The sequence below is a fragment of the Sinohyriopsis cumingii genome, chromosome 15, assembly GCF_028554795.1.
Source record: "Sinohyriopsis cumingii isolate HCF-2022 chromosome 15, ASM2855479v2, whole genome shotgun sequence".
In the NCBI taxonomy this organism is placed as follows: Eukaryota; Metazoa; Mollusca; class Bivalvia; order Unionida; family Unionidae; genus Sinohyriopsis; species Sinohyriopsis cumingii.
In genome coordinates, this window is record NC_142975.1 from 123447183 (window position 1) to 123519271 (window position 72089).

Genomic DNA, 72089 nt, shown 5'->3' on the forward strand with positions numbered 1-72089 from the left:
GCAGACAACGACACAAAGAAATACGATAGCAAGGGCCCAAAGACACGAGCAAAGTCAGAATAAGACACAAAGTAACGGCAGACAATGAGAAGAGTAACAGCAGACAAAGAAACAAATAACAGCAGACTAAGCAATGCCCAAACAACGACAAAGACACAAGCAACAGTGGACATAGACTCTAGTAAATGCAGACAAACGACAGCAAACAAAAACAACTAACAACGGCGAACAAAGACACAATCAATTTTAAACAAACAACAGCAGACATAGACACTAACAATGGCCGACGAAGACACAAAGCAACACCACGTAAAGACAACAAACAACGGTGGGCAAACTCACAAACAACGGCATGTAAAGACACTAGCAACGGGAGACAAAGACTTGAACATCCTCAGACAAACAACAGCAAACAAAGACACAAAACAGCGGCAGACGAAGATGCAAACAACGGCAGACAAACACGGGCAAACAACGACAGGCAAAGACACAAATAACTGCAGACTAAAACAGTACGACTATAGCGCTGCTGCAGCGAGAGTTGTTCTCGATGTACAAGCTGGCTACAAGTGGTTGGATCACAAGCGGTTGGAGAGCCCCCAAACACAAAAATTGTCGATGTCGAATAAAGTGAATATATCGGCAGCCGTTCATAAAACGACTGGGAGCGGACCAATGATCTGAAAATTCTCGTGTATGGCTTCTACATTCTCGAGCGCGAGTTGAAACGATTGAGCAATCTTGGTGTTGTGGTCGCAGACAATTGAAAGGCATGTTAAAGAGACGTGCAAAGCTTTGGAGATGAGGATCCACTTGCAATTACAACATAAATAGGAACGAGATGCTCTGGCCAGTCTAAATAAAAAGTGGCCAGAGCTAGGCAAACATTTCCTGAAACAGGATTGCAAGCAGTCCAATTCTGTGGGAGTTATTGCAAGAATTGATACATCAGCCACAAACTACAATGTTTTTCTTCACGCCGTCATTTGAATACACGCTAGTTTGGAAACCCTTTGTCTATCTTATGACACTGATTAGTCCAATCCATTTTCCCTCCAGTCAAACATCGTCTTTGAAACAAGAGGGTTTACAACCAATCCGCTTTGGCGTTTTCTCTTGCAACCACGTATGTTTGCTAGGAAAACCGGCCACACTGCTGGTTTTCTTTTGGGCTGGACAAAATCTGTTTTTATTTGGGCTGTCACAAATTCTCCAAAACCAAAATCTGCTTAGCTTGTACTCGAGAGCAAAGTAGGTCGGGTCCATACAGCAGACACAAACCCAAACTACAAGTGTCCATCTTCGCTTGTTTTGTTCCGATTTCTAGCACAGTTTTTATACCAGTTCTATAAAAGTATTTGCATCTATGTAACCTTCGGTAGCCAACAGGCGTCAGATCATGGCTGCCTCTTCCGCAAGTCCTGGGGTCCTGCTACCACCACGAATCGTCAACAACATTCTTTTCAGCAACGAAATTGTCCGTGGCACCCAAGCTTGTAAGTTTAGGCCATTTTGCAACGATAGTCTTTTCCCACTGTGATTTTCCCACCATGACCAATCGATTTTCCTCCTCGTTTTCCTCCACTGGGACATTCTTCTCCTCCACGAGATGCTATAAACAATTGCAAAGGTAACCACACAATCCTACGAAGGATCTGCCTCGTTTGCAACTTGTCGTTGTTCCATCACATACATTTCCAGCTTGGCCGCACTATCCTCCATTGAAGCTTTCCTTGTTTTCCACTAGTATTTGTTCTGCCACAAAGTATACCTGTTTGGACGAATGTTTTTCAACTTGTTGTTTTCCTCACCAGATACCTTTCCAGTGCAACAACACGATCCTCAAGCGGATTCGCCTCCTCGTCTTCTTGCATTGTTGTATCGCGTTCTGGTTTTGGAACCACAAAATTCTTGTCCGATTTTTGCTTGGGATAGTTGTTGTTTTGTTTATTAGTTGGTCTCCATATTCGTTACAGCAGGTTGGTGCTAGCCCCAAACTGATTCTTGGTTTCTGCCATGGCTATCTTTCCTCGTAGGTTTAGTATCTCTTGCTCCTGTCCGGGTAGAAATTCTCGCGAAACGGGCATTCTATAGATCTAGGATATGTCCAATATACCTGGGTGGGCCTCTTTGTTGTGCTGGGAAAACTAGGACGTTTATGGGTGTCGCTCAAAACAACAATCCAAAATAAACAAAAGTGGTTTTGGGTGTGTTTTGGCTTGGGTTTGGATTAGGTTTGTTTGTTGAGGATTCGATTTGTGTTTTATTATCAAATTTGTCGATCGAGGTCCAACTTGTTCTGCATGTTAATCATCAAAAAGTGTCATTCTTAGTGAATTACTCTTTTCGTGCGGTTGCTATTGTGTTGAATTTTTTCTTTGCCTGTGCATTGCGTCTTTGCCTTCTGTTCCTAGTGTGCTAGCGTTTTTGCCTGCCATTTCTAGTTCATTTCTTTGTCTTCCGTTACTTGTGTCTTTGTCTGCCATTGATAGTTTGATAGTGTATTGCGCTGTGACTACATTCTGTCTTCGGCTGCCTTTGCCCTGTGTTGTTACCTGCTGTTGCCCTGTGTTTTTGCCTGCCGTTGCCCAGTATTTTTGCCTGCTGTTGCCAGCTTATTGCTTAGTGCACATACTTTTTCTGGCTTTGGTTTCGGATTTGGTTTTTTAGTGTTTCTGGAATTGGAGTTTGTGCATGGCTTTTTGTTGTAGTGTTTGGTTATATACTCGTCGAATCCAAATGCAATCTGCATAGATCCAGATATACCGTTACATAATGCGGTGGCAGATCTGGGTTTATGGATTGTGTTAGTAGTCATAGTTTTCTTATTTTTAAGAAAACCCCACACCAAACATAATTGTTTCTGCGAGACAAAGTAGAGATCGTTTCCTTAAAAAAGATGGCGGATCTTGAATATTTCGATATGATGGACTATAAAAGATATATCAAAGTGTCGCATAAACAATGACTTAAGCAATAAGTGTCACAGTGATGTGTACACTGCATGGCTATAACATACACTCAAAAACATTTGACGCAAAAGGTAACCACAAGAGGCGAGATAAGTAATCTGGGTTTTTCCCACAATGTCCTGTTAGTGCAGGTCTCAGAGCAATAGCAGGATATGTAGATAATAAGATTGATATCAGTTATGTTCAGTCCTTATTTACAATCCATATTTACATTACTAACCCTGCAACTAGAGCATTTATCTAATAAACTTTCACTTTGTTGGATTAGTGTCAATATAAAGCCCGCTTCGACATGTTACTTTTTATGACTTCATACTATTTTTCAGTAATATACATTTTGACATTCTTTCCATTCATGTATGTATAACTGGCTATACATAGCAACTGCCGTAAATTCAAATGCACTTTGAAAAAATATAAATGTTTATGTATTTGGAATGTCTGTCATTTCTATTTTCAATAAATTTCTCAAAAGTGATCAGTTTTAACGGGAAATGAATATTTTAACAAAATTTATCTAATGTTTGAATTAATGTTACAAGTTAAGGGTGCAAATTAAATTGAATGAACATTTTTCATTTAGGCAGTAAGCATCAAAACCAAAAATCCAATCCCATCTTACCATTATACGTTACAGAGACAAATCATGGAATACCTAATTACCCCTATCTGGTATGGAGGTTCATGTTGATATCTTCTCTGACCATAATGGAAATCCCATGTTTGCGATTTTAGAGTTATATAAGCTACCTTAGGCGCATAATTCAATAATATGCAATAAATAACACTTTGAAAATAACGAAACATCTTGTCCATTACAAAACTGAACATCGATGATGTCCGTCAGTTCTTCCATAACCCGAAAAATCAAAACACTGCCATATAAAGCCACAACACCTAGAGTTGAATTTTTCTAGAAAGAAAAAAGAGATCAGTGACAACATCGTTGATATCATGTCCCAAACTATCGTGTCCTTGGTCTCTTGACAGAATCATTTATAACTTTTCGATGTAATCAAGTAGCATTTCTGTTTTCAATGGTATTTATAATATTTCTTGTGATATTGTTTTATTGTGATCATGACCCATTCATTGTTTGACAATTTATTGACAATTTTTAGAACCTAATTAGAACTATATTGATGTAGAGTATTGAATTTGACGCGAAATAGCTGACATAATACCATTCAAATACTGATGCGGCCCATCTAAGACTGGACAAAGATAAGTTGATCAACAATTTTTTTTGTCTGTGGTTGTAGATGATATGTTAAGATAATTATTACATGTAGGTAAATATGATTACTTGGATTTGGGTTCAGGACATTGGTTTTCCACTTGGGAATGCCGGGTGTGGCTCATGTTTGCCTTTTTCTTTACTAACATTTAAGTAAGTGACCTGATTTTGTTAATAACAGAATAAAGTTGTAGGAATAGACTGTTGACCCTCATCCTCATCCTCTTATTTTGATTTAGGTTTTTATGTTTATATCGTTTACATCAAAATTATTTATTCCCATATTAAAATCTGAAGTGCAATTATTATTTTAGTTGTGCTCAGTTTTAATCTGAGAGGATTTATTTGTTTGAATTAATCATTGAATTACAAAGTGTTAATTGACTCTAGGACTAAATCACTATTTTGGAAGTATTGTGAATTCATTCAAGGCTATTCTGGATTATTTAATTGTAATACATCACGACTCTTGGCACATAAGCGCATTAACTATTGACACATCAGTACTTTCGTGACTTTAATTCATTCGGAATACCACTAGAATTCATTCGGAATACGCTATACTTTTAGACTTGTGATATAACTGTTAGGACTATTGGATCTAATTCACAGTACTGTGTATTCTTTATAGATTTTCTTTTTGTATTCAAGGGAAACAAACTAATTGTTGAATTTGACTAAACTTGTTGGTTTTTCGCTCTTTTCTGTTACATAGTTGAAGACAATAGAATTATAACTATGATTATTTTTCCTTTATTATAGGATTCCATTATTAATAAAATAAAAGGCAGTGTCCTCAAGCACTGAGATTCGTATGACAGCTCTTAAAACCTCATTCTCTGAACGTTTCCTAACCCTAACTTAAAAATCTTGTATTAGATCACACTGACGTTGTATTCTATATGTATTGACTTATTACATTATATTTTTCCAGAATTGATTTAATGAATAACTGGTTGCTGTTTAAACTTTATGTTCACCACAGCTCTTCCTAATTTCGATGTTGATAATGTTGACCTAAATCTGACATCCATACAATTCAGAAACTGTAAAAAGATATAAAAAATCTTGATTTTCAAAACATAGAGTGAATAAACTGAAATTATATAATAAAATGTTTGCAAAGAATAATTCTATTTTCATATATTAACATCAATGAAAAAAAAGTAAAGATATCTATATATAGTAAACCAATGTGATAAAAACTGACTGAGCAAAAACAATACCAGAATGTATTCACGTGAAATGGATACGAATTTAGATTGCCTATAAAACTTGAAACATCCGATCGCGATGATTCAAACATGTATTCTTCTCTCAATGAAGAGAAAGTACATGCAAATGTACGAATGTTATGAGTGTATAATCTACCTTACAACAAGGTAGATAGGTATATACGAACAAGGCGGGGTTAAGACTGTCATTTACAGTGGGTGATGTAAACATAAAGACGACTGCACGTAACTCATATGTAACTTCACAGGTAAGATTATCATATCTTAGTAAACCTTTGTTCATAAACTGTAGGTACACCACTGAGACGAAAGAGTCTTCGTATTGCAAGGTAAGTTAACTTCACAAAGCATTGCTAAATAGATGTTACAGCGCACACCTAATTAATCAACTTTCGGATAATGTCAGACACCATTCTTCCATTATGTTTTTACAATGCCTGACCAGTTCATCAATTAACTGAAAAATATTTGTCATTTTATATAAGAAACGCACGACAACATTTCAAGTTTGAATTGGTAAAGCCCGCTTAAGGATGCCTTGACTTGTTGTTTTTATTAGTGTTTCTGTGCAATGTCAATAAAGTGCGTTGCCGAAGAAAAACAACGCGGTATCCAAACCGGCTTGACATTGATGTGAAAGGTCTTGGACAACTCATACTCTTTCTCTCATTGTCCCCTCCCCTTTCTAACTTTCACATAACAATATATTTATACAGGTGCAAAGTGAAGCTTCCGTCAGCGTGCGTTTCAACTAGTGATTTAAAAGGAACATTTTTGTTTGTTTGTTTTTAAATAAAAAGCGAGGTCGATACTCTGTATACCTCGGTAATATTTGTCTCAGCCATAATGGAATGGATATTTAGCAAGGTTTGACTCCTTGTTAAAAGCGTTTGCTTGTTTTCACTATATATCTGTTCAAGTTATCAATAATCTGTTTTTAATGACAACACCTTCACTGCTGAGCCGCAAAGTTGTTAGTTTTCATGAATTTGCTGCAAAAAGAGCAAATAAAAATATAAGGAAAATACAACATTGCTGGCTACATGAATGATCTGGTTAAAACCGGATATCATAATATAGCGAAGATGAAGTGAAACAATTCCAAGCGTGTAATAACTGTATTTCATGACATGGCATATCAGGGTCAGGACGTGCGAGGGATGTATACACAGTCGTACTTGTAAGTTTGTAAATTCGCACCACTATGTATGCAAATCTGGACCGAGCCCTTTGAGTGCCACATTAAAGAATAAACAATGTTAGAGACATACTGTTATACAGGCCATGATAATAAAAGCTTTTGAGAGACATTGTCAGGCCAAATTTGTCATAAATGACATGTATATTCGACAAGGTGGTAGTTGACAACATTTATCATTATCAATATGACCTCAGGAGGCAAGTTAATGCACAAAGGTCTAATATGGACACTGATAGATGTATTGATGCATGCTTTTTTCCGTTTAAAAAATATTTTCTTTGGATAGCAAAAACTATTTAAACCTTAGTTGGTGCAGACGTAAATTATGACTGTCATCCACAATACATATGAAATGTTTTTGTTGAAGACCGGGCTGTTTCAAATCGATGTACCGAAAGCAAAACACGCACAAGCTGTGTTTAGGGGCTGTTGTTTGAAGTGATGATTACAGTGGAAATTATACACACTTACTGCTTGGGAACAATTCAATGCATAAAAATAAGTGTTCCCAATCTCAACAGTTGATTTTCAAAAATATGTTTTTGCACATCATCGTCATAGAAATTGTATTAAAAAAGTGTTCAAAAATCCGTCAGAGGGAGAATAAATAAAACATAATAAGCAGCCTATGATTATTCGTATTGATGTAGTTCATGAGAAGTCTGACATCTTATTAAGACAAAAACGCTAGAGGAAGCTTGGTTAAGTTTATACCTCTGATCACCTGTTCTAAAGAAATATAACATGTATGATGGTAAAAGTCGTGCATGAAAGATGCAATAATCATGGATCAATCAGAATCCATGTCTACAGACATTGATATAGGTTGTTTTACTTTTCAGTCAAAGGTCTTTTAGCTAAACATTTATCTACATTATATATATATATATATATATATATATATATATATATATATATATATATATATATATATATATATATATATGATAGTGGGAGAGGCAGGTATTGGTGTAAGGAGGGCAACATATTTGGTAATTTTGTATTTGCCCCAGTATTGAATCTAGAAGATAGTCAAAACAGAAATAATAAGGACAAAAAATTATTATTAATATTTTGCCATTTTCAGTAGATATGAGTTAGTACGTTAGTACCATTAATCCAACTGTTACGACCTAACTTGCCAAAAATTGTGTACATGAGTTACCACAGTTAATCTAGTTTCTATATTCTAACTTGACAAGACGTATTTACACGAGTTACCACAGTTAATCTAGTTTCTGTGTTCTAACTTGCCAAGACCTACCTACATTGAGTTACCACATTTAATCTAGTTTCTATGTTTTAACGTGCCACGACGTATCTACACGAGTTACCACAGTTAATCTAGTTTCTATATTCTAACTTGACAAGACGTATTTACACGAGTTACCACAGTTAATCTAGTTTCTGTGTTCTAACTTGCCAAAACCTACCTACATTGAGTTACCACATTTAATCTAGTTTCTATGTTTTAACGTGCCACGACGTATCTACACGAGTTACCACAGTTAATCTAGTTTCTGTGTTCTAACTTGTCAAGACGTATCTACATGAGTTACCACAGTTAATCTAGTTTCTATGTTCTAACTTGCTAAGACGTATCTAAATGAGTTACCACAGATAATCAAGTTTCTATGTTCTAACTTGCTAAGACGTATCTACATGTAGGCATGTTAGAGTATCTGTCTTTAATATAGATGATGAATGAATAAGGAAATTTATGTTTTTTTCAAATTACACGTATCTCTTTCCACACCTATTTTCCTTACTTTCGCCCAATTGTAACCACCGTACTCAACAGTTGTCATGGGCCTGTAATTGTGCTTACTGACACTGACCTTTCTTTTAGTGTTCATTGGTACAATACAACAAGAAGGTTCAAATCTTGGTTCTTGAAGAATATTTGCAAGCTTAAAGCTTCGACATTTACTACACTTGACCCAGTTCAGTATCAGCAGCAGCAGCACAGATACCAACAGTCGTCGTGTGTTGTCGATATATAAAGTTAGAACTGACACACTACGTATTACCACGATATCGAATCCAGGAAGGAAGATAATGTAGCAAAGGTTACATCATATATCTCTTCATGATAACGTGTCCGTGTTAACATCCATTCCTACACACGATACTGAAAAAGATACTGTAGTATTAATCATCGTCTGACATATATATCAACATTGTAATCATTTTTCTTTGTATTCAGGATCATTGACTTTCATAATATTTGGCGACATTAACAGTTTATTTTTCTAACTTTAAAATGTTTAAGTATTGACTGATCGCATAACGAGTTATATAGTAACATCTCGATAGCAAAGTTCTTGGTCCTCACGTGATTAGAACTACATCGATCTGAATCAGCAAATATAAAATACAAAAACGTAGTCGCCGTACTTATCATCATAATAGTCATCGTATATCATCTTCTTATCATTATTATTATTATTATTACACAGCTGGTATTTGGCTAGTTTTATTTTGTGTTGAGCACAGACTACTTACGTAGTCTTATATAGATTTTGTACGACAATGCAGGTGGACACAGACGAGTTAAGTTCAACAGGTATCGATATATGGATGAAGTGAAGATGGGACAAAATGATTGACTCTGTTGATTAGCATATGAATGTCATCCATTAACTTTGCATTCTGCTCATTTTGTCATTAGCTGCACTGTAAAAGACCGGTCATTACCTGTACTTAGTTTATCAAAGACCATGCTTAACAGTAAGTTTAAAGATAATAATGTCAGTGCCAGATTTGTGCCATAAAGAGAGATGCATGATTGAATACATACATACATCCATGCATGCATGATTTAATACATACATACCTACCTACCTACCTACCGTACCTACGTACGTACGTACCTACATTTGTCTGATTGCTTAATACTACAAAATTTAAACTAGCTTTATACGCCAAGCAAAGTGAGGTGTGTTACATTTTATTTTCATTAGTAATACATCTATTTTCGTCTACTTCCTGCTTTGAGTCTGGTATCAACAACTATATCGTCGATGTTTTTCTAAATTGTAGCGTGCCTTATTGTATACGTACGTACCTACCTAACTCACAAACAACATACAAGAAAATGCACGTGGTCAGTGCAATTACAGCCTTTGTATACATACTAGTTAAGATCAACGAGTATAGGGATATTGTTCAGGCGAATAAATAATGGTTGAAATAGATACGTTCTTTTGACTGTTGGTATTTAATATCAAGCATTAACGTTACATTATGTTGTTCATATGTATCGTACAAATAGGTTATTACGTATAGTTCATCTACCCGGCATTCTTAATATGAAGGTTAAAGATTATAATGTTGGTACCAGAGTGGTACCATAACTAGCGATGCATGTTTAAATATATATGCACGCACGCGTACATGCGTTATCCTATTGTATGCATCACTGAGATTTTAAAATTTTCGTAATAAACTCAACTCTACAATGAAATATGGATTCAAACTCTTAATCTTTACGTTATAGAACTGATAGCGTTCTTTCTCTAAATAATTTAAGCAAGAACTGACTGGGATCTAAATTTAAACTTCAGTCATATACTTTACCATGCTTTGGGTAAATTAAGCTCATCGATGTTTAGTGTTTAGTGTTTCTATTCAATATACAAATGTAAAAGAGGCCACACTATTTTAGATTTCGGTTGATGTAACAAAATACTGTTTAGGCATTGTTTCAGTCAGGGATCAGGTTCTTATACGGATCTTTTATTTCGCTTTATAATTTTGTAAACGATGAGACAATAAAACATCTGAAAGATCTCAAACATTTCCACCGACGTCTGCACACTCATTGATCTTCAGTTTCAATGTATCAGCGACAATAAACAATTTTGTTATCTTTATGGTTTGCTTGATCTGTTACTCTTGTGAAACTAGGATAGAAGACACCACACTTTTGACGATTCATCAACTGTTTTGTGTTGGTTTTTTTTTTTGGTTTTGTTACCTAGGGCTAGATAACACAAAATCCTCTCGTTGGAAATGTGGCTTCTGATTGGCCGATAAAAGACAATATCGAGTTACAAATTGGCTATGATCCTTCTATAGACCAGAGAAAGAAAAAACAAACCACAACACTTCTAGGTAGAAATATGAACACTGTAGTACATCCATTTCCCTCGCGTGTTAGTACACTAAAAAAAAAACTCTTGGCTCCGCTTATCAAATCATCGAGATTTTTATTGATGTAATTCAGATTTCTCTAATAATTTATGCCTCAGTTTCACTCGACAATCAAGTTGTAATTTCAGCACTTGGGTATTATGTTTGTCTATAACGGAACACTCTCTCATTTGTATGTACATAGCCGTGAACCAAATTGAAATCTGTAGTCATTTCATAGCCGCAGTACTTTAAACACACATAACATAATATTGTACTTCAACGTCAAAGAGCACTTCCCTGAATGAACTCAGGCTGTTTGGGTCTTTACTTTCGTGGTTGAATTGCGAATATACATTCCTAGCTTTAATACATCGACCAAATCAAGGAATCCTGAATTTGGATAGTTCTGCCTTCACAATACAGTCGTCAACTCTGATGTTCGGTTGGTACACAATCTTTTCAACTACTAGACTCCACTTTCTTTTTATTTTCTCGGTTGGTTATTTACCCCGGCTCTTGCTTCTTGCCATGTGATTTGAATAACCCACTTCACCTCCACTCCACAACCCTGTGACTGCAAGCACTGGTCACCCCAGTCGCTACAAGAATGCATTGGCGAAATGTTGGCTTGTTTCCCAGGGTAGCGAGAAAAAGACATATTCGGCCTGGCTTCTCGACCGTTAGATTCATAGTATCACATAATTAAAGAACAACAATTTAGCGCTTGCTACTTCGAGCAAGATGTTCAATCCCGACCCCAGTTAAACAATTAATTGGAATCAAAAGTGAATTATGCATTGTCCCACAGTTTACATCGCACCACATCATGTGTTACCCCGTGTTTTCCCCTTGTTTTCTATAAAAATATATCAAATCGCCTATATAATTTGTGTGTGCTTCTTCAATTAATGTACTCGATGTTACTGTACTATACGTTATTCTTTACTATACCTTACGGACCTTACTATACCGTACGGACCTTACTATACCGTACGGACCTTACTATACCGTACGGAATTTCTTTCCATAGGAATGCCCGGGATGCTCAGCGCTATAAGAATAACGTATATCCCAATATATCCTTGTCATAGCGGTGTCACAAACTGACTTTATAATTATTTAGCGACATATAATATATTATTGCTCATAACGTGTGTCCTTTGTGCTATAAAGATGAACGAAAGTTGCTGACGTATTCATGTAGATAAATTATCTATATAACCATAGAAACACTATCACTGATATTACAGACAATTCGTACAAGTTTATTGAGTTAAATTCTCGCCTACAAATGTAATCAATTTTTGTTTACCTAACGAATGATGGTCACAGTCGATAGGATATCAAAACTAAAACTGATGTTAGAAAATTGTCTTCAGAATGAAAATATTAAATAAAAAAAAATATATGCGGAAATTGCACTATCGACATATGAATCTTGAAATATTTACATTCCTTCCACTGTATTTCCTGAAAGGTTCCTGGTTTCCGATAAAGTAAGGAATGTTTCATACAGTCCTGTTTTTATCTAATACCCACCCCGTTTCTTAAATATATGCAGATACTGTTGGACACTCAACCTTCTAATAAGTGTGTAAATGCACATAAAACGGACCGAGATTGCAAAAGTGTATTATTACAGAAACTTTTTATTGTTATTTCTCAGCAGAGTCGCTACTTTTCGTCGATCTACCCATTTTATGTAATCTCGGTCTTTTCCTATCCATACGTAGCGGCCCTGGGTATTTTCCACAATCCACTTATTCTTATCCGCCTTGTTACTTTCCTCAAGGACCGCTCCGATGGCCTAGTGGTTAGAGCGTCCACGAGGTCGTGGGTTCGATCCCCGGCCGAGTCCTAACAAAGACTGATGTCAGGATAATGTGACTGGGTGGGACATCATGCAACATGTCTGCAACATGATGCCCCATTGCTAGGCATCAGTATAAACTGCCACACCGCAGACATCGTAGTGATATGACTGAAAAATTGTTAAAGCTACGTTAAAAATCCAAATCACACACACACACACACACACACACTTTTTTCAAGGCATCTATGCCTATCGGTACAAGTCCTTGATCGTTTCGTAAACGTTTTGATCATAAAAGTGAATATATGTTTTATAGTCACCTTTATGATCAAAAGGTACAAGTCATTAATATGATATTAAAAGCAATAAACAAACAAGTTGGAGCTTTTATAAAGATCTTGAACATTTGTATTTTTAAGCATATTTATTTCAAGTATTTCAAGAGATCCAAAGTTGATGTAATGAACAATGGCTTGGAAGAACGTTCCTAACATGCTTTTATTAATACATCTCCAAACAAAAAAAAAAATACCTTACATTCAAAAACTGAAACATTAGCGATGCAGTATATAAGTTACTGTTATCTTGGAGTAGGTGAATCTATGCGAATGAAATGTACATGCAAGACAAACATTTCATGTAGTAACAAATGACATAAATATAGACACATATATCGCCGTATCTGTCCAAGGACATTAGGTACAAGACTGATTTCTAAGCGTTCATAAGATATAGAAGCATGAGTTAACCGAGTTTGATAATTGAGACTTCATATATTGTATTGAGATGGGTGAGGGTGGATAGAAGGATGTGTGTGTGTGTGTGTGTGTGTGTGTTAGAATATGTCACTGCATGTGTGTTTGTATCGACCATACCTGGATAATAAGGTAAATTTGAATATCAATGTGTTGTCACTAAACCCATCCATACCTGCCTTGATGTTTTAATAATGATAGCACATGACAAATAAACCGTGGTTTAAAATTAAGAGCACGGCAAGCTTATAAATACAAATGAATCCAAACCATTCCTTGCAGATATCCTGCTTAGTTCTATACGAAGACAGGACCAAAAAAGGAATATTAACATTGTGAAGAAGTCACGAGGAACAAGATGGCTGAAATAGTAAATATTTGGCTATTAATCGGGAAATCTCAGACTTTTATAATGTCCTCGTTTGCTCTGGTTGTTATTCAAGGATTACCATACATGATGTATTTGCTTTCTCTTCTTTTCAAATGTCAGTTGAGGATAATGTTTTAGGATAACCACTGTTTCTCTGATTGTAATCAAGGATTACCATATACGATTTATTTGCTTTCTCTGTTTGTCAATTGAGGATTACCGCTTAGGATATCCTCGTTTACTGAGATTGTTACTCGGGGGTCACCATATAAGATGTATTTGTTTTCTCTGCTTGCAGTTGAGGATTACTGTTTAGGATATCCTCGTTTTCTCTTATTCCGACTCGACGATTACTATACAAGAGATTATATCAATCTAAATAAGTACAAGTACGGGGAAAAGATGTTTAACTTTGTCTTAAGCATAATTTTGACAATGTCATAAAATTTGTTTTGATATTTCGATTTAATGTTAATTTTAATTTTTGCAGTATATTTAGACGAGAATAAGGTTCTGGAAATTAAAATGACAAATATCATTTCGTCATATATGGTCTGAAGAAACTATCCGGTCAAAGTAATATTGGAAGTCAACTTCATATATCTATGGGATATTTAAACATATAGCTGGATGAAATAGTTTTGCGATTGAGTCACTCAAGTTACTTAATAAAATAACTATGTGATTGATAGTATCACTCCATAGCTCTTAGATTTATTTAAAAAATAACATTAAACACTACACTGATGTGGCAGAGTATACTATGTCAAACACGATATATCCTCTTCCTGGCAAATAATGATTGATAACATTTACGTCAGAGTTAGTTTTTGAACTTTCATATAATTTATCTAAAAGCTGCATCGAGATATTTAGTAATGATGGTTACCTAAACGTGGTGCAGTTTTAACACTTTTCATATTCTCGGAGCACACTAAAATAAAACTACCAAAAAAAAAAAGTTATTTTAGAAATGTGATGTCACATGCATGTAAGCCATTTGCTGTACTGATGTACTTCTCTCCAGGTAAAACGGTCATAGCTGGTAACTCCGGATGAAAAACAGCTATAGAAGAATATACATAATCGTCGAAAACTAATGGCAATAAAAACAGAATTAAACGATAATTCGTTCAAGTACATGAAGCGCAAATCAATGAATTCTAACGAAAAAGAACTAAAACTAAAGTAAAACGGTAACTACAAAAATATTATCAATGAAATTAAGAATTTTAGTGTAACCATACAGACCATTCGTAAAGCTTTTTGTGTTATTGTTAATTATTGAGAAATATAAAAAAAACTCGGTAAATTGTTGAGAAAATTTGGCTTTTAAAGTAAGTTACTTTAGGAGAGGTTACTTTTTATTAGAGAGGCAAACTTGCTAAATCATTTCCATATAATATCGATGGCATCCCGAACGCGTCTGGCATATCGCTGTTGCACATAAGGTTCGTGTGATAGCCTTTTTATTTCTAACCTGATATATTTAGTTCAGGACGAATACCGCCAATTTCTTCATAGGTTTTATAGAACGTAAACAAGCATCGCTAATCGAATATCGATTTGCACCTGTTTACATTTGTGTAATTGGCAAACCAAAATAAATACTTGCTTCATGAAGGTTAAATTTATATAACGTGTCTTTTTCTATCGATTTGCATTACTACACCTGTGAAAATTATCATAACAAACAAAATACGACGAGAAACTTTACCTGCTCGAATATTACGGAATGTTTTGTATTCGTTCTCACAAACGAACAGAACAGAACACAACTTTATTGAGAAAAAGAATCTTAAACGGACAATGGGCGCCGGCACACAAGGGCAAGTGGGTGGCGGGCTTGCCCCAACCCCTGGATTTCACTTCTAAACATGCTTTAGCCTACATCTGTAGAACGTAATGGCTGACCACATACATCCACACGTTATACTAGCTTATTTTCTTAGTTTCATGACTTAAAACGACTTAGTAGAAGAGCCGGCACTGCTTCACTGACACATAACAAACAGCTGTACTGGGCTGACACATAACATACAGCTACACTAGGCTGACACATAACACACAGTTACACTCGGCTGACACATAACATACAGCTATACTCGGCTGACACATAACACAGCTATACTAGGCTGACACATAACACACAGCTATACTGGGCTAACACATAACACACAGCTATACTGGGCTGACACATAACACACAGCTATACTGGGCTGAATACAGATGACAGAAGTAGTAAAATGTAGTTTATAATATAAATATAGAGATTGCCTTCAAATTGCAAATATACATTTGAAATGTATAACAGTTTTCCAGTGTTAGTCGGCCTTGACATGACGTGATAGTTTTCAAAGGCAAATAATGTATAATACATGTTCGAGAATATGAGATTACATTACATGAAAAGAAAATTTCGCTGGTTACAAAATCTAGGCCTACTTTTGTAAAAGTCCCGAGATTCACAGTTACATTTTCACACGATAGATTTTCTTCCTTAAAAATATGTTTTAAATTTTAACCACCATGACCGTACAAACGTATGAGAAAAATGCACAACTGTCACCAGTGGGGTATACACGCTACGTGAGTATTATCACGATACCAATTTAATGAGAGTAACAGAGACCACTTAACAGGTGTTACATCACTTCTCTCGTGTATGATAGCACTTCCGTGTAAACAGTCAAGCCCACTCAGGATACATTGACAAACAGCATACTAATCTGATTAACTAACTTCACTAATCTCATTATCCTCACTACTTAATGCAGTTTAAATTTGTTTGCAAAGGGTTGAAATAAAAGAATCACAGAATTGCATCGTGTATGGCGCAATCTTTGATTAGCGGTATATCTGAGTTCGAAGAAAAATCAGATCAATATTTGTGAAATATATGCAAATTTAATGCATCTGTGTATCTATCCATCCATCTATTCGTCAGCTTGCTTGTCTGTTTTAACAATCACGTGGTTTCCAGAACGTTATTGTCTACTCCATTTTCATCCATCGAAAGACAGGTAGATTAATATTGTACTTATTTCTCCTCGCATTTAGTCATTTGTTTTCTTAAAGTTTTGTGATATTAATATTATAATATATAATTAATATTGTAATATATTTATCTTAAAACTGTTTTAAAGTATTCTCTGATATCATAACGAGTTATAGTCCAGGGGTGGGCAAACTACGGCCCGCGGGCCGCATGCGGCCCGCTAAGGGCTTTCATGCGGCCCGCAAAGGGTTTTCATGCGGCCTAGGAACAAGTCATCATTCGCACTGACTCTGTTTATGTTACTCTGTTTATCAAATGAATGTGCTTCTTTTGAAGTTTAAGTTTAAGTTTTCAAATATTAACAACATATTAACAACTGAAAATTAATTAGATGTTATTTAGAAAAACCTTTTGTTTTTGCTATTTCAAATATTAATTATTTTACTTAATGAACTATGTGGCCCGCGACAAGGTGTAAATTTGTGTATGCGGCACTTGCACTGGAAAGTTTGCCCACATCTGAGTTATACAGTTAACAATATAAAAACATATTTATGATTCCTAATTGATTATAACTGCATTAGCCTGAATCAGTAAATGCAAAACACATCATTATCACCATCGTAGTTATGATCGTAATTATTATTATTATTATTATTATTATTATTATTATTATTGGCTGGTATTTGGTTGGTTCTCTTGTCAAATGAGTCTGAACCACTTCGGTTCCTTTTAATCACACATAATTTGTCTTCCTCAGAGTGTAGCTTTCTATATTATGCGTGTGGGTAGATCTCTTTACATTGCCATTTTCCACATTCTTCTTCTTCTTCTTCTTCTTCTTCTAGATTTTATCACATAGTCTGTTCACTTTACAATAAATCTGTGTAGTTTAATTGTTTTATTGTTCTTGATATTAGAACCCGTTAAAATATCACATTGTGATTCTCATTGGTTCAAATAAGTCCATGAAATTCCTGCGCTGTATTCCCTTACTGATTGGCTACGATTGTTCAAAAGTTTCTTTACCTCGCCTTTGAAACGGTTTGCTTTTACAAATAATATGAACATTTTAGAGGCCATTTTTCCTATCAACTGCCCAAGGGGAATTGGGAAGAGGTCAAGTCTTTCTGAATATTCCGAATATCCCCGATAGGGGTTCATTACGCCATGTACAACATATCATAACAGCACGTAAAACGAAGGATATTGTTCAGTTGATAGCGAGTGTGGGGGTAAAGGTGAGTTGTATACCTGTAACATGGAGTCTACCCTATATATAAGCACGGTAAAGTAAATAAATCCACCTGTTTACAGAAAAATATGGAAATAAGCTGGTCTCTCATTTGACAGCACTTCATCCAAACACAGCATACTTAGGCGGTAAATATGTGATGCAGTTACGAGTCAAAATTAAATTTGTTTATGTTTTCTGTAGTGTATTGTTCCAAATCAAATATCCTGTCATAATTACATAATGGTAAATCTGGGAATTTTTGCATCCAATAATCCTCTTTTGACACTAGTATCGAGACAATGTAACATTTGGTTCTGAAGGTGACACTATATGGTAAACACGGATAATCTATTGTACTCAAACAATGTGACATCATAGGCGTCGGACATTCTGCGTTCAAAAATGATTCATCTTTTATTAAATTTAAAATGGTCACACTTGTTCTCTGATTTTTAGTTTGTAAAAAGAAAAATATAATCTACTTTTAAATGGTAATACTCGTTCAACTTCGTTTGGGACTATTTCGTACGCACAACAACTTGTTCGTTCTTCTTTCTATCTAAATAACTTACACTGAAATAAAAAAAAACTGTCATTAAAAGATTCTCAAATGGACGATGCTTTGATGTTACATTTATGAAACTCGTTGAATAATTTCCAGCTTTTGTGAGCCAATGTTCCTCTATTTATTACTATTACCATAATTATTGATTCGCTGATAGCCCAACACTGTGAAAATTGTGAAAATCAAACTAGACTTTTATGCGAAGTGGAAGGGTGCATATTACCTATTTTCGCCACTAGTGACAAGGAAGAGTGGTCTATTCCATGCTTTGGTATCAACAACTGTATCGGTCGATACTTTAAAAACTGAAGCATGCACTCTGATATACATACCTGTAACCTCTCTACCTACCTACCTACCTAACCACTACATAAAATACAGGTGGACAGTACAATTATGGCCTACATGTACAAGCACAGATCAGTTAAGTTAAACGGCATAAGGAACATGGATGTGGTGAAGAAACTATTGGGTCAAATCCAAAATGTCCTTGAATGAATTCACTATAATCCAAAAATATTATTTAGTCCGACAATCTTATTAATGAGCACTTTGTAATTCAAATAAATAATTCAAATAAATAAGTCTTCTGAAATATGAACTGAAGCACATCTAAAATTCACTCATGTAAAGATTGATGCTAAAATATGAATTTGTAAGCTTACAGTAAAGAACATTAATATTAAAAGCTCCAAAACAATAACAGAACCAGGATGATGGCCAAATTCTTTCCTAAAACATTCTATGTTATGAGCAAGATCATGAATTTCCAAGTGAAAAGAAAATGTCCTAAACTCAGATACAAGTAAACATGTTTACCTCTATTCATATCAATACAGATCTAAATATTGAATCTATAGTAACAGAGAAATAGTACTTGTTATTATGTTGTCTACAAAATCTGTCTCTCTTGTATTAGGATATTAGGAAACTAAAACCTGTCTTAGTTTTGCTTATCAAATCCTCTCGCTTTTTATTAGCACAATCTGATTTTCTTTCTGAAATGGCACTTCACTTCTACTCTATGTTCAAGTTGCATTTTCAGCACTTCATCATTATGTATGATGACTGTTGTAAGTGAGCTCAGGTTATTCGTATTTTAGCATTTGTGTTGGAGTAATGAACAGACAGTTCCAAAGATTACAAAAGAAAGTTGCTGGCTTTAGCATCTAATGCGAATTTAGAGCCCTAAATTTCAGATTCTTGGGCCTTCGGAACATATATTTAATTTTTGATTTTCGTTGATTCAGAAACTATATATAAAATATCTTTATTGTCGCCTTTGTGATTTCTTAGTTGCTTATTGTCGATGGAATTACACTGACTTGTGTTTCCTCCTATTTTATCTGATAAAATTTCATTTCAAATCCACCATACAACCGACTCTCTTGTAAACATGCTTGGATAAGATGTCAGCTCGTGCCCCATGTCCGCGAAAAAGACATATTGAGCTTGGGTTCTCAATCGTAATATCTATTGTGTCCTTAGAATCCAGGAGAACAATGTAGCTCTTGTGGTTTCAAACACGGTATTCAGTACTGGACTCTTCCTTAACATTTTTAAACAAAAATAAATCACACACAACCCCACATAATGCATTATTATAAATCGTGTTTGCCCAGCGTCGTTTCCTGTATCATATGTTAAATATGCCAGATCGCTTTTAACTTTTTTTGCGTGTTCTTTCAGTAACGAGGATTCGTAATTTTTGTTTATATGCGTCGGATAAAACGCAGTCACAGTGACCCTTTATGTACTATTGAATTTCTATCCCATGTTATATAATATACTTTCTATTTCTTTATTTTACACACCATAATTTCTTTATAGTACTTAACGGACATTCCTTACTATACTTAATGGACTTTCTTTTCCTACTATACTTAACGGACTTTCCTCATTACATTAAATGGACTTTCTTTGTTATATTTAACAGACTTTCTTTGCTGTAAGTAATGCACTTTTCTTACTATACTTCATGGACTTCCCTTAACTGTGCTTAACGGACTTTCCATACTATACTTATAACATATTTTAGTTACTATTTATAACGGACTTTCCTTACTTTACTTAGTGGACTCTTCTTTGGATCAGACTCCCCTCCAAAGACATTATGTTCAGGTAGATTCGTTTGAGAAGAGATGCAGATCACACTATTTTTTTTATTTTTCAAAATTTTCCGGATTTGATACAATTACTTTTTCTGCAACATTTTAAAAAAGTTTTTTTATCACGTAGTGTGCTCATAATGTATGACATCTGCTACAACGTTGAAGGACATATTCGCAGATGCCGACAAATAATCTAAATGCGCACAATACTAACGCCATTTTTAGTAACATTATAATTTTTTTACATGTGTAATGAACAAAAATTCTTGCATATAAATGTAATGATTTTGCTCACCAAACCCATGATCTCTGTTGATATAAAAACTAATGTGTTATAATATCGTCTTCAGTGTAAAACATTAAAACTAAAATAGAACTATATGAAAATTGGGTAATATACTCGTCAATCGTCAAATATGTGCATTTATTGAATAACTCTTGATTTCCGAAAATAATGCAGGTAATGTGCTATACAGTGTCGTTTACATTCTACCCTGTCGGTTTATTGAATATAAACAAACACTGTAAGCACTCTACCTACTAAAAATTGAAAATGCACATTCATCTGTCAGTGATTGTATATGTTTATTACTAAACGAGTTTTATCGTTATGTCTTTTATGACGGGCTCGGTATTGGTTCCGGATCTATCCACTCATTACGGGCTCGGTACTTGTACTCGACCTCTCCATTCTATGCGAGCTCGCTATAGCACCTTATCAACTCATTATTAGATGACTCGAAACTGGTTCACAATTTATCCTTTTTACGTGGGTTTGGTACTGGTCAACAGGATATCCCTTCTTAGCGGGCTCGGTACTGGTCGTCAATGGATCCATTTTTAGCGGGCTCGGTATTGGTCCAAAATCTATCCATTCCTGGTTCTTGACAGATTCGTTTTTAGCATGCTCGGTACCGGATGGCAAAGCATCTTTTCCTAGCCGGCTCTGTACTGGTTCGGAATTTATTCATTTTTAAAACACTGATTCTCCAGTGTATCCGTTCTTTGAGGGCTTGGTACTGGATCTTCATATATTTATACTTAGCGGGCTCGGTATCGATTCACAATACATCTATGTTTAGTGGGGTCGGTATCGATTCACAATACATCCATGTTTAGTGGGCTCGGTATCGATTCACATAACATCCATGTTTAGTGGGCTCGGTATCGATTCACATAACATCCATTTTAGTGGGCTCAGTATCGATTCACATAACATCCATGTTTGGTGGGCTCAGTATCGATTCACATAACATCCATGTTTAGTGGGCTCAGTATCGATTCACATAACATCCATGTTTAGTGGGCTCGGTATCGATCCACAATCTACTCATTCTTAGCGGACTCAGTACTGGACGTCGATTTGTCTATTCTTAGCTGGTTTGGCACTGGTCCCCAGCTTATCAGTTCTTAGCGGGCTCTGTACTGGTGATAGATATATCGATTCTTAGCGGGGTCGGTTCAAAACCACAATCATGACCGTAGAGAGTGATCACGGGCCCTGTGGTAAGAAACAACCGGGGCTCTCGTAGTTCTTGTTCAAACAAAACTTTTCTTTTATAAAAGTGAAAAGTGTTGTCCGGCCTGGTTCCCCTAACGACATATATACCCGGTTGTCCTCCCCTCTTGTCGACCATGACCACAATCTATCCCTTCATAGCGGGCTTGGTACTCCTCCTAGATCTATCAATGCTTAACAGTCTCGGTACATGTATTCAAACTATTCATTCTTAAAGCACATCCTTAAAGGAATCGGTACTATCGGATCGGTGCAGGTCCTCAAGCTGGACATTCCAGACCGGCTCGATACCTGTCCTCAACCTATGCATCAGTGATGGATTTTCGTGTTGGTGCTTCATCTATTTAAATTGTCAAATCGTCAGTTATGCACCGTTGTCAGTATTCATATACAGGTCGCTTATTTGGGTATTAAAAAATACATCGGAATTTAATGACGATCTTGAAATATTTAGTTTAAACCATATTAATTTCAAACATTTCATGTTGTACAAAATGCATATAATGAACACCGGATTGGAGACAAGTCGCGCTTATATTAATCCTTCTATTTAAAAAAACCGACCTTATTTTCAAACATTGTAACATTACAGATGCGACATGAATGTCACATACATTTGGAGTAATTGTATCGACGTAAAGTTGATGTACATATACGATTGTCAACTTATATAATAAACAAAATCGCTGATTGGTTTCACGAGACATTTAACACAGTTTTGCTTATATCGCGCCGTGGAAACGGTTGCTAAGTGCTTTTCACCAAGACACGCCGAGGCAGCCAAATTTGGCTGGCTTATGTGGGTATCGAACCTGCTTCCATTGTATTACAAGACCCATTCTCTACCAGCTGAGCTACCGCGGATCCCCTATGACAAAACTATGAAATATTTATCTCAGTGTCCGTTTAAGGACCTTAGGTACAGAAAATGATTTATCAGCGCGTCACAAAATAAGGCAAGAAATAACTTGGTTTCACCTTAGAACGATTTGATCATCTTCGTCGTACATACGTCAAACGTTACCTAGGGTGAATACTTGTTTTGCTAGGTAAGCAACTGAACTAGCATAAAAATGATGAATTTTTTCGCTAGATATAATGGATGAATAATGTCTAAATAATGTCTAAATAACATAGACATTCGGTAATTATAGGTAATTTGTGATAATTTACTCTAAAAGTCTTAGTTATTGAGCGTGGTTACGGACTTTACAGTTCTCTAGAAAAATGTAAAAAAAAGTAACCCAAAATATCAGATTACACAATAAATGCTATCTCCGATGAGACATTGCAAAAACGTATTTAAATAGAGACTATTTTGGTGTTTTGGGTGAAATATGCAAATTCATTGCGTAATATCTTGAGACCACGCAATTATTACTGTAAGATGAATTAATGCCCAATTTCTGCCGCTATCAACGTATTGACTGGGTGGGATATGATGCTTCATGTATGCGGCATTATCCCCCAGTGTTAGACATCACTATATACTGTCACACTGCAGACATCGTAGCGATATGACTAATAAATTGTTAAAGCTACGTTAAAAATCGATATCACACACACACACACACACACACACACACACGCAGACACACACACACACGCACACACAAATACACACACAGACACCAACGTATAGATTTTTAGAAACTGCATTAGACCATTCTGGAGATTTGCCAGCATCATGTTGTAACGTGTTTATGTTCATAACAGCGCGATCATAATGCGTTTCGCCTACTGTCTGTCTTGGAGGTGTTAAGAAAACCTTGATATGGTGGAGTCATTAAATCCGTAAAACCAATTAGACTCCTATGTACTCATAACTGATTATTACATACCTTTGCCAACACCGCACTTTTCAGTAAAACGAATGCACCTACCCAAATTTACAACTTTGATTTCAGTATCTAAGTAGGTGTGGAATATCTTAAATATTTCGATTGACGTTTTAAAGGCCAGACTCACACTCATACGTGGTCTAGGACATATCTTTAATGTCTCTCTCACGCAATATCTGTTCCGCGTGATCTGATTAAATTAAACGCAAGTTAATGCTGGTTATTCAAAAGCAAAAGTTACGTATTGAACACAGTATTTTCGTCAAAATGTTTTTACTATGTAGTGGTTCGGAGTAGTTGTGGTGTATTTAAAATATGGTATCGTCCTCACGTGACACAAACATAATTTAATGAAACTACCAAGAGATACGTAGTTACAGGTATCTACAGCGATAATGTGGCATTTAAATTAAATTAAATTAAAAATATGTTGAGGCTCAATAATGATATTTGTGATGTATATGGAATATGAACTAGCATTCGATTTCTAAACGATGAGCCCATATATGTAGAAAGTAATTTCATAACAGAATGGTCTTATCGTATTTGTAACGTTGGACGTTTTATAAGAATTGTCCCATTTTTGTATTCTATTGAGGAAATTGAAATATCTTGATGGTTTGATGATCGTTGCGGTGTCCCCAGTCTGCAAGACTAAGAAACCGATCTTTGAATGTTATAATCTCTTCTACTTACAACTAGCGAGACTCTGTGTAAAATGTGTCATGTTTGAGTATCTGCGTTTTATGTTCCTGTAGAGGGTAAGGAATAATAATAATAATAATAATAATAACAATTTTTCATGCTTTTTTATCTCATAATCGACAAGAGATGTGAAAAAACTTTAGTTTATTTTTATTTTCACATCATTTGAGAAGACCACGTAATCCTATCAACGAGGAAGCGTTGTTCTTTGTGTGAAGCCTTTGAATAAAGAAGCTTTAAAATAATAAAATCATCGTTTATAACATATCATGATAATTCTATGCAAAGAGAGATTTGCAATATTTTATTATTTTGTTTCTTCAGATGATAATAATGGTGCTGCTATTGGCCATAATTAAGGTCGAAATAAGATATTTATTTTTTGCGACTTTTTGATACTTTGTAGATATATTACGAAAAGCGTCGAACAAAGATACAAAGATGAGCTCCAAAGAAAAAGAAGCCATATCAAATGGCAGCATGGAGAAGAGTCTTAACGGCTCTATGGTACCCTTGGAAATGTCGCCAGGAAACACATTTAAAATGACAAAGTTTCAAATTATAAAGAACGTGTTGGTGGTCAGCTTCGGATTTCTGTTTCTGTTCACATCCTTCCAGTCCTTATCCAACCTTCAAAGCAGTCTTAATAGGGAGGCCGGGTTGGGAGTGATTGGTTTATCAGTGATATATGCAGCTCTTGTTGTTTCTTGCATGTTTTTGCCTCCAGTCACAATCGCCCATCTTGGTTGCAAATGGACTGTGGCATTTTCCATGCTCTGCTATATCGCGTATATGGCAGCCAACTTTTACGCCATCTGGGGTACAATCATCCCTGCTGCCATTATTCTTGGACTCGGGGCAGCGCCACTATGGTCCGCAAAGTGCACGTATCTGACCCAGGCCGGAGTCTGGTACGCAAAAATGACCGGTACAACAGAGGATGATACCATCAACCGATTCTTCGGAGTCTTCTTCATGATATTTCAGACGAGTAAGTAGTGGAACGTTTCTATGATTGCATTATTTAAAACAATTAGGATTTGTATAGTTATATTAAATGGAAATTGAAACATGAAGTTGACAACGTGGCTTAGAAAAAAACTGACTAATTTAAGAATATTGTGCAGCTGAAGGCGACACTCATTATATATCACCCTCCAATATACGAGTTTCATATTGTCAAAATACAAACGAGTTAAATCTAAAAAAGACAATAGTAAATCCTGTACTCATTCAATATAATATACAGGTGAAATCCTTAATCTCATCAATGTGATTTTAGTCCTACAAAGGCCACTACGAAGCAAATTACTTATGAAATATTGGATTCCTTGATTATTTGAGCGATCAGAACGTTCGTTATTGTCTTGACTGATTAACTGATTCATTAATTGGTTCCAGGTCAGATCTGGGGCAACTTGATTTCCTCGATGGTGTTCAGTCAGAGACCAGAGAACTCCACGAATAAAGCGTCGTCTGATGATCTCACATTGTGTGGATCTAGTTACGACCCAAGAAAACACATTAATAACACCAACCTTGACAAACCAGATATGGATAAGGTATTTCCAAATTCTAAAACTCATTCTGCAAATTCCTACATTTTCTATATTCTTATGCTTAAAATTTGTATAAGGGTTTTAATGTGTTAGAAAGCACTGCTATGTCAATAAAAAATGACAAATTTACTTCCTTGAATAACACGTGATGGAACCAAATTTTTTCAGAAATCGTACAAATGGACATGTAATATTTCTAATAATCCATACACGACATGATCAGATGTTACATATAGTAAAGGTTCATGTGGTTTTATTGGGTGACATGTATTGATGTTTTCAGTCCCGTCCACTATGTTAAGATTCGCAATTCTGCTTCAGAGAGAAATTATAAAAGCTTATTGTCTGTATCAGCAACATTTCTCATACTATCACATTTGGACTCGGACAGTTTTGACACCAACCTTTAGTAGTCATTGATTTTCTTTCCGAATATATGAGATGTGGTATTGCCTTTAAGAATGATATTCTAGGATCGGATACAAATATATTTGCTGAAGATATCATTATAAATGTAACTTTTCCACCTTTAACAGTCTTTCTTGAAAATCTTCACCGTAAAATCATCAAGCTTGTCAATATCTAGAACAATTCATTCTATTAATCAATCCTTGTTTGCTCTTTTTGTTTTGTGCTTTTTTTCTTTATTTCGTTGTTTTCTTGATCATACTTATTTATTTATATAGTTTATTATTTTAGTGTCAGATTACCGCTTTAATTTATTTTAGATTTATACCGTTTGTGGCATCTACATCGCAAGCGCATGCGTAGCCTTCCTGATTATCGCCATCTTTTTGGACCGGATCGTTTTGGACAAGGACGACGATAAGGTGACGACTGGAGCCAAGAAGTTCTCCCCCCATCTGTTGATAGAAACCTTCAAACACTGCTGGCGGAGCCATTACCAGAAATTGATTATTCCCCTAACCGTTTACAGTGGAATTGAACAGGCCTATATAGCTGGGGATTTTACAGTGGTATATATATATATATATATATATATATATATATATATATATATATATATATATATATATATATGTCCAACATGTCAGGGTGTATAATTGAATTGAACATGCTATTACCGTCCGATTTAGGGATAAAGCACTTGTGATTATAATCTGTAGAACTATGATATGTTTTGTTTTGAGAAATCGGGACACTGAAATTAATACCTCATCATCATGTTTCTTACAAATTCAGTGAAGTATTTAGTCATTGTTAATACGCCAAAAGTTTCCACCGTCCATTTTCCTCCTTTATCTTTTTAAAACAATCCAGAGTCAGTTATTACATTTCAGACATTTGACAAAGGAAGCTTCCACTTGGAATGAGCCATACGATAAATATGGACTATGAGAAAGAGAACATAGACAACAATGGGCTGTATCAAGGAACGAAATACGTTGATAATGTGTCCAGTTTTTAACACACACACACACACACACACACACACACATCGTCGTCCTAACTTACTTGTTTATTGTGAAAGAGATAATGTTTTTGGCTTCGTGCCAACATGCCTGTACATTGTAGGACGTATCAGTATGGCTGTCGTCATGCTAATATACCTCTTCAATTTGGACAGATAAATACCTTCGTACATTAGCTCTGGAATACATGCGTGCGATAATAGTAGAATCAAGCCCCTTTAAAAGTTTAAAACAGTACCCCAAAAATTAGACATGGGTATTACAGGACAAAGACTGACATAATGAATTTGTGTTTATCATCTATTTCCGGTCCTTTAATTGACTCGCAAGAGCATCGGAGATTGACAAAATATTGTTGCTGTTAGATCTGAGTAATTAAAGTAGATGATAATATTTCATGATTGCTGAAATTAATTAAGGGTTTATGATCGAAAACGTTTCATAACAATGCAAATAGCTTAAAATTTGTACATTAAGCTCATCTAGAAAGAGTCGAAATGTCTAATAAATATACCATCAACTTGGTTTTGTCTTGCAGATTTTTGGACATCATGTCAAAGACGACATTGATACGAAGGGCTATACTAATTATGCAAGGAAATAGGATTAATTAGCAGTTAATTGTTTTTTCAAATTTACAATGACTGCAGTGACATTTGTAATCCAATGCTTAAGAAAACGCTGTTGATGATGTAGTCCGTTATCTACCTTATATACATAAAAAAGAGAACCCCGGCCGCCGAGTCACACCAAAGACATAAAAATGTTATTATAAAAGGTGCCTCGCTCGACGCTCAGCAACAAGAGGTTAATGTTATGACTTGTCGGCTTGGTGTCAGGATAATGTGACTGGGTGGGATATGATGCCCCAGTGCTAGACATCAGCATAAACTGCCACACCGCAGACATCATATTGATCTTGGTACTGAAAAAAATGAGAGATCGATCCATATTAGCAGAAATACGGAGAGACAATTGGCTGAATGGATGGATATATAATATATATTATAATAAGAGAAAAAAAAAGACTGGGGGAACATACAAGCAAAAGATTTGACAATCGGATGGCCATATATAAAAATATCGATCAGGGAAATTAACAAGCTGAAAGATGGAGACAGTAAGAGACGAAAGAAAATAAAAGACTAATTAAACGCTTTTCTAGATTTATTTCTTCAATCTTATTCATTCTTTGTCTAGTCCTACGTCAGCTGTGCGTTGGGCATCTGGAACGTGGGTTTCGTCATGATCTGTTACGGAGTGGTTGACGCCGCCTGCTCGTTTATATTTGGTCGCCTTGTGCAGTACGTTGGACATATTCCATTCTTCATACTAGGTATATACTACAACCAAGATAGTTTAAAAAACAGCCGTCTTTATTTCTTAGGATATGCATATTTTCTAAGAATGTGCATATTTGTTACTTTTTCGTCTAATTTTCTTTCCTTTACATTTCACTATAGTCGAATTATTTTACTGGATTTAAGCAGTCAAAAGACCTGAAAATCGATTGCACATTGCATGGACAACCGTAGCGTAGTGCGTAATCTATATTCTGATTGATGACTCGTGTAAATACATGTCGTTTAATTCTTATGGTTATAATTAGTTATAGAATAACGAATCTTAAGAAATAGACGAAAGACCTATATTCTGAACATTATGTTCAAATATTGTCAAATTCCATGAGCATATAAGTTATTCCCATTTGATGTTATGAAAAATAATGTCCAGGTTGTTACATGACACATTGTGTTTCAAAAACCATTCTAAATGCTTGTTGCAAATACCAGTAAAAATGTGAACGTGTTACGTGTTACAAATTCAGCTTTCTTTTAATAAATAAGTATTAATTTATGAGTGAATCTTAAACAGGATACGTGTGTGTTGATGGTTACCCAATGAATTGCAGTAAAAATCTGATTGTGACGAATCAGTATGTATTTGTCAATGAGGCAAGTAAAGATTTTTGTTTATAATTAGATCACCTACTCGAAAAATCCTTACGCCATTGCCGTAAAATACGAAACAATGCAACTAAAACATTCGACTGATTCGCTACCAAACCAGTTTAAAAACCCTATAATCAAATATTACAAATGCAGAGTATATTACTTCTCAAAGTGTTAGTCATCAACTGTTGATTGCTTTAATTTAATTCTGCACCACAAAGCGTTTCCACAGAATTTTTATTTCAGAGAAGGACATCTTTTATAACTTTTATTTGTGTGGTCGTATAATTATATTATTACGAATAACCTGGGGTCAGGGGTGTTAATGGACGACGGAGAAATAAATATGAGAACGAGACAACCTAAATGTTTTCTATTGTAATTTCTCCACATGATTATATGACCTGAGAACAGTTAATATTTTTCAGCTGCCGGGGTAGGGGAATTCAGACATTCCGTTACCATATACCCCTTGATCTCTTGATTACCTCTCCCTCTCTCGCCCAATGATACTAAACTACATTTCTACATCCGCACCTGGTAACGGTACAAAATGGTAAAACTTCAATCTTTAAGAACCTTCTTAAGGACAACGGATAAAAAATAGAAATATTTGTTTAATTGTATAGTCTCCCCAATGTTGATAAATAAGCAACAATGACCAATGCTGAGATATAAGCCACAATGACGAATGTAATAATCGTTTCCTTTATAGCATTCATCGTTCACGGAGGATGCCAGATAACTATGTTGATATGGGGACCAGACCCAAATGCTGTGTATATCTTCTACATCTTGGCAGCGCTATGGGGATTGGGGGACGCTGTCATTCAGACACAGATAAATGGTGAGGTTTTCCTACTAGATTTCATGTACAGCCTTCAATTTTAGATCGTCATATTATTATTATTATTATTATTATTATTATTATAAAAATACTTTTTCATTTTTTTAAAGATGAATATGTCATTTTCTAATTGTAAAAGGTATTAATAATACTTCTGCCCATTAACTATTTCTCGTGCCCATCAGTTGTTTCCCTTGCAAAAAGTCTTTTCTGTATTCAGCGCGTTGTCCAGTCTCACTACAGACTTAGGTCTCATTTGAGTTTTTCTGGTGAAATTTCATCCAACAATGACCTATTGCAGAAAAATGAGAATAATTTTACACTGAAGATAAAAATAAAAACAAACTAATGATGTTTTATAGAAAGTATACATGTGAGATTTTGACTGCGGCAATGAGGTTAATTCCTGATGCAACTGGTTTTTATACTGAACTAACACTGCCACCAACCCCTAAATGTTACATTCGTTTTTGACAGGAAATAGCTATTTTGATTATTTTTCTGTGATAAGGCAGCTAAAAGAATCAGTATGTGCCTTATGCATGAATAAAGTTCCCTAGTACTATAACAAATTAATCATACTTTTCATCACTCCTCAGCCATCTAGATTTTTAGATATTTACCTCTGTAGCAGACATATATAAATACTAAGCCAAGTCGGCTGCTCATTTGCAGCCCAAGTTACGCATTTGATCTCCAATGCTCGTCTAACTGTGGCAGGCAGTCACCAACAAGCCAACTCATTTCCAAGCCTAACTCAAAGTAAATCTAAACCACATTTCAGATTTAGCTTACGTGTGAATTTATATATGCTAGGTTTGTGATAATTAGGTTCATGCCTTCTACCTAAAAAATTGGGGGAGGGTGGGTGGGTGTCAAAATACGAAGCTATCCATTGAGCCTTACATGCAACTTTGAAAATGTCCAGTGAAAACAGTATCCATGACATTTTTTTCGAGCAATAGATTTATAATTAATTTTATTAATCCTGTATTATTTTTGGACTATAAGCTGTCTTCGCTTTCAGCACTCTACGGCTTCCTGTTTACTGACAATACCGAAGCTGCGTTCGCCAATTATCGGCTGTGGGAATCCATCGGATTTATCATCGCCTTTGGCTACAGTGGTTATCTGATTACGAGGCATAAGCTGATCCTGTGTCTTGTATTTCTGTGTGTAGGGATGTTCTTCTACGGCGTCGTTGAAGTCGCATTCAGAAGATCCACGAAAAAGTCGGCTGACATAACTAAAGTCTAATATTCAGATTCGCAATTCGATGACCAATGGAAATTTGACGACCCTGAGAAACACCAATTTAATGACTTTATAGAAAACAATGCGAAGGATTTGCCATTTGGGCTATGGCAATTTGTTACTTTGAAGTTGGAAATACCAGCGAGATTAAGGAAAATAACATCTAGTTGCTTGACGTCGTTTTCATTTCGTATTGCAGCTATACTTTCTTTGGCCATTATGGAATATTTGAAGATAATAATGCAAATATCCAACGAAATTACTGTTCTAAGATACAACTTAATTTCAAGAACCAACGTCGTAATTGGATTAAAAAAACCGGCACCGGTCAGGCAAATACAAATTAAGTTCGACATTCTCCTTTTAAGAATGTAGATGTCGAAAACTTTGTATCCCGATGAGAACCAAAAATTGTTCTTTACGCGTTGTTAAACTTTTTTTTTATATACAAGGAATTACATATGACACGTATTAAGTTATGTTCTAGACCTTCAAGAACTCGACGTGGTACGTCAACATTTGCATCTTTTTCAGTTGACCCAATGAGCCATCAGTGTCTGTAGTACTGGATTTTATTTTATCTAAAGTTGTAAGATGCTAGATGTTTTAGTGACACTCGTATAACGTATTTAAATTGTAATCTAGTAAAAATCCATGTAAAAAAGAGGACACGACATAGATTTTATGAAGTTTTTTTTAAGTCACAGGCTGCAGATACAGAAACAAAATGACAGCATTTTGCTTTTCTTGTGATAATCCTGAAAAGCAATGTTTATAGTTTATCAAGTAAAATGTTATTATTTCTATTCATAAGCGTCTTTTACCAAATTTTCTCCATGGTTATGCTTTTCACATATATGTAAATAATATATTTTGTTAAATCATCAGTATATCAAACTGTCTAAATGCTCTCTTGTGGTAGATATATAAGTACATGTTTATATATATATATATATATATATATATATATATATATATATATATATATATATATATATATATATATATATATATATATATATGATTTTTATGTTTATTAAAGTGTTTTATCATTTTGTCTTATAAGGGTCGTAAATCGGTAGGATTATCTTCAGAAAGAAAAAAATGACATGATGATCCATTTGCACTACTTATGTTGATAGCCGCACTCTCAAGACATTAATCCCCGAACTTTTATTTCTTCTTGAAGGTGTGGAGGAAAGTTTGAAATCCGTGTCGCACAGTCTGTTTGTATCTTTGTCGGTCCGTCCTTTACCCATATTTTGTCCTCAACTGCGACTTGTGAAAATTCGTCAAACTTGTTTCTGTTTTCCATATGCTAGACATGTTCATCAGGGACTTCATCTCGTGTCCATGGAAGAGCATTACAAGCTCAAATGCCCCTTTCTATTGAGGCCCTGAAAGGGTTTTACAAGATTCAAATGGCATTTTCCATAGAAGAGTAATAGTAGTTGGGCCTGATAGCGATATATGGGTCGATAAGGGAACAATGGAAAATAACATGGGGCCAACTTTTTGGAATGGGTCGGTATGAACAAATGATGAATTTAGCATTAGTCCATAGTTTTAAGATTATGGGTCGGTATGGAAGCATAGAGAAATATAATGTTAAAAATGTCCCATATTTAACATTAATCATCCAAGTTTAAATATATTTTGGAGAAGGGCAAACGTAATGATGTAAAGTTCCAGATGTTCAACAATTTGGGTATGTTATAGAGGTCATGGTGAAATTAACATTACCCGTCATGTTATTAAGACAAGGAAATTAACGTCGAAACTAAACCTACTAAACAAGATGCCGTTAGCACAAACAAACACTCCGTGATATACTGACCAGCATCTAATCATCTACTATCCAATGCCTAGTCATCTATTAACCAACGCTCAATAGTTACTAAATTGTATGGGTAAGCATCTATCAGATCCTGGTCAATGCTCACTCACCTGCTAATCAATACACATTCATCTACTAACCAATTCTGCATTTACTAATAGATACACCGTTGAAGTGGTCAACGCCCACTCTTACTAACCAACACAGCATTGGACTTAGCAAAACGCTGCTTAAATGACAATCACACAGTAATCTACTGAGCAGCACTTATCATATTCTGGTCAATAAACAGTCATCTGCTAATCACTACCCAGTCATCTACTAACCAACTCTCCATTTACTAATCAACATACTGTTGAAGTGGTCAGCACCCATTCTTACTTAAGAAAAACAGCGTTTGGACTTAGCAGCAATTATTCATTTAGTGAATATGACCCACGCATGTACTGACCAATAGCCAGTCAGATACCAACCAACATCCACACTTCATAACAAATACGCTGTTGCAGTGATCAATACCAACATTAACGAACCAACGAAATAGGTGTGACTATATACATACACAATATATATTGTTATGTACATTTAAATTGTTTGTCTGTTAGTTTTTAAAATATATTTTATAATATTACATGTTGTTGTAATGTAATATTGTTTATTGGACTTGATTGTTTCAGAATTAAGTTCAATTCTGTTTGACTTGATTGAATATTTAAAATGTTTTTCACTGATGTAAATACCTAATAACATAAATATTGTATCTAGTTGATGACCTTAAAATTAGTGACAGTTTCAGTAAACACATTCTTTCAAAATTCGTTCTCAGAGTAAGAATAATTAAGTAGTCAAGGTCGTAACTGGACTACGTGACGTGAAGTATGTGTCAATTCGTAAAGAAAGTTCTATTTTTCCAGACCATTGAATTCTTGAGCCCCATCCAGGAATCTGTTTTGTATTTTAGTTAGTCTTATAAATGTTGTTATCATAAGAATTATATCAGTCGTGCCTTAACACTTGAGAAGTCAAAATATATTATGTTGTGTCCAGTTTGGGACTGAATTTTTATTTTCTTCAAATTATTGAATTTTAAGTGATTGTTTTCCCTGGAAATGCTAAAGTGCTCTGATAATTCTTGGACAAAGATATTTACCACAAATCATTCAGAATTCAAACACTGGAACAATATTTTCTGTGATTCAACAGGAGATTATTGACACATCAGTACAACACTGACTATTGCATACGTCATCACCTTCCATCTTTGATTTTCATCGGGATTTGAACTGTGATTCACTTAGAACTTTACATTGATATGACTTGTGTTTTAACTCTTGGATTACAAGTTGGATTTAAGTTCTTCTTATTTTTTAAAAATTTTGTAGTTTCGGAAAATAAATTATTTGTTACATTTTACAAAGCTTGTTTTCTTCACTCTTTTCTGTTACTTATTTTAAGAGAATAGACTCGCAACAATACACACTAACACATTAATATACTATCACAAACAAACGGATTTTCTACTATCCACTTCAAATATTAGCCGCCTCTTCCTCCTCCTCCTTGCCACCGGTTTGATGTCTCACTGGTTGGTTAATTTCGACTGAGTTACCATGGTATGTTTTTCTTACTATTTAGTCTGATAAAAATCCGACTTCACCTCCACTCCATGGCACAATAACTACAGGCACTACACGCTACATGTCACTGAAGTCATCCATGGGTATAATGTGAAATCAGTACGCATGCTCAGAGGAAAAGACCTATACTACACGGCTTCTCAATCGCTTGATCTAAAGTATGGGTCCAAGAAAATAATCGGCTCCTGGAACTTCAAGGAAGATGCATACTACTCGAGCTTTGTTAAATAAATGTGAACAAAAGTTAATAATGCATGAACCGACATCATTTACTATTTTGTACTTTTAATTTGTTAAGTACTTTGATAACCTATACTTCTATTGCGTAATTTCTCAGGAAGTCTATTTCAAACTTCTTGTTTTGTGTGTAGAAGAAAGCCAGGTCACAGTGACTTTTGCTGAAAACTAGTGAATTTATATCCAGTAATATTTAATATAATTCTCTTTCTTTACTCAAAGGACATTCTTTTGCACCGGGAGCCCCCAAAAAGTCATTATGGGATCAAATAAAATTCATTATATTTAGGCTGATTAATTTCCATTATTTCCCCCTCATTAATATCGGAGATACACGACAGTAACAGTAGAATAATATTGCAGATCACACTATTTTTGCGCGATAAAAGTATTGTAAAATTGAAAATAATGTTTACATTGCGGGCATATAATTTCGTGATTTTGCTTCCGTGCTCTTCTCATAATGTATGTCCTTTCAGTTATAAAAGTGAATTACATTTTCACAAATGTATTTATGTAAATAAATTATACAAAATCATGCAAAAAATATCATCATTTGTTTTAGTATTATAAACAAGGTGTACTCGCGTAGTGAACAAACTTGTTACATATACATATATTATTTGTTTCCTTCAGACGAAAAAACCTTATAATCTACAAGGTATCTACACTATACTAAATATTATAACATGGTATTCAGAGTGAAAATAAAAAAAGTGAATTATGTGGAAATTGTATAATATGCACGGCAGTCTTGAAATGTCTAGCAGACTTACTGGAATAGCTCTTTCTGTCTGAAAAAGGCATATAACGTTTTATACGTTCACATTTGTAACGACTATCAAGGAGCCTTATTAAATATAAACGCTGTTGAACATGGAACCTACTAAAATGTAGGCAATTGCTTCTATAGCCTTATGTGATTGTAAAGGTTTATTACTCAATAATTCGTATTCGTTATTTCTTTGGTCCTCGACTTATCGCTCGTAGATGGCTCGCTTCTGTTCCTTGATCTACCTATCCTGTGTGAGTTCAGTAATGTGCATGTAAGACAGACACATTACAGAGCAACACAAAGTTTGAAAATAGTGTCCTGACTCTAGGTCTTAAAATAAGTAACGGAAAGAAGGTGAAATCAACAATCGAGGTAAAATCAATAAGTTGTTTTTATTTCTTCTAAGTTACATTTCATAAATTTAGGAAACACTAATTGTATTGTGAATTAAATCACAAATAATCCTGAATGTCATATGTCCAAATTAATTCCAATTGTCTCAATCGATCTCAATGATGTAATCAAAAATGCCTTTGAATAAATTCACATTAATTCAGTTTAGTAGAGTGTATAAATCCAAATAGTGAATGAGCGCTTCAATAATTCCTATGAATATTTAAATGCCTGCTTCCTCGAATAATTATATCTGATAACAACTGAAATCTCTGATCACAGATTCACGAACACTGATAGAACATTATATTAAAGTACATTCTACAATCAAGAACAAATATTAAAGATATCCGTGACAGTAGTAACACATATCACTGAATCCATCCAAGAACAAACAGAAGCTTGATTAAATTCATAGATTTAATTAGCGCGATTTTAAGACACAATAACCAGGATGATAGTACTAAATGTACAAAAAAGATCCAATTGTCGAGGAATATTAAATCTATAGCTATAATACTTTTATTGGCTGGTTATTCTGGTTGGCATCCGTTAGTCTCGAGAGACGATGGAAGTGCGCCCATGAGAGATGACCCGGTTGGTGGTTGTACAGAGTCTTCTGTGGCTATGTAGTCCAACACGAAAGTGGCAGTCCTTGCTGAACTTGAAGGTTGAGTCTGGTGTTGGTTGGAGCTGCTTCTTCTTCCTCTGCGATCGCATCTTGTCCTCGCCGGCTTTCAGACCAGAGATCAGTGCATGTCGCCAGCTTGACCTATCTAGAGAGAGTTCTACCCAGGTGTTGACATCGATGTCATGGGCTTTCATGTCACGTCTGAAGCAGAGATGTAGCCGTCCGATCGACCTTTTGCCAGAGGCGAGTTTGGAATAAAGAATGTCTTTGGGGATCCGTCCGTCATCCATCCGACGTGCATGTCCCAGCCATCTGATGAGACGTTGGCGGAGGAGTGTGACCATGCTTGGAATTTCGGAACGTTAAAGCGTCTCGTTGTTTGTCACTCTATCGATCCAGGTGATCCCGTGTATGCGTTGGAGGCATCGCATGTGAAAGGCGCTCAGTGTTTTCTCTTGTGATGCGTACATAGTCCAGGTTTCACTGGCGTACAGGAGAGTGCTTAGCACACAGGCACGGTACACGGAAATCTTAGTGTTGAGAGTCAGCATGATGTTGTTCCACACTCTCTGCGACTACCTGGAGAGAGTTGTTGATGCTTTTCCGATCCGCTTGTTGAGCTCATCATCGAGCGAGAGGTTGTTGCTGATGGTAGATCCGAGGTACCTGAACTGACTGACCACCTCAAGTTCGTAGTTGTTGATGATGATGCTTGGGGGTCCGCTTCCTGAACCATAACGTTTGTTGTCTTTAGGCTGATGGTCAACCCAAACTTATCGCATGCTTTAGCAAAGTGGTCCATCAGGCGCTGTAACTCAGCTTCTGTGTGGGTGGCTAGATCAGCATCGTCTGCGAAGAGCATGTCCCTGATGGTTACTTCACTCACTTTGCTCTTTGCCTTCAGTTGTGCCAGGTTGAACAGTCTGATCGCGTGTGCAGGTATATCCTTTCTGTGGACGTCCCAAAGGCGTGCTTGAGAAGATGCCGAAGAGCGTTGGGACAAGGACGTAGCCCTTTTTCACTCCACTACAGATGTCAAAGGGATCTGGTCTTGAGCCATGTACTACACAGTGCCTTTCATGCCATCGTAGAAGGACTGCATCATGCTGTGAAGCTTTGGAGGGCATCCATTTTTCGCCAGGATTGTGAAGAGACAGTCTTTTCGGACCATATCGAACGCCCTTGGTGAGGTCTATAAAGGCAAGGAAGAGGGGTCTGTATTGTTCTCTGCATTTCTCCTGCAGTTGCCTGACGGAGAAGATCATGTCGATTGTGGACCTCTCTGAGCGGAATCCGCACTGCGACTCTGAATACACTCTGTCAGCGAGCGTCTGCAGTCTATTCAGGATGACGCGTGCGAAAACATTACCCATGATGCTGAGAAGGGATATGCCCCTGTAGTTGTTGCCCTTCAAGCACAACTCCAACAGTCTTGTTACTTGTTGTGGTGACAGTGGTGTCTTCTGTGTAAGGGTACTGTCAAATGATAATCTTTCATGATTAACTGAAAAAGCCTTATCAGCCAGTGCTCTAGCAAATAAGACATTCATTCTGCATGAATGCATAACTTCATCCTCTTATACACTAGTATCCCTATGGCTGTCAAAGTTCTTAATATGATGTTCAGTATTTCCAACTAATTGTGCCTAAACATCGGCTAAAACTTTATACAATTGTAGGTAACAGAGCCCACACTACTGACTATTGGTCGCAACGTCATATCCTGCTTATGTATCTTTTGTAATCCATAGAATTTCGGAGGTGTTTCAATAGTAGGGTATAATAATCTACTAAGTGACCAATTAATTACTTTTATTTCTCACTTAAATCTCTGATGGAATTCGAAAGTTCTTTGTTGTATTTGGCAGTGGAGTCAAGTGACAATTTGTTACCTTTGCTGGAGTCCGGAAGCATGTTAAAGAATAATGATGTCCTTGTCTCTTTGAAGACTGGCCAAGGCTTTTCGTTTATCCTTACTAATGTTAGGTTTGGTTCGATTACCCTTCCTTTTCAATATACTAACCATCTCTACTCTGATTTCCTCGGCATCACTATCAGATTCCTACAGGCCGATTCCATTGCTGACAGTAATTCAAGAAGCGGCAGTTTTTCCGGTGAAACTGCAGTTCAACCCTCTTTTGACACCGACAGTTTCGATTATGAGTGTAGGCTGAGAAACATCTTCATCAGCCAATCAGACAAAGAATCATCACTATCACACTGTGTTAACAACCATTTTCTTATTTAAAAAGTCAAACTTGTTAATTTGTCTTTGTTCACATTCTCCATGCACCCTCAGCGGCATACCCGTCGTCAGCTTTTCAACTTCCGCCATACCCTCTTCCGATTTTATTTCGTGCAAGTGTCTCCCTTTTTGGGCCATCCCTGTTTTCGGATGTTCTATTTTTGGATACATATCCAAGATCCGCGAATTCAACTAGACATACTCCGCTCTACGTAAAATCCTCTGAGCCTGTTGACTTTGGCTAGCTCTTTTTAGTCTCAAACTAACTGCAATCAACTGACTCTCAAATGATTCTTAGACCGATCAATTTTCATAACGATTCCTTCGTATTACGGCACATCTTTTAGGAAATCCGATCCGTAATATTCTCAAAGGAAGGTATACACCCAGTTGGTTAATCCAAAAGTCACAATACATGTGACTGACAAGGTGGTAAGACGTCGAACAAAATATAAAATTCAAAGTTGTTATCCTAATCTTGCACATTCAGGACCATGTGATGACCGCGAAACCATCCAGAGATATCCTTTCCTTAACCGGATACATAGAACGGACTTAAACTATTATACAATGTCCAAAGTTGCAAATATAATCGGTTATGCCATCAGATCAGTCTGCGTTACAAATTGCTTTCTTCGGATATTTACTGATCATTGGTATCTAGTGCCATCTAGAGCATGAATATTATTCTTATGGTTCAGCTTATGATTAATTTTTCATTTAATTCAAATGCCATGTTATCTCTATATATAAGTTATATAACGACTTTTAGCTAAGAAACTGCAAATCTCTAGGGTGATTGATGAATATTGATTGTGTAATACCATGTTATAAGTAAACGATAACGGTTATTGATTTTTCTACAGCGAAAATATTACTGAAATTTTTTTAAAGTTGAAAATCCAAATCACACACGCACACACACACACACACACACACACACTGGATAAAGATGGCGTTCTGATTGTCCTACTGGTCACATGGGTACATCACATAATAATGTCGGTAAATCTCCAGAAAGGTCAATGCATCTTACAAAATTTGAGACATTCATAACGGTAAGAAATTAGTTTCTAATTCATACTCTTTTTAACATTTATGGGCAATACACACAGAGTCGTTCAGAAAACGGACAGTAAATATTTCCTGATAAGTAAAACACTGTGGTGACAGTAAATATTTCCTGATAAGTAAAACAATGTGCCGACTTTAAATATTTCCTTAGAAGTAAAACACTGTGTTTACCTCGTATGCATTAGTTGTATTCACCATAATTAATCATTCTATATAATGGATGGTGGTGCGAGGCATGGGCCTGACGTCAAGCTCGCCAAAGGAATGTGAAGCATGTCACACATCCTCTCCTTTCCAGTGTAGTGATCTCCGCGCGACCACTGCCTGGCTCTGCTGGGCAGGAGGTTACTTGCATATGGTCTCTGCTACACTATTGTGTCCACTGCAGCACCTTTACGTGGAGCCCCCTGTTTCGCTGCTGTGTGGGCCGACCGAGTTCATGGCAGTATAACTGGGTGGGCAGACTGGGTTCGTTAGCCTTAGCAGGCAGCCAGTCCAAGAGAAGGAAAACTCTGATTCCAAACGTGGGTAGATGGAGCTCGGTAGCCTTGTCAGGCAGTTTGTCTAGGAGAAGGAAAGTCTGATTCCCAACCCACCAAGTCGTAGCGATTTGATGATAGCTCCGCTGCGTTGTGGATATCTTATGGAGAAGGTAAAGCTACGGGAGTAAACCCAGACAGTTAATCTGGAGTGGAGCCCATAAAGCGGCTGGATGTCAACTACGACTTCCTTGCGGCAGCTCCTGCATCCGAAATGGTGCCAAATATCATGCTCAGCATTCCTTTGGAACCCAATAGCAAGGACGAGGCAGCCCATGATCTCCATACCCCACGCCTCTGCTTGTGCCCTGAGAGGTCACTCCAGTCTCGCTACTGAGTGAGGAAATAACAAGGAAGATGGAAGTTTACGGGTTATAAATCTAACCAGATTGGAGTAGGGAAGGGGCTCTGCGGGTCAGATTCGATGGTGGGAGGGATCGTGTCCCATTGGCGGACTACCGCCCGCCTCTAGACGGGCAGTCCCCGGTCAGTGAGCTGTTGACACGCTATCGTCTGCCTGATCCAGTGGGTGTCGGGAGCTCAGCATGACAAGCAGACGGTAATTCCACATCAGACAAAAGAAACTTTAAGCCAATAAAGAAGATTTCAGCTCTTCTATTCGCAAGCTGTGCACAGGCACCTCTGACGACTTCTGGGAGTTGGATGGACCCAGGAATACGGCCATCATCGACAGAGAACTTGCTAGACTAAATATCAGCATAGCTACCCTCCAGAAAACCAGGCTCGCCTATAGCGGCTCCATCAGATAGGAGATCTACACCTTCTTCTGGAAGGGTCGAGAACCTGAAGATCCCTGCCAGCATAGAGTAGGCTTTGCCATCAACAACGACCTCCTGGCCTCGGTTAAGCCTCCGACAGGGGACACTGAGCGTCTCTTGTCCATCCGCCTCACCACTCCTGAAGGTCTTGTCAACAGCTTCAGTATCTACGCCCCCAGCCACACGTCTTCAGAAGACACAAAGTATCAGTTATATGGGCAACAGCACGAACAGCTCAAAGGATGCCCCAAAGACGAACCACTATTCGTCCTCGGCGACTTTAATGACAGAGTAGGTGGGGATCAAGAATCATGGCCTATCTGCCGCGTACTTTATGGCACTGGAAAGACCAACGAAAACGGTCACAGACTGCTAGAGCTGTACACCTACCATGACCTGTTCGTCACAAAAACCTTTTTCAAGTGTAAGCGACAACACAAAGTGTCATGGAAACACGCCAGGTCTCATCGCTGACACCATCTCTGCCCTTAACAGCGTCCTCTCAAACAGAACCTACCACAGTGCAGACTACGAATCCGACCACGCCCTCGTGAGCAGCAGGGTGAGCCTACATCCACACACACGCTACACTGCTCAAAACCAAAAGAACACCTCTACATTAATAACGCGCAGATGTGGGTCCCCTCCATGGTGTAGGAGTATGAGTTCGCCCCCGACCAGGCTCTCCATGACACGCCAGAGCACGATGCCACAGTCAAGTTGAATGCCATGAAGGGTGGTGCCATCTACACCACAGCCATGTCCACGTTTGGCAAGAAGGAACGGTCCATCCAGAACTAGTTCTACGCACACCTGTCCAGGATGGAACCAATAATCGAAGACAAACGAAAAGCATTCATAGCTCACACAAATGCCCTAATTAAATGACGCTTGCTCCTCTCAGAAGTGTCCCAAGAAACACCTAACGCATCGCTAGACAGTGCGCGAACGAGTACTGGCAACAAGTGTGTGAAGGAATCCAGCTCAGTACCGAGTCCGGAAACATCCAGAGTATGTATAGTGGCATCAAGAAGATTCAATACCATAAAGGTATTAGCAGATGGCAAGATGGGTATAGCACTACTCAGATCTATAGTCCCGAGAAACGTCAGTCACCGATGCGGCCCTTAGCACATAATGAAACTGCCCACCATGGAGGAGCTCGACAAAGTTTACACCTTAGAGGAGCTCAGCAATGCAATCGACTGCATCCCAAACGACAAAGCACCAGGTAGTGAAAGCATCCCGCCCGAAGCTATCAAACGTGGGAAACCAACTTTGCTTCAACCGCTGCATGAGCTACTTTGTCTCCAGTGGGAGGAAGGTGCAGTCCACCAAGACATGCCAAACGTCACGACTGTGACCCTCTACAAAAACAAGGGCGACTGCAGTGACTGTAATAATTACAGAGGGATCTTGCTCCTGAGCATCGTTGGCAAAGTGTATGTACGCATCATACTAAACAGGCTGTAACTGTTGGCGGACAGTTTGTACCCGGAATCCCAGTGCGGCTTCCGAACAGGCAGGTCGACGACAGACATAATCTTCTCCCAACTCCAAGAGAAGAGCAGAGTAAGGTCAATATGATGTTCACTGACATCAACAATGCCTTTGACCTGGTTAGAATGAATGGCCTTTTTGAAAGTCTCAGAAAGATCGCATGCCACCCCCACCCCAATTCCGCAGCATGATAAGTTTCAATGCCGATATGAAGGGAACAGTCCTGTATGATGGATCCTCCTCAGCCCCCTTCCCAATCAACAGCGGCTTGAAACACGGCTGCGTACTGGGGCTAACCCTTTTCAGGATCTTCTTCTCCCTGCACCCGTCCTACACCTTCGACTCGTCCACTGATGGCGTATATCTACACACCAGGTCAGAATGGAGGCTGTTCAACCTGGCACGAATGCGCTCGAAGACCAAAGTGAGGTAGGTTCTTATCAAGGAGATGCTTTCGGCAGATGACACGGCTCTTGTGACCCACAGCGAGTTCGTCCTCGAAAGACTGGGAGACCGTTTCACTGATACCTTGAAGCAGTTTGAACTCACCTTACGCCTGGAAAAGACAAACATCAGCGTGAAAGATACCACCACTGCCCCTTCCATACAAACTGACGGTGTCACACTGGAAGCAGTCAACAACTTTACTTACCTGGGGTCAACCAGCATCAATGCTCTCTTGCTTGATGTGGAGCTGAACAGAAGGCTTGGAAATGCAAACACAATAATGGCAGGACTAACAACGAGGGTGTGGGAAAACAATGCGCTGACAAAGCACACCAGGATCCAAGTCTAATAGGCTTGCGTTCTCAGAACCCTTCTATATGGAAGTGAGACTTGGATCACCTACATGAGGCAAGAGCGCCTTCTCAACCCCTTCATATACGGTGCCTAGAACGCATCCTGAAAGTCAGGTCGGCAAGACCGCGTCCGACACAGCGAGATCATGCAGCGTGCAAGTACACTCAGCATGTACTCCCTGCAGAGCAAACGCCGCCTTCGATGGATTGGACATCCTATATGGGCAGCTGTCCACTGGCACCAGAGGAGTCGGCCGCCCCTCACTCCGTTTAAAGAATATGTGCAAGAGGGATATGACGTCTGGGAAGTGCTGACCTAGGACCGATACATCTGGAGACTGACGTTAAGGAAGATCATGGAAGTCGCTGATGAGAGGAGAGGCCAGCTGGCGGCAGAGAAACGTGAGAGAACGAAGAGCGCGGCAACAACCACGGTAACTCAAACTTCCCAGTATGTCTACAGCAACTACGAAAGGGACTGTCACTCGCACATAGGCCTGCACAGCCACAGCAGACGATGCCAACACCCCAGAGACAGACGACACTCCAAGGGCGCTATTCGCATGGTCTCCCTAGAATGAGCCGCCAATGATGAATGATGATGATATAATGATTGTAGCTACAGTTGTTATACTTCAGAAGAATGGATTTGACAATAAAATATCGCTAATTAAATACGTGGTTGCATTGTTTTTATTTCAATCTGTTAATTACCCACAAATAGACCTTATAATAAGTTGACCTTGGTAGCCATTCTTCAGACCGTAAATGGCGCAATCATGTTACTATTTTAATTTCTAAGGCTTTGTCACATCTAAAATACTGCGAAACTGTATCATTTATTTAAATCGCCCTAGATTACAGACTTTCTACTTTTCTTTCTCTCCTACGATTCTCGAATATGTTGACGTATCATTGAACAAATGTACCTTATACGAATCTCAAACATCACAACACAGTGTATAGCATAAAGGTAGTAAATTTGACATGCCAATACTTGAAGTTGAAAGAAATACAGAGAATTGTGAGTGGTTTAAAAACTGTACCATGCAAGAAGTTATTAGTAAATAGAAGATATAAATCGTAACCTGGCTTTTTCTTTGTAATAGTGCAAATATATATAAACGATAATGTGCAGAACGGATTAATACAGTACATAATCAATCCAGCTACTATAAGATACTGGATATCGGCACTGATTCAAATAAGCACCAATTCTTCTATTTCAAACTTATGGCGATTTTCAAAGATGGGTGTAACTGTTACGATTCTATGGTTTTAAACTAAGTAACATAAAAGATCTGAGACCTACAAGTTTTGTACAATTTAGACAATCATTTATTTGTCTAGAATACAAATCCGATCTATCCACTGGCATCACATCGAGTACGTGATAGTTAGTGAAAGGGACAGGTTACCAATTTCACGTGTGGTGCAAAATGTTGAACTCACCACCGGCATGTAAACGCCAAGATACGTCCGTATCCAACCTGGAAAACGCCTACAACGCCAGAAAAATCCAAACGGGTGAATATTGCCAAGCTGAAGAACTCCAACTCACAGACGGCCTTTGTTAGCACCCTTGAAAACCGTCTTCAATCCATCCCTCTCGACAACCAAAATGTGGGGGAAGTCTGGGCGACACTTGGTAAGCTGGTCTACAAAATCTCTACAGAGATATTAGGCCCCTTCTTCAGAAAACACAATGACTGGATTGATCAGAATTGAGACATGAAGCAGTTGTCGGCTGCAACCAATCGCCTCCACAAAGCGTACCTATATGATCAAAATCCACCTAAAAAAGATGCCTTTATTACTATCCATAGTGCTGTTCAACCTCAGGAAGCTTCACGCAAAAACTAAGGTCCCGACAGACATCTTCATAAACTTACTATTTGTTGCTGAATGCGCCCTCAACGCTGTCTCTGAAGCTGACATCCAACGCAGCGGCGACAAGTTATCTGATGATTGCACAAACTTCGCCCTTACGAACAATTAAAAGAAGACTGAAGTAATGTATCAGCCAGAGCCATGAAAACCGTATACTGAGCCAAACATCACTGTCTACGGCAACAATATGAGCGCAGCGAACAACTTCACCTATATTAGCAGCACTGTCCCAGAATGTCGTAACCGATGACGCAGTTGATGCCAGGATTACAAATGCCAGTGCAGCATTTTCCTGACTAAACGCCAATATCTAGATCAGAAGAGGCATTAGTCTACAAACAAAGCTGAATGTGTACAGAACGATAGTATTCCCTACCACTTTAACATAACATGACAGATTCCCGGATACTGAGGTTATTTCCCAAGAATGCCTGCCCAGTCTCTGCACCATCCTGACGCAGTCACAGTGTGCGTATGTGTGCGTGTGTGTGTGATCTAGATTTTTAACGTAGCTTTAACAATTGTTCAGTCATATCGCTACGATGTCTGCAGTGTGACAGTTTATATTGATATCTAGCACTGGGGCATCATGCCGCAGACATGTAACATGATGTCCCACCCAGTCACATTATCCTGACACCATGCCGACCAGTCCTAACACTAACCTGTTAATGCTGAGCGTCTAACGAGGCAGCTGTTAGTACCATTTTTGTAAGTCTTTGTAAGACTCGTACGGGGTTCGAACCCACGACCTTCAGCATCCGAGGCGAACGCACTAACCACTAGGCCACCGAAGCGGTCGCAATCACGGTCTTCCCAGACCATCGGCTTTCCCCAAAACCTCTTTTATGGAGAGTTTAAACAAGAAAATCATTCCAAAGGAGGCCATAGAAAACCCTACAAGGACACCTGACAACGTCTTTGAAGGACTTTGGCAATAGCATTGTCACGTGGGAGCAGACTGCCCATGACACGGGTGTGTGGTGCTCCTCCATCAGAAGAGGTGTTACAGATTGCGAGGTCATCAGGAAGATGCAGGCCAGTGACCACAGGATATGCGTTTCTGTTATTCTCTGACCACCTGACATAGAACATTCAGGGAGCACATCGGCCTTTTCAGCCACCTGTGTACCCAAAGACCTATCCATCCCGTCAAACACTGGATGAATAAAGTGGTACTCGTTGATTTAATGCAAATATCAATGTCAATATTGATCTAAAACAGCCTTATAATGTTATTTTAATTTACTGTCCAAGCCAGCGCGTTATTCAAATAGCAGACTATAGCTTTACATTACTGTTGTTTGAAGATAATGTAAACATACTTATAACAGACGAAACTAAGTGTGAACACGTCTCTTCACCGGAGTAAATTTGTGCCAACGTCAAAAGTAGTCGGTGTGATATTTTATTAGGCAGCACATTTAAACTCATCATAAATATTCCTAGTAATCTTACTTCAGAATTAAAACAACAAAACCTTACATATACAAACGAAACACTTAATATGAAATCTACCAAAATAATCTCGACTCCAACATGTTAGAATCTCTAGGGGGAATTTACGACAAGAAATCAAGAGATCAAACAACGCAAAAAGGGTTCTTGTGTCCATTACATAGTGAACCAGTAGGTTGTGACCAAATTCTAAGTTGTGAACAAAGGACGAAAACACATTGTGCCCAGAGATTAACACCATCTACAGGATTTGGAAAATAAATTATATCCAGATAAAGTTATGCAAGGAGGCTTTGTAAGAAAGATGTTAAGATAACTATATCTCGGAATAATGGACAAGGACTTTAGTAGTAGTAGTGGTATTAATAGTATTACTACTACTACTACTACTACTACTACTACTACTACTACTAAAGCATGTAATAATAAAAACAATACAATTATATAAATGTAATTACATGGGCAAATATCTTTGCGTCAGGTACAAAACTGCTTTGATACGACTGGAACGGGAAGGTTAGATTTGTTTCATTTAGAACAAACTCCCCATGAGTTTTCAATTGTAGTATCAAGTACCGTCTTTTACTTGTACGTTAATTTAGGCTAAACTACAACCACACACACACACGCACACACACACACACACACACACACACACACACACACACACACACACACACACACACACACATACGCACGCACACACACACACACACACACACACACACACACACACACACACACACACACACACACACACACACACACAAACACACATATGCATATATTCTCCAAAAGTTATCAGAACCTAGCCTATAACCATGTACAGAGTTTCCTACTTTACGGTTTCGTTGGAATTTTATATTTTCTGCCCCGGAAAGATGGACGGATTCCTTCGAAAATGATATTTTCTGTCCCGGAAATATGGCAATTTTTGTTGTTAATAATAATGCAAATATATGCTGCAGGGAAATCTTCTGGAGTAACGTGTGGGTGGATAACTGATACACTCTGCAGGAGTTTTTCTTTCTGATTGCATGCTCATATTGGATTCATGTTGGGCGGATAAGGGTTGTTTGAACTAGTTAGAAGAAAGCAGGTTTACATAACATATTTCTGGTTGTTAATATGTTTATTTAAGTCTTTGGGAGAGTATGGATTTGTTATCAGAATCAAGAATGACCTATTCCGAATGCTCTTATTTCTAACAGGTCAAGGTCACGGTCATGTATTGAAAGCAATACATTTGTTGGGTTTAATAAACCACAGTCTCATTATATTATGGAGAATTATGAACCATTCATATTGAAGAGTTCTATATCACTCTTAGGTGATTTGGCCAATCATATCCCTATTAATATTTTAAGGTACACAGGAGCTTCTCAGAGTCTTTTATTCTAAGGTACTTTTCCTTTTTCTGAGAAATCTTCTTCTAATAAGAGTGTTTTTATTCAGGGAGTAGAGTATGGCTTTGTTAATGTTCCTCTCCATTGTGTAAATTTGTCATCAGTCTTAGTCTCAGGACACGTGACATTTGGAACGGTCCCTGTTTTACCCGTTGAGGGCATTCATTTATTACTAGGCAACGACCTAGCTAGAGACAAGGTTGTGGTTAATCCACTTGTAACTGACAAGCCTTGCTTGGATCAGAATGTCGATCCAATTGAAAAGGAATTCCCTGATTATTTCCAGCTTGTGCAGTTACCAGAGCTATGGCAAAGAAAGCTCTTGAGAATGATGTTGATAAGGAAGTTATTCTTCTAGCTGACACATTTGTTGGTCAGATTTTTGATGAGGTCACTTTCACTCCTTGTTTGGATAAATCATAAATTATTGATCACAGTCATCCTCTTTTAATGACTCATTCTCTTTATTCTAATCAAGGTGATAAACGACATTCACTTGTCGTTTAACAGGAAAAAGATCTTGAAATCTCTTGTTTGTTTCAAAGGGCCATTAGTGAAACTGAAGTTACTGAAGTTCCTTTCTGTTATTGCATTACAAATGGAATTCGTATGAGAATATGACGACCTCCTGATGTGCTTGCTGATGACGAATGGTGGTCAGTGAACTATCAAATTGTAGTTCTAAAACCTTCCAGACAGGAAATACTTAGTCTGGCCCATGAAACTTCATTGGCTGGTCATTTAGGGATCAATAAAACTTCTCACACGATCTTAACTCACTTAGCCAAAAATCAAAAGCCATGTTTGTAAATACTGTAGATCTTTTCATACCTGTCAAATGGTAGGAAAGCCAAAGCAGAAAATATCTAAGGTTCGCCTACAACCTATTCCTACCTTTGACGAATCATTTAGTAGAATTATGGTGGATTGTGTTGGTCCCTTACCTAAGACCAAGTCAGGCAACCAATACCTGTTGACCATTATGTGAGCGTCATCAAGGTTTGCAAAAGGCAATTCCCTTGAGTAATATTAAAACTTTGACGAAGTATTTTGCTCAATTTGGCCTTCCCAAATCTATCCAATCTGGTCATGGGTCAAATATTAGGTCTGGAACATTCCAGCCTAATATGCTTGAATTTGGCATTCAGCAATTAAAGTTAAAAGTGAAATTATGGTTTGACAGAACTAAAATTGAGAGAAGTTTTGAGATTTGTAATAATGGAGTTCTGTCTCTCTTGTTCATTCCTCAAATGTTTCTTCAGATTAGATATTACGGCCATTACAAGGTTGAGAAGAAAATGAATGAGTTCAGTTTAATATTAGCGCTCCTGGGATCTAAATAAAGTATAGTAGTACAGGTATATTGAAAGCGATAACCAGGTTACACATGCAATTAATATAGTTGTACCTGTCCAACTCAGTGAATATTAATGTGACGGAATATCATCGGGTTCTACTGATGTTCGAGTAACAAATCTTCTGAATTTAGAAATCATGAAAGATCTGGACCATATACGTTCACATTTGCAAAAGCAAGAAAGAAAAGCTCTTAAACAATTATTATTTGAATATGAGTACTTATTTCCAGATGTTCCTACAAGAACGAACACACTTTTTCTTGACGTTGAAATTTTAAATTCCAAACATGTGAAACGACACCCGTACAGTATGAACCCTCTCAAAGACGAATACTTGAAAGGAAAAAATTCAGTATTTGCTGAAGAATGATTTTATAGAGCCCAGTAAAAGTGACTGGAGTTCACCATGCATACTGGTTCCAAAATCAGATAATACTTTCCGTATCTGTACTGATTATAGGAATTTGAATATTGTGACTAAAACATAGATATTTCCATTACCAAGAATCAATGGCTGTGTTGATAAGATCGGGAATGTGAAGTATGTCACTACATTTGACTTTCTGAAAGGATTTTGGCAAATTCCACTAACGGAAAGAATAAACGAAATTTCGGCATTCGTGACTCCAGATAGACTTTACCAGTATAAAGTAATGCCGTTTGGGATGAAAGGGTTTCCAGCTTTTCAACGTCTCATGAATACGATTACCTCTAGTTTAGTCATCTACAACAACACCTGGAAATATCATTTTGGGACAATTCAGAAATTCTTTGACAAACTCACAGATGCAAGTTTGACAATTACTTTATCTAAAAGAGAGTTCTGCCGTGCTAATGTAACTTATCTATGACATATCATGGGCCATGGACAAGTTAAACCTTTAGATGCTAAGGTCGAGGCTATCTCTGATTTCCCTGTGCCTGTAAATAAAAAGCAACTTTTCCTATTTTTGGGTTTGACCGGATTCTATCGAATATTTCGTTTCAATTTTCTATATTTGCGGAACACCAGACAAATTTCATGACTAAGAGAATCAAGTTCGTTTGGACTGAATAATGTCAGGAGGCTTTTGACAAGTTCAAAGCCAGACTTACAAGCGCGGCAGTTCTTACGGCACCAAATTTCAGTCAATCATTTAAATTGTCTGTTGATGCAAGTGGTGTTGGGGTTGGAGCATTTTTTATTCAAACATATGAAAATATTATTGATCATCCAGTACGCTATTTGCCTAAGAAATTAAATAAGCACCGAAGAAGTTATTGAACAATCGAGAAGGAATGTTTGGCTTTGATACTGGCATTACAACATTTTGAAGTTTACCTTAATTCAGCTCCTTCTTCTATTGTGATTTAGTGACCCCCACCCCATTACTTTCATCGTCAAAATGAAGAAAAAAAAATCAAAGACTGCTAAGATGGAGTTTGTTGTTACAGAAAAATAGTCTTGACATCAAAAACATCAAGGGGAAAGATAATTAATAGCAGATGCACTTTCCAGTGTATAACAATGTATTATTTCATGCACACTGTGTATAATTCATAAGATTTCTTCTTATGTTTTTCTTTAATCTATGGTAAAAAGAAAGCCTTATCATATAAGTCTTTCTCTTTTTATGGGGAAGTGTTACGCATATTTAATTTAATTTGTGTTTGATTCGATTTGATTGTTTTGGGGTTTTGAAGTCCTTTTTTCTTTACATGCTAATGTAATGTAATTTTGTTTACTAGGAATTTGATATTTTTCAGAAAATTCAGTTTGACCTGAATCATTCCATAAATGCCTAATAATACAAACAAGTTTTCTATTTCTTAGTTCATGGGCTTGATTGAGGGTCAAGTAAACAACTTTTTCTCAGAGTAAAATGATTGTTCTTATCAAGGACATAAAGGAGCTTGGTGACTTTTACATGTAAACATGATCATGTCATCCTCTATTTCGCAATTAGGCATTACCGAAATTGCTAAATACTTAGTATTAATAGTGATGTTTAGAGAGAGAGAAAGAGATCTCAGATTTTGGGCGTTTAAAAACTTGATGTCAAGTTCTTTTCTTCTGTTGTGACCAGTATTGAAGTAGTGAAATTTTTGAGTTTTGAGTTATTAGTTAATTCGTCTTCCGATTACTTGGACTCTAAAAGACTAACTCGTTTCTCTAGAGATATTATTGTATTCATACAGAACTCTTGAACAAGGACATTTCTTGAAAATATTATTTAGAACTCCAAGACTGGAGGTTTAATTATTAGGTTTCTACAAGGAACTGTAGACGTAAACACAATACATGCTACAACATACGTCATCGCCTTCCATCTTGGAGTTTTCGTCGGGACTCGAACTTGGAATCATTAGAACATTTCAATATTAGGACTTAAAAAATTGTATTCATGGATTATTCTTGTATTATTTTTGGATTTGATTCTGGAAACCCTAAGTTCTAATATTTTTTTCTCTTCATTTTTACAGTATTTTTACAAGAAAATAGATAATTTGTTATATTTTTCAAAGCTTGTTGTGCTCACTCCTTCTTGTGTTACTGTTTCTTTGAGTCTAAACACGTAACATAAGACTGCAACAGCGTATTTATTATAGAGTGTGTATGCTGGTTGGTATCTGACTGGCTGTTGGTCAGTAGATTAATGGGTCCTAATCACTAGATGACTTATTGTTGGTTAGTCCAAACGCTGTTGGTGTTGATTGGCAGAATACTGTTTATTGAAAAGAATGTGATAAGTGCTGGTCAGTAGATTACTGTGTGATTGTCACTTATGCAGCATGTTGCTAAGTCCAACGCTGCGTTGGTTAGTAAGATTGTATGTTGACAACTTCACCGGTGTATCGGTCAGAAAATGGAGAGTTGGTGTGTGTGTATGTGTATGTGTGTGTGCTTGTGTGTGTGTGTGTGTGTGTGTGTGGTCTGGATTTTTAACGTAGCTTTAGCAATTTTTCAGTCACATCTCTACGATGTCTGCAGTTTGACGGTTTATAGTGATGTCTAGCACTGGAGCATCATGCCGCAGACATGTAGCATGATGTCCCACCCAGTCCCATTATCCTGACACCAGGCCGACTAGTTCTAACACTAACCTCTTAATGTTGAACGCCAAGAGAGGCAGCAATTGGTACCATTTGTGTGTCTTCTTTTTTACTTGGATGTTAACTAGATCAGAATTTAAAATACACTTAACACAAGAAAATCCAGTACTACAGACAATGAAATTGACAGTTTGTTACGTATATTGAGATAGATGTCCGTAATAGTAACTTCTATCTTAAACCGCCATTAGACGAACTCTAAATCCCTGCACTGCAGATAAATATACTGAATGACAATACGACGGAACAGAGATGTATAATTCCGATTTGGTTACGTATTCAAATGTGGAAATTTGAATGATGAACATTCTTCGTACTTTTTATTCCAACCGGCTAACATTTAAATCTTGTTTGAAAATATACAACGATGATTTGTCTTTGTAATTTTGCGGTTGTCATATCTATCTAAAATATTACGAACTAAAATTTTCACACATGAGAAAATCACTTTGACAATTCTTCATTTCAATAATAAGGTATTGGTTCGTAATTGCACGAAGACTGGAATGAACATTTCATTAAATTGTTGGGTGTTTCTCAGGGGCACCAAATGTCACCTGGTCATCAAAATTCGAATCTGAGCATTAGAGTTTAGTTATGTCAGCCGAAGTTTTCTTGGATCTTTTGAATGCGACTTCAACAACACCGTATAAGAACATCCCTACACACAGAAATACAAGACACAGGATCAGCTTAACTCTCTTAATCAGGTAACTGCTGTAGCCAAAGGCGATGATAAATCCGATGGATTCCCACAGACGATAATTGGCGAACGCAGCTTAGGTATTGTCCGTAAACAGGAAGCCGTAGAGTGCTGAAAGCGAAGACAGGTAATAGTCCAAACATAATACAGGATTAATAAAATTAATTCTAAATATATTGCTCGGAAAAAAAATTATGGAAACTATTTTCACTGGACAATTTCTATGTTGTATGTTAGTTTGAAGTGAGATTGGTCAATGGAATGAATACAGAAAAACTTTGTTGCAAGGGAAACAACTGATGGGCGCAAGATAAACAACTGATGGACAGAACATTATTAATATTGTCTTTTTCCAGACGAAAATGACATATTCATCTTTAGAAACGTTATCGTATTATTGAATAATAATAATAATAATAATAATAGTAATGTGACGATCTATAATAGTATGGCTGTAAAATAAGTATATGGAATCTAGTTGGAAAACCTCACCATCTATCTGTGTCTCAATTACAGCGTCCCCCAATCCCCATAGCGCTGCCAAGACGTAGAAGATATATACAGCATCTGGGTCTGGTCCCGTATAGCAAAATAATTATCTGACATCCTCCGTGAACGATGAATGCTATACAGTAAACGATCATTACGTTGGTCATTGTGGCTTATATTTCAGCATTGGGGAGACAATAAAGTTATACAAATATTTCTTTACTATTTTTGATCTGTTGTCCATAAGATGGTTCTTAAAGACTGAGGTTTTACCATTTGTTACCGTTACCAGGTGCGGATGTAGAAATGAAGTTTAATATCATTGGGCGAGAGAGAGAGAGGTAATCAAGAGATCAAAGGATATATGGAACGGAATGTCTGAGTACCCTTGTCCCGGCAGCTGAAAAATATTAAGTGTTTTCAGGTCATATAATTATATGGAAAAAAGTGCAATAGAAAATATTTAGGTTGATTCGTCCTCATATATATTTCTCCGTCGTCCATTAACACCCCCAACGCTAGGTTCTTCGTAATAATATAATTATGCGACCACACAAATAGAAGGTATAAAATATGTCCTTCTCTGAGATAAAAATTCCGTAGAAACGGGTTGAGATACAGAAATAAATAAAAAGCAAGTAACAGCTGATGGCTTACACTTTGAGAAGTAATATATTCTACTTTTGAAATATTTAATTATAGGATTTTATACTGTTAGTTGTATTTTCTCGAATTTTACGGCCATGGTGTAAATATTTCTCGAGTAGGTGAAATAATTAAAATAAACTTTACTTTGTCTCATTATCAAATACATACTGATTAGTCACAATCAGATTTTTAACGGCAATTCATTGGGTAACCATCAGCACATTCGTATCCTGTTTAAGATTCACTCATAAATTAATACTTATTATTAAAAGAAATATAAATTTAAAATATGTAACACGTTCACATATTTTTACTGATATTAGCAACAAGCATTTAGATGTCTTTTTATAACACAACATGTGATGCAAACACCTGGACATTATTCATAATATCAAATGGGAATAACTTATGTGCTCATAGAATTTGACAATATTTAAACATAATGTTCACAATATAGGTCTTTCGTGTATTTCTTTAAGATTCGTTATTATTTTATAAATATTTGTAACCATAAGAATTAAACAACATGTTTTCATCAAGCAAAATATAGATGACGCACTACGTTACGGCCGTTCGTGCAATGTGCAATCGATTTTCAAATCTTTTGTCTGCTTACATCCAGTAAAATATGAATTCAATTATTATTCTTTTGTTACTGATTATTTTAGCCTAAACAAGTAATATAAAAATTGGGGCCTCGTCCTTGGATTTTTTAATATTGGCTAAATATTTCAGAAAACTTTGTTTTTAGAAATTTGAATTCCTCTAGATTTTGAAATCTTTAGTGAAAGCGGTAAGCTTTTTCTAAAATATCATCAGAAGTAGAAATGTTTCTTTAAGTTTACTCAGGAGTGGAGCAGCAGAGAGGGCGAACAGACCAAGCAAGAAAGGTTCCAATTGCCGAAATAAGCCTTCCTAAAAAAAAAAGATAAAATGACGTGAATGACCTTCAAATCAAAGTAACTAACCACGTTGAAGATTCCCTAGAAGAGGAATGTTCATTATTTTTTCTCTGACTGAAAACTCATCAAGGGCGTGAATATATTACGAAACGAACACATCTGAGGTTGCGCCCTCTCTGCTGCTATTAACCAAATATTTTGTCAATACCCACACGATATCTTGTTCTGGGATCAATGTAAATTTATTGTTATAAATCCACGTGGGGTTGGCTGCATTCGTAAAAAGAAGTTTTAAAATTTAATTATATCCATGTCACCGCCACACCACGTTTGATGAATAAGTTGCAACGTATGCGTATCAACTCTTTAAACACAACTAAAATATTACAGTTATCTCTGATCACTTTTGGTATTTAAGTGTATCGCTGAGTAACATAAATGACATCAGTGTTTTAAGTCTGCCTCGAGAAAATATTCTAGCTGGATTTGATTGTTTATCCAGCATTACATCATCGTATACAACCAAATTATTAATAAGTCCATCAAGTTGAACGGACGGCACATCATCAATATCGGTTATGAATTCAATGACGTTATCACCGCGCTCATCCAATAATCTTGCGTTTTCATTAAAATCTTTAAGCACATCATAACATCTCTGATCATCAACTGATGGTGCCACCAAATACAACTTATCCCATTTTAACCATCTCATTATCAGATTAAGTAGCAATTGCGTCTTACCCGATTCAGATGGACATATTATTATCATTCTGATAGAATTCGGTAGCGATGGATGGTACTTGACAGACCCTTGTTTTCGTGTCGCTGAGAAGTCAATTATATCCATATTATAAATAATATGAATTTATATTGTTTACGTTGTAGAGCCAAAAATCCAACTCATGATTTATCCACTGTTACAAAAAAAAAATACCATACGGTGGAATATGTGCAATATGTAACAGGAAGAAGTTTTTGTTTTTACCAGAATTCAATGTAAAGACGGTGGTGATATTGCTACATTAATGTCGAAATTCCCAAGCATTCCCTGGGCTAAATACCCTGGAGAAAAACATATACCAGGATATACTTATTGTGGTCCTGGTATTCGACTTGATATCAGGCTTGACAATCAAGATCAACCAAAAACCAGGTGAATGATATAAATGATACTGATAAAGTATGTCACGTTCATGATGTGGCTTATAAAATAATAACATACAAGATAGACATATTGCAGATGTGAAGTCGATTCATTCGTTAAATTCCATAAAAAATAAAAATATCAGAGAATGATTAGCTAATTGGTTGGTAAAATCCGCGATGAAAAGTAAACTGGCGTTAGGTAATGGTAATTAATTATTCAATTATTATAAATGGAATCAATTTATTATAGTCCAAGGGGAGACTGGAGAGGAAGAGCAGCAATTAGTAAACTCGCTGATGCATCAAATGTCACACGTTCTGCCGCCGCAGCATGGTTAGCACGACAGGCAATATGGCAAATGTATCTACCACCACCGAAACGAATTCAGTACGCACAATTCGATGTTAGTGTTCCTAATGAAGTTCATCAAGCAGATATTTTGTTTTTACCACGCGATACTATCAAAATTGGAAAACGTCAAATAACGTACAAATACGCATTATCTGTCATTGACGTTGCATGTAGGTATAAAAGAGGCAGAACCATTATCAACTAAAACAGCATCTGAAGTAGCTTCTGCTTTTGAACGAATTTATCAACAAGGTGGTCTACGATGCCACAACTATTACAGGTTGATCCTGGCAAAGAAGAATTTCTTGGTCCAGTATCATCGTTAATGAAGCAACATAATGTTAAAATCAGACGAGGATACACTGCAATTCATCGTGATCAGGAAATTTTTGAAAGATTTAATCGAACACTTGCTAAGCGGTTATTTGGATATCAATACGCGGAGGAAATAATTCAGGATACGAGATCTCGCGAATAGGTTGCAAGATCACCAAGTGTGATAACTGCGTTAAATAATGAGATTACTCGAACTACCAACATGAAACCTATTAATGCAATTACCAAAAAGAAACATATACCCGTACAACGACGTGATTTTTCAGCGCAGCCAGTACTAGGTAATATTACTGTAAGATATTTATATGAGCCCGGTGAACTTGAAGGTGGTAAAAAAGAGCGACTGGTCCTATTTGGAGTATTACGACGCACAAGATATCTCGTATAACAAGATCTACTGTTAGACTGGTAATCTACTGACTGGATTCAACTGCTCCTCAACATTATACAATTACAGCTCGCATAATGATTATTCTGATGTTGTTTCAGCGCTATGATAAATTCAACATCAAGGTCAAAGTCGCTTTTTTTTGTCACACTGTTTATAACTAACTAATTTTTTCTTCTTATATTACTATCATCGAGGACGCAGCCAGTAGTTTCTGTAACGTCAATGACAATTCTCCGCAGCTGAGATATTCTTCTGACTCTAGACAATGCGGGATAATCTAAATTTGACCATTCGATACGATCATCGACAATCCAAACTCGCGTATCAGAATTAGTTAACCCTTGATATGAGTGAATTGTCATACCGTATCCTAGCGTCCACGGAGATTTATTTGTTTTTAGCGCATCTTCAACATTATTGACATCAACTAAAACAATATCATTAAACACAATATATTGTTTCCTTGACTCTGTCAAGGGTCCTGGTATATCAACGTCAATATTTTGCCGTCGCGTATCTGCTGATCGATAGCACATCAGCACTGGTAATTCTGAAAACATTTTTTATGTAACTGAAACAACCGCTGTTGAAGTGTATCACGAACTATCTTTCTACTTGCAACTATCAAATCATGTGGTCTCCACGTTTGCAGAAAGTCGTTCATTGAAATTTCTGAAATTATTTCACGCATTATGTCACGTTGAATTTTATTCGGTTGTAGTCTGATTGACTTTTTAGCTTCTTTTAATTATGAATCGGGTGCTCTATGATCATCAGTTATTTCTTCATAGTAATCAACAAAATCTTTTAGCCAGTCATGTGGAGATGGTCCAACAACATGTGGTGGTTGACCGTGATCGCTGTCACAGAATTGTGTATGAGTTATATCAATATGTATATGTTGTCAAAAATGTACTCGGGTGGTATATTTTTTCGGCTCTAGTTATTTTGAAATCTTGAGCGAAACTCAGAAAATAATGCACGAGCAAATTGCCTGCAGTGGGAAAACTAAGTACCTAGCTGCGCATATCTATCAAAACAAATGTATATATAGAGCAAATTCTCTATAACCAAATTACATTACGCCGAGTCTTGTCAGAAAGCTTACCCCTTTACGGAAGCAAATCTCCAGCTGTAGAGCTGCCTTATACATGCTGCCATGCCTCATAATGGTTTGATGTGGAGTCACAGAACTCTGTGTGGTTCCGTGTGACGTATACGCTGTGTTATAGTGACGTTGGATCAGAAGAGTGTACTGGTTTTCTCGATGAGAGGGACCAGGACTTCGCGACCATCGGGTCTGTGATTGATGCGAGGGCCTTCGAGGGATCCTTCAACAGACTGAGAGGAGCGAACCGTGCGTGGGTGCTTCTCTGGCCATTGACTAGATCAAGTGGAACGGGAGTTGCATTTTGGACGTCAAATGGGCGCCACGATAGTTATATATATATTGAATTCCACGTTGTTATTTTCACTATTGCTATCTGAGCATATTTTCATTCATTCCTATTTCAATATCGTTATGTGAACGATCGATAGGTTCATAATTTCATGCATTTCAATATCGTTATTGGAACGTTACATTCAAATTTACATGCTTTTGAATATCGTTATTTGAAAGATACATTCAAATTGACATGCTTTTGAACATCGTTATTTGAACAATACATTCAAATTTTCATGCATTTCAATATCATTATTTGAACGATACATTCAAATTTACATGCAATCAATATCGTTGTATGAACGATACATTCAAGATTTTGTTTATATTGGGGTGTAGATCATATACTTTTATTTTGTTGATCGGTGACAGGGCATTATTCACGTTTGTTTGAAATTCCATTTGTTAAATTCATGTTTGAGTTTTTTCTCGGTGAGTTAATTGTTGTTGATTGTTCCGTGTTAGGAACTTTATAATTCTCCATATCTTTTTGTTTATAATGGTGTCAGATATGTTAATATTCAAATTGCGTTGATAAATAAACATCTTGTAAACGCAGTTGCTTTTGGTGTCTTCCCTAATCCAGTCCCAACCAGGTTTCGTCTTGTGACAATCGCCACAAATTATCAGAGCAGTGTTGTTTGTTATTAACCAATCAAGAAATCTTTTTAATGTTTCTAACGAGACTGTACATATTTCATTCCAAACGATAATCTTTGGAATGTATTTCTCTCCCATTCTATCAGGAGTCCATGCGTCACCCTTGTACCCAAAAAAGATGTGATAGGTCCATGACTGCATTCCTCGTTGTTTCATTTCTCTTGCGAGACTGGGTGTAGGTGTTAAAACAACCATATCTGAATTCTGTCGAAATAATTCGATCGCTCGAGTCGTCTTACCAGAACCTCCCGTTCCGTTTAGATAAACAGTCTGGTGTCTAGATACTGGATCATACACATATGCCGCAGACGATAATTCTGATATCTGATTGTTTTTGTAATAAATATCCTTGATTTCATCATCTGCGGATTCGGAATAATTATATAACACTTCTTTTATTCTCCACGAACCACATGATGCATCAGTGGTTGTAAAACGAGTCAGTAATCTTGAGTATTTATTTCGATATAAGATGAATCCGTTGCAACTCTACCCGCAGTGTCAGGGAATCTATTTATCATCGATAATAAATTTATAGAAACATAAGTCAGCATTGACGATCTTAAATGAGTATAATGAGGCGATTCGCCATTCATATAACCAACAATTGTACCTAACCGTTTTGCGTCAGATAAATAAGCGTTTTCTCGACTCACAAATATATCTCTCTTTGTTGCATCGGCGATTATAAAATCATATTCAACATCGTCCATAATTTATAGTGCATAATGTTGTTTATGATCATATGCCCCACATTGAGTAAACTTGCCAATTATTCTTCTACCGAGATCTTTTGCGGTTTTATCATCATTTGGTAGTGGTAACCAAACTTCGGTCTGCTTCCGATATGATATAATTGCCTCACCTACAATCAACAGTATCAGTATTTTACAATCAAGCATATATCGTAACAGCACTATTGATGCCCAACGTTTTTCTGAAAAATGCCTACCAAACCATGCATAAGAAATAGGATGAAGACCCTTAGCAAACTCGAATGACACAATACTAGTGAATCCGGTTAGATCAAAATCAGGCAGTGGTCCATTTATCGATACTGTTGTCATCTCGTGTGTGGGATGTCCAAATCTTTAAAAATATCCAGAACACTCCCACAATTCAAGAAAACTTCCTCGATAACACGCAACCATATCAACGGAAATAACGTCGTTGTAATTATACTTAGTATTCCACAATCCGCCGTGTCCATATTCGCAACAATTTAATTGTACGTCTTCGAGAAGTTCAAATCGTGTTGGCTTCCACGAATTGTTCTCTCTTGCAAAGTGAGCTGCAACTGCCGGAACGGTGAAGCAATTATTTAGTAATTGCTCGGTATTCTCTGTTGAAAATTTCTGCGCAAGATTTTTCATTTCTTCGTGGAGAGATTCTTTTCGATATAATTCGCCGTTAGGTCGTACAAATTGATCATATTTTTCATCATCTGAACTTTTAAATAACCACACTGACACAGGATTGTTTTTTCTTATTTCGTGAATAAAATCAAACATGTTTTTCCCAGTCTTGGGGGTAAAATCTTACGTTCGACCCCGTGGAAACACTGTGACGGCGCTGGTGCACGGGTAAGCATTATGATCAACGATGTTTATCGTAGCTCCTTTCGATTTATATTTCGATTCGTACAATACTTCTCATGTTATTGTTTTAACACTTATTGGGAATTTTAGTGTTTTTTCTAACTCAGCAACGTCGTTTATTGTAGCTCCTTTATCCATGACTGAATCAGCCCATTTGTTTATTTTTTCACGCCGTAGATCCGTCAGACCGTTTCCACGCATCGCATTTGTAAAATGCTGTTTCTCGTTCGGCTGTTTTTTTAACACGAAAGATTTTACTCTGAAAAAGTATTTTCCATTGTCAAGGTAGTTAATGATAGTTGCCGCTCGTTTGTCGTTCATCGTAGCATCGATGACAGAGACAAGGCGTATAATTTTGAACGTTGATCATCTGTGCGAAATTCGTGAATTTTATTAATCAAGCTTTTGTTTTTCGGATCAACAAGTTCTTTTATTGGCTAGTCATGATCCATTCTGTCAAGATTAAAATTATCTTAAGAAGGCTTGATCTTGGATAATCTCTCGAATTCGTTCATATTATAATCAAGACAAACCTTTAAATTGAAATATTATATATACAATGTCTCAAGCAAGAGATAAATGCAACTGGCTGATGATAGGTTCATTGACTCTTTGTTGTTGTTGTTGTTGTTGTTGTTGTAGGGTTTAACGCCATTTTTCAGCACACGATAGGCTATACATGGCGGCCAGTATTAATGGTGGAGGAAGAACCCGGGAAAACACCGGAAAGAACCACCGACCCTCGAGAAGCTACTGGCAAGCTTTCTCACATACCCACATTGGCTGAATCCGAGACTCGAACCTACGCAGACAGAGGTGAGATGGCAGTGATCCGTAACGGAGAGCGCTTTAGACCACTCGGCCACTCGGGGCCCCTTGACTCTTTGCAATAAACCATGTATAAAAGAATACTGCGGGTATCATTTGCAAAGCGTTCGTAATGGGAGTTTAGGACCAATACCGTGTCTGCGATGTGGGGTTGGAGTTTAGAGGGAAAACACAGTTGTGTGCACAATGTGGTGGTAAAAGATATAGGGAATTCAAAAGATATAATAAACAAACGATGACGGTGACAGGGTTATAAAGTGTGTAGAGGATTATCTAACTAAGTTTTCAAAGTAATCATTTAGACAAATTATGATTTAAGCAAATCACAATATCATATAAAAAAATGGAGAACCCCACAAACCAAGAGATTTTGAAGCATCCTATAATAACAACGAACTATAAAGCAAATCGTGATGGTGGAATCAGACACTGTCGACGAAAAATACAAGTTGCTTATGTTAATATTCATGGTTATCATAGGTTTAGTGTTGATTGGAAGAAAAATTGTCTCTCACACATTTGTAATCGAGTGTTTCAAGGGATTGATCAAGGATGGTCTTGTGATCGATCATATTGACACAGACCCTCAGAACAATTCTTTATCCAATCTGAGAGTTGTCACGCAAAGTCAGAATTGTAGATTTGGAAACACTGGATGCAATCATAAGAGCGCCAAAGCAGTTTTATCCATAACTTTAGAGACTGGCGAAGAAATAATATTTCGATCGATTTATGCAGCTGGTAAATATTTTGGATATTAATAAGTTTTCAATACATTCCGTAGCAAATAAAATATACAAATCTGCATTCTGAAAAAATATAAACAAAAAATTATTTTCCATTATTGATAGATGTAAACTATCTCGGTGGGTTGCCGTTATATTTCATAAACTATTTTTTGTTTTTGTATTCTACATCGCTAAAATAAATTTTAGCATTATTGAAGGGAGATAACTCTGTTGAAGATACGTCATGCGATAGAGTTACTTCCTCTTGATTTTGTCAGAAATAATAATACAGACTTGTAAATATATTTACGTGTATTTTACAACAATACAGATTCGGTAATACATATTTTTTGTGGTTAATTCTCTCTTGTCGTGTATTTCTAAAGTCAGATGAAAATAAAAATTAATCCGTACTGTTGTAATGTTAATTCGACAAACCGTACTTATCTAATTCCGCGACTGTCGAGAGTGGTTTACGGGAAGAGTATCAGTTATTTACGTTGTATTTTCCGTTGATTTTTATATCAAGGAATGTCAGTACGGTACGTGTAATCGTTTATCAAGGGCAAATAATATATTTTTAAGAAACAATATTTTTGTTTTATTAAATCCGTCCGGTTTCCTAGTTCATCTATATTTTTTCTGCAATTATAATTAACAAAACAATACAGCGAGTAGCCAAACCGTTTCCTGAATTATTTTCAGTTACATATATTATCTAGAAAATCAATAACTATGCTAATCTGACTTGTTGCGTAGAAATACGTTCATACAGCGTATCTGCTGTATTTCTTCTGAATTCCTGTTGTATCTTGCGATCCAACTGGGAAAAATATATGAAATACAGAGTTAAATTTAGAATGATTTCCAAAATATATATCTGTCAGATGCTTCCGTAGCTCAATGCTAAAGCATAGAACTGTGATACTCGCGGTGTGGCAATCGAGTCCCATGACTAACAACTGTCGGTGGTTGTGCGTAATTCGCGATTTGTATATACATAATTGGGGGCTCCGTCCAGCCTCGAACCTCAACAGAAAAAAACACACCTCCTCACCACGTCAGACAACGTGTTGAGTGCTCATTATGTATCACCCAGCGTAGAGAATGACTGCCGTATATGTTGTACTGTCCATAGAATGAAGTTAATTAAGATTTATGCATTGTACTGTCCTTAAAATTAAGTTAATTAAGATTTATGCACTGTGTCGTCATTCACTAAACACGCCCTTTTGAGCCTGCTAGACTGTTGTTTGACAGGTATGGGGCTCATATTTTGTCCCTCTCTCTACCGCAGTAAAAAAAAATTCGATCAGAATTATCCCTTTAATACGAAGCAAAGAAAACAATCAATAATCGTATAAGACAATTAAGAAATATTTTATCTGTTACTGGTGATATGATCCAAGATAACGAACGAATGTAGCTGAGTAATCTTTCCAATTTTCTTTTTCGAAATATTTTATTATTATTCTGAAATATTTTTGTATTATTATGAAATATTTATCATCAGAAATCTTTTATTATTATTCTGAAATATTTGTATATTATTCTTAATTTTTTATTATTATTTTGAAATATTTATTATCAGGAATGACTTATTATTATTCTGAAATATTTATTATCAGAAATATTTTATTATTATTTTGAAATATTTTATCATTATTCTGAAATGTTTTCATTATTAATCTGAATTATTTATATTATTTTTTGAAATATTTTTTCTTCTGAATAATTCATTTCTGATCTTCACGCTAATCAGATCTACGATCTTACGTCTAGATTTATAATCAATTCTTCCCCACACAGGTCAAATAAGTTCCCTAAATGATCAGTGAGTTAAAATTTATTCGTGATGATATATTACTATGACATCCTATATAAACAGAATTGATTGGTTCTTGCACGACCAAATCACCAGGAGTTATTTGCGGAGTGAATGTGTATAAAATGTATCCTTGTTCAGCCTGATTTGATTTTTCAAAATTTATCTGATAGCTACCATTATGTCACAAACAAGATTGACGAGATATTGTATTGACGATTCCCGGTGAAATATGACGACAGCTTCCATTTGGATCATTGTCATATTTGAGAATAACCGGAGGTGGAGCTATTTTTCTACATGACTCAGCAATTTTAGAAAAGTTTTCGTTGTTAATATCGTTGAGTGATTTTTTATTTCTTCAGTGGCAAATCCTGGCAGTTCAAAATTTAATAAATCTGCTTCGGTCTTTCTATAATGATCGAGATATATTTGTCTAACAGATTTTGTGTTTTTAAGATGATATGTTACTACCGTGTATAGCATCAGTAATGGTTTGATTAGCAAACTCAAGATCTGATACAACCTGATTTAAATGTTTTATTGAATCGATAATTTGCCTCTTTAAATCGTCATTGGGATAGTCCAAAATATATATTTTTAATAATTGTACTAATACTGCGTAAATATTCGTATATTCAGTTGCAACATCATCAGCCAAAACTATATCAGTAAGAGTCTGTCTGTCGAGATCAGTTACTGAAAAAGGTATTGCAAGATATTCTTTACCTTCAAAATAATGATAATTATCATCCTTGTACCGCCATGGATACCTATCTCGATATTCTGGATCTTTAATAATTTCTTTTCATTTGTTGTAAATCGTTTAACTTTGGTTCTGGTGGTCACTCATACACAGGTGGAACATCGGCCCAACCTAATACAGATCTGACCGACGATTGATAAATATCAACGACGTAATCTTGCGAATTTATTTCAATTGCGGAAGATAAAGTCGGCTCATGAACGTTAATTGATATTTTTGCTTCTCTTCATTGTTGATTTGTTCAATCTCATAACTGCCATTGGGTATCCCAACAACTTGCTTTTCAGGTGTTATATCATCTTTATTTTTATTATCAAATACAGGCGAAATATTTTTCCACCAAAATGATTTTGATCTGCTGTTTGGTGATCTGTAATATAGTCGTAATTGTGCTAGTGCAATTTCTTTTACTGGAATCGTAGTTGGAAAACTGACTTTAACTTCAGGATTAGTCGAACTTAATAATTTCATCGTGGTTTTCACGTAGCTCTTGCGATATCATTATTAGATATATTTATACCTTTAATACCAGTGCCATCGTGATATATTTTAATCATTTCTGAAAACTCAAAATCTGAAATTATTCCATTATTAAAACTTGCTGATAAAACAACGAAGATAATTTGGAGTATGCTGTTGTCTCTGTGTGCAACTTTATCATATAATCATTCAATTTTTATTTTTGCAGGTACATATGTTTTGTTGCAAGGATATTAAGAACACCGGCAATTGTTGTTGTAGCTGAAATACAGATTGCTACAACTACTGGCGCCATCATTATTATTGTTGATAATAACACGCCGGCTCCAACAACAACAGCGGATGCTGAATAAACGATTACGTCAACGATATAACTAATCCTCTGAGATATTTCTTTATTTTTACCGTGTATTGTTCGGCGGTATCTTTTAATTTTGTTTGCCATTCACGTGCTTGATTCTACCTGAATTTTGGAACGTCGATTGAGGTACTCATTATATTTTATACAGTAACCAATTGAGGTGTTTCAGCTACAAATTCTAGACACCACCAGTAAGATGTTGCGGTTAATTTCTTATCAGCTGTTTTCAGAATAAATATTTCTTAGTTTCCTTTATTTAATATGATAGACACAGCTCCAGAAAATTTATCGGTTGAATGCCGCCATGAATACGTTGTAAAATATCTCGAATTTTGCAGCACTGAACCCAGACAGCCTGTACACACCAGTAACCTCTGCGGTATGCTTGAGAGTTTTATTTTGCTGTGACCATGTCGAGAATCCAGATGATACTGTGCGTATTATGTTGGTAATCTGCTTGTGTGGAATTTTAATTAGATTAATTTTGTTAACGATCTCAGGAATCCCACTTACGACGTTTTCTTGTGTATTTTTAATCGTGTCAATATTCGTCTTGATATCAGAGAGTTTTACGTCAACGGTCAACGGATCACCAGAGAATTCATCTGCGATTTCATTAAGTTTTTTTAGCATTTCTACGGAGATTTATGAACGCACTTACATGAACATCGAACTCGGCCCGCAACGTGGATAATTTACCACCTACGGTGCTGTGGTTAACGTCAATGTATTTATTGTTGCGGCATCTTCGTCGGATGTTGGATCTCTCAAAATCACTATCTTATTCCCGTTCATGCTGAGTTCGCCCGTCATTGTGTCGCCAGTGTTTTTCGCACAATTAGTAACGCTTCCTGCAATTTCATTTCTAATGGTTGCAAACGATATACTTGAGTCTCTGATTCTACCACCGTCGGTAAATAGTGGAATGTTATCAGTGATCGTACCGAGTACTCGTCGAACTATATCATTCCATTTGATGTTGCTCGTTTTTAAAACACCGTATTTATCCTGAAAAACAACAACTTCATCTCGGTCCACACCAGCAAGTTAATCTTAATTCGCGTACTTGGACAGATCATTGTCGTTGAATTTTTTCTTCACATTACAAGATAATCCGTAAATATAATCCATTATAATTTAAGATCTGTTTAAAATGAAGCGGTTACTTGTATAATCATGCACGACTTTATGAGGTGCATTGGAAGACTTTGATATAGCGTTAAGTACATTAATTACTTCACGGCCACATATTGGCGGATCTGTCATTGTTTGTGTTGGTAGCGTTGAATACCAAACTTTTGAGTGAAGTGGCGCGACATACTTGATAAACTCCACGTGGAACAATTGTGTATGATACCCAATGAGTACCAGGTCCTGAATTATCATCAAGATTAATAATACCCGTTTCAATATTGTTGGGTCTTTGTGGTAATTGATCTGGCATGAAAACACCTGAAGTTTTTTATTTTTAGTTATTTATCAGCATCAAGTAAATCAATATTTGATGCTGAAATAATTAACGAAACCTCAGACCTCTTCCTCGATGAGATCCTGGTAATCTTAGACCCAGTCCACGAGTGGACTACACTCTTTTTAAAAAATCCTTTTTCTGTTGCTTTCTTTAATGCCATTTCCCCAGCGGTTCCAACAGCACCTAATGCGGCTGCTTTCGCTACGACAGGTGCGGCTACGGCAATTAATGCTGGAATCGCCGTGATAAGTGGAAAAATGACATCTGTTTTAAATGAGTCTTTAATTGCACCCGCAGAGAGATTAAGTTTGACTCCTATTTTTGACTGTTTAGCGCTATAGAAATGATTAAGTTGACTTTCTGATAGTGATAATTTATTTTGACCACCCGTGATCTGATCTCGATTTAGTGATATCGTCATTCCGCAGTATTTTGTTGAATTTGATTGAAGCCTTTAATCTGACCAGGAGTCACACTAACGTGATGATATGACAGTTTATGATAATACTCGTGTTTTTAAATAGCACGATTAAAGATTTTCCACTGGTGATCAACGACCCTCATTCGACCACTACCACATTCAAGTAACATTGTTTTGTCACTGAGTATAACCGCTATTGATTCGTAATTAACATCAACACCTGTATTCACGCTGGCTCTGAAGTGTATATCAACGACATATTGTTTGGATAAATCAAGATGCTCCAGCGAAAAGTAATAGATCGGATACTGAGTTTTGAAATCATGTTGTGAGATCTGTAAACCGGTATCTACATTTTGATCACGTACCATAAACGTCATTAACCGATGGTGCACACGTGCTATACGATATTGTTCATAATTTTGTAGTATGGTTTCTGTTGGTTCATTTTGTCCGTTTATCCGTAATGAAACCTTGGTAACACCCAGTCTGTCAAATATCATATGGGCGTGACTTTGTGAGTTTAATCGATTATAATTCTGAAAAGCAACAAATATGTGTCGCGATGCAGAAACACTTTGCTGTGATGCTATGTGCCATGTAAATTGACCGTTGATATCAGTTTGTATACTGTCCCTGGTTGTTGTCAACCATGACAACAGGAACTTACCACCTGTATCCCTGAAAGAGAGTAATTTTTGTTCTTCTGCGATCGTTGGAGTCATTACCAGCATCCACAACGACAGTTTTATTAGTATTACGTTACCAGGATCAACAACAGATCTCCAGATAGCATCGTCGTCGGTAACCTTTCTCCCAAGAACAACTGTATGTTTAGCTCCAAAGAGAACTTTTCTAAGACTTCTGCAAAATCTAAAGATATGCGATAGTGGAATCGCGCATGAAACATTTATACGAGGCCCTTCCAACATTGCTCGGCGTGTTGGAAATCCCAAGTTGAAATTTTCATTAGCACTATGAACCACCGGCCACACATCAGCGTTAGCATTATTGGCATTGTTTCTTGGTCGTCTTTTTTATACTGATTGTCTTGCCAATCCTATTATTGTTGTAGCAACGTCGACATCTTTCTGAATTCTCTCGATATTTGTTCCATCAATCATATAGGTGGCGCTATCAAACAGTACCATGATGCCTTTGTTGACAAAACCAACTCGTACTTCATTTGCGTATACAGTTGTATCCGTTTTTACAATTTCACCTTCAATAAAAGCCTCAGAAAGTATCTACTTGTGTCATGGACTTGTAGTTCAATTCTTCCACGTTGATCTGGTAATCGTGCGTCATAAGAATAAAACTGATAATCACGCACAGAATCGTCTTTAAGGACCGGTGCTTCCATGTCAAATGCTGTGTCAGATATGCGCTTAAATATTTTATTATAATCGTTTTTGTCTAATACGTTGATACCGCGCTCCGGAAACCCCGCTTCCTGATATTAAACTTGAAATACTTTTCCTTGCTTCACTGAGTTCTTGATCTGCTAGCGATGCCAATCTCTGATTTGCGGCTTGATTTATTATTTTACTGACATTTGCAGGCATAAGTTCAGTGCTTGGTAATTTCACTGGCTGTGATGTACGTCGTATTAATCGTGCTAGGCTTTCTTTGATTGCCAACAGCGTCTTACCAACAACGTTGACGATTGCACCATGAGCTTTTTCACGAAAAAAATCAATAGCATTCATAGATAATTGTTGTGCAACAGGCGCTACTTTTAGAGCTAACGATCTGAATAATCCCTGAACAACATCACCAAGTCCATCTCTGTAAATCGCTGTGTAGGCTGGTAATCGTGAGTTTATTGCTCTGACTTTTACAGGTCCATAATGACTATTGTGTATGATCATCTTATTTTACTTACTATTTATCTAATCGCCGTGACAACTAGTCACTATGATAATCATCAACAAGTGCATCGATAAGTTCTCGGTAAACATTAATATTCATGGTACCACCTTGAAATAATCGTCGACAACTATCAGTTGCTTCATTAATTATTTCTGGTTAGTTATTACCAGCTCGTTTTCCTCCTATGAGAACGTCTAACCGTTGTACGTCATCGAGGATATTATTAGGACAAGCAAAAAGACCACTTTTAGTAAAGCCACTTCCGGTTGCTCCTTCTTCCTCACTTGTTGTTTCCGCCTTTTTCTCAAAGAGTCTTAAGGATGACCTTTCCACCTTTGCTTTTTTAAGTAGCTCTTCAGACTTTTTAAATTCCGACATCAACTTTTGCTGTGGTGAAGAAGATTGTTGTTGTTCTATCGATAACCTCTTCGTAAAAGTTTTCAATAATTTCAATATTTTCTTTTATTGGTTTAGCTTTAGGTGCAAGTTTGTTTTTCACGTCGGCGACTTCAGTACGAATTTAGCCAATACCTTCAAGTATTTCTTCATCGACGGGTGGAGGTTGAGCTGCACCTATTTCAGTTGGAAGTTCTCGTAAAATCTTTTTTATTTTCTTGGTTCTTCTTGCTATTTTTTCAGTTTGTTCAGCAGTCTGTTTTGATACTGGAAGAAGATCCTCCTTAATAGCCATTACGACTATTTCAGTAGCTGTTGTGACGGGTTTATATAACTGTTCTGTACTTGTAGCGAATTCAACTTGAGTTTCTTGCCGCGCCTGTAAGTTTTTTTCTGAATGAGTCCCAAACAGGAAAAAATGTTTTAATTGCTTCTAGTCGCTCTCAGGCTAAACTAGCTGTGTGAGATTCTGGATGAATCATTATTTATTAAAACAAATAATTATTTAATTACAGCAGCAGAGAGGGCGCAACCTCAAATGGGTTCGTTTCGTAATATATTCACGCCCTTGATGAGTTTTCCGTCAGAGAAAAAGATATAAAAATAAAATTAACTAACCTCTTCGAGGGAATCTTCAACGTGGTTAGTTGTTTTAATTTGAAGGGCATTCACGTCATTTTAATCTTTTTTAGGAAGGCTTTTTTCGGCATCTGGAACCTTTTTTGCTTGGTCTGTTCGCCCTCTCTGCTGCTTGTGGACGGAACTTTTGGAAATGGAAGCACATCTAAAAAGATGAGCTTAGAGATACGATATTTTCATTTTCAGATAAAAAAGATACAAGTGGAAAGAGAGATGGAAGTAAGACGAATGCAGTTT

General features: G+C 36.7%; 1 protein-coding gene across 3 annotated transcripts; it reads left to right on the top strand.

Annotated features, from left to right (window-relative positions):
* The first annotated feature begins 5545 nt into the window (after positions 1-5545).
* Positions 5546-34995, top strand: LOC149782660 (N-acetylglucosamine transporter UNC93A-like). Of its 3 annotated transcripts, none has more exons than XM_089934155.1 (7): positions 5546-5692; positions 25103-25687; positions 26098-26258; positions 26984-27232; positions 28889-29024; positions 30356-30487; positions 31515-34995. In XM_089934155.1, the coding sequence occupies exons 2-7, from the start codon at positions 25138-25140 to the stop codon at positions 31742-31744; spliced, it is 1458 nt and encodes a 485-aa protein (XP_089790281.1). In that variant the 5' UTR covers positions 5546-5692; positions 25103-25137; the 3' UTR covers positions 31745-34995. The 3 variants fall into 3 exon arrangements, with proteins under 3 accessions (XP_089790281.1, XP_089790280.1, XP_089790283.1); XM_089934154.1 differs by having other exon boundaries at positions 5674-5773; XM_089934157.1 differs by lacking the exon at positions 5546-5692 and adding an exon at positions 13633-13720.
* Positions 34996-72089: the final 37094 nt, after the last annotated feature.

Coding starts and splice junctions, on each gene's coding strand:
- LOC149782660 (XM_089934155.1), top strand. CDS start 25,138: ATGAGCTCCAAAGAAAAAGAAGCCATATCAAATGGCAGCATGGAGAAG. Junction 25,688..26,097: donor CTTCATGATATTTCAGACGA/GTAAGTAGTGGA, acceptor AATTGGTTCCAG/GTCAGATCTGGGGCAACTTG. Junction 27,233..28,888: donor TAGCTGGGGATTTTACAGTG/GTATATATATAT, acceptor TTCTTTGTCTAG/TCCTACGTCAGCTGTGCGTT.